The following is a 72,089-nucleotide window of genomic DNA, read 5'->3' as shown; positions in this document are numbered from 1 at the left end:
GAAGAGGAAAGCTATGAGGTTCACTGGGCTTGTAAGCCAGAACCTCACAGGAAACAACAGCTCATAGCAAGATCTTGTCTCTAAGGAATGTAATAAAAAGCAATATGATACTCAATGACTCAATGCCTAATCTGACCTAACCTGAACACAACCCAACACACACACACACACACACACACACACACACACACACACACTCTCTCTCTCTCTCTCTCTCTCTCTCTCTCTCTCTCTCTCTCTCTCTCTCTCTCTCAAAATACTCTATGAAGGGTAAACAATTCATAAAGTGGAAAAATTTATCTCTGAAGTCAAAGTAAATAGACTGGAAAATAAATGGTATAGTGGCAAAGATAGCAACTGCATGATTTATAATAAAAAAAAAATCATTCTTGTGACTGGGGAAATGGTTCATCAAGTAATGTGGTAGCTAGACAAGCATGAGGATATCACTTCAGTTTTCATCACCCATGTGAAAAAGCAGGTGTATTTGCATGCCATAAATCCCAGTGCTGAGTAGATACTCACAGGATAGTCACTAGAACCTGGAAATCATTTCTGACAGGGTTCAGACAGGATGTTAGGGCATAGTCAGCTAATAGAAGTTCCAAATTAAGTGAGAGACCCTGTTTCAAAAACAGCAAAGAAGACATGCAGAAAGACACTTGATGTTCTCTTGCCTCTACATATATACACAGATGTACATATATGAAGACACATGTACAAGCACAAAGAATAATAGCTAGGCAGTGGTGGTGCATGCCTTTATTTATTTATTTATTTATTTATATAAAAAATTTTATTAGATATTTTCTTTATTTACATTTCATGCTATTCCCTTTCCTAGTCTCCTCTCAGAAAAATCCCCTACCTCTCCCCCCTCCCCCTGCTCCCCAACACACCCACTCCTGCTTCCTGGCCCTGGCATTCCCCTATACTGGGGCATATAATCTTCACAAGACCAAGGACCTCTCCTCTCATTGATGGCTAACTAGGCCAATCTCTGCTACATATGCAGATAGAGACATGAGCTCTAGGGGTGCTGGTTAGTTCATATTGTTGTTCCTTCTATGGGGTTGCAGACCCCTTCAGCTCCTTGGGTACTTTCTCTAGCTCCTTCATAGGGGACCCTGTATTCCATCTAATAGATGACTGTGAGAATCCACTTCTGTATTTTCCAGGCACTGGCATAGCCTCACAGGAGACATCTATATCAGGCTAATTTTGGTATATACTATAGTGTCTGTGTTTGGTGGTGGTTTATGAGATGGATTCCCAGATGGGGCAGTCTCTGGATGGTCCTTCCTTCTGTCTCAGCTACAAACTTTGTCTCTGTAACTCCTTTCATGGGTATTTTGTTCCCCATTCTAAGAAGGAAGGAAATATTTACACTTTGGTTTTCCTTTTTCTTTGAGTTTCATGTGTTTTGCAAATTGTATCTTGGATACTCTAAGTTTCTGGGCTAATATCTGCTTATCAGTGAGTGCATATCATGCGTGTTATTTTGTGATTGGGTTACCTCACTCAAGATGATATCCTCTAGATCCATCCATTTCTCTAAGAATTTCATAAATTCATTGTTTTTAATTGTGGAGTAGTACTCCATTGTATAAATGTACCACATTTTCTGTATCCATTCCTCTGTTGAGGGACATCTGGGTTCTTTACAGCTTCTGGCTATTATAAATAAGGCTGCTATGACCGTAGTGGAGCATGTGACCTTATTACAAGTTGGAACATCTTCTGGGTAAATGCCCAGGAGAGGTATTGCTAGATCTTCTGAAAGTACTATTTCAAATTTTCTGAGGAACCACCAGACTGATTTCCAGAGTGGTGGTACAAGCTGGCAATCCCACTAACAATGGAGGAATGTCCCTCTTTTTCCCACATCCTTGTTAGCATCTGCTGTCACATGAATTTTTGGTCTTAGCCATTCTGACAGGTATGAGATGGAATCTCAGGGTTGTTTTGATTTGCATTTCCCTGATGATTAACAAGGTTGAACATTTTTTTTCAGGTGCTTCTCAGCCATTGGGTATTCCTCGGGTGAGAATTTCTTGTTTAGCTCTGTACCCCAGTTTTAATAGGATTATTTGATTTTCTGGAGTCCATCTTCTTGAGTTCTTTATATATATTGGATATTAGTCCCCTGTCTGATTTAGGATTGATAAAGATCATTGCCCCAATCTGTTAGTGGCCTTTTGGTCTTATTGACAGTGTCTTTTGCCTTACAGAAGCATTGCAATTTTATGAGGTCCCATTTGTCAATTCTCAATCTTATAGCACAAACCCTTGCTGTTCTGTGAAAAATATATAGTGAAATAAAATCCAACCACACATCTTCAAACAGGACAAACTTGCTCCATTGCCTTCCATCTCAATTAGCTGTGACCATTTTAAAGTTATTAAATATCTACAATTTCATAAAGTGAACTATTACAGTTTCTTTAGTATAGAACTGGTTTGAGTTCAATTTTTTAACTTACAAGATGACTGCCACACCACGAAGGCTGAGTTAGGTGATTGTACACTATTCAATCAAAGAACATCTAAGAACAGAAAAGATGATCTAGCTATGTGTGTTTTCTTGTCTTCAAATCTAGCCATTGCTACCACAATACAATATTTGTGACATATCCTTACATAAACGAATAGTGTACAAAACATACATGCACATTCATGTATTCTTACAAGGAAGGATATTACATATATGTGTGTATGCATATATTCTTCAGAACATATACACACCTTACTCAGTCTATACAATGTTATTTGCATGTATGTTCTCAAGACTGATCTTTGGTATTAGATAACCAACTCATGTCCTATTCTCTGGAGAAGACTATTTGTACCTTCTAAGTGTTCCTTAGATGAGAGCAAGGAGGATGGATGAAAAACACTTTGAGGAAAGAGGGAAATGAGCTAGAAGTTTCTGGTTGTGTCATGTGATACAGACTCCTGTGATGTTTTGCTGAGGCAGACTCATGCGATGATTTGCTGAGTCAAGAATCATGGAAGAATATGTGAGGTTTCAATAGAGTATATATGGCACAACTGACAGTGAGTGGGCACTTGCTCAGCTAGTTGTGCAACTCATCCTTGTTCTTGCATTTTCACTGATATTTGCTTTGTTGAGAGAGGTACTGCCAAGAACTCCTGCCATTCCATCTGGACCTGGTCACTTCCATTGACCCATGCCAATTTTACAGAGGCCTGGAGGTTTCTGCTGAATCATGCAGGTGATGCTAATTTGTGTTTGGTATCATTTTGAACTTGATTGAATATTGTTATTTTGTCACTACTGAACTGGATTTCTGAGGCAAGGAGATTGGAATCTCCTCAAAAGACCCACTTCTAAACAGATACATACCCTTTGATCCTATTTATCATCTTTTCTCCCCATCTTAGGATGGTGGGCTAGAAGTGAGGCTCAAAGCATTTGAGAAGCCTTACTAAAGTAGATTTTGAAAAATCTAAGCCTACAGGATGATAGAATTATATTATATCATCAAAATAAAAAGAAATCATTTAAAATAAGATAGAATGAATGCTTGTAATACTAAATATCATTTTTAAATACTTTTCTCCACTTTCTTCAAATCTTCCCTATTGCCACTATTCTAATTCTGCTTGAATAAACTGAGAGTTTTTGATTAACTTGTAAACAACTGATGGACATGCTCCTTGTATTATATTTATATTGATAAGCATATTATAAATGAAAGAATCAGAGTGATTCCAAAAAATTAAGAAACTTCCTTAAATTTTAAAATGATATTTTCTTAAAAGGTAATAGAACAAATAATACATTATTTTATTATTATACTTTTATTGTTTTGTAAATTGTCCATACTATCATGGAAATATTTTACATAAAAATCATAAATATTTTTAAAGATATTTTGTAAAAATTATAACTGAAAAAGACTCACAATCAAAAGATTTTGGTCATAATTTCAAGATGTTATAACATTTGATGTACTAAATATACATAATTGTCATCTAGATGTTCAATTAGAAACTTTAGCCTTACTGACTATCAGTCACATTTCTCAAAAATACTGCTCATCCTACTGGAGGGGAAAGAAAATCAACAGAACCCTGAAGAACATATTAATGGAGTAATGTCCCAAAAGTTATAAAAAGTAACTTATTAGTTTTGAATTTTATTTAGGGTCCACCTCACAAGATAGAACCCTTACATAACACTGTAACAGTAGCCATGAATCTGAGACTAGATAGGTCATGGGCCTAGGCAAAAACAAAAAACAAAAAGTATTATTTTGCTAAGACATAGAACGATAAAATTGCTCTTAATGACATATTTTTATTTCTATAGATCAGCATCTCACTCAACCACTATAAGAGACACATATTTATAAAAAGTTTTAGAACTAACACAGAGACAAACAACCAGATTTTATGTAGAGTGAGAGACTTTTGAGCACTCGGTCCTAAAAGGTATGTCTTGCTCAATCTCCTTTCCTCGAGGCTGAGGGAATTCTTTGAAAGAGGAGGTAGAAAGTACAGAAGAATCCTTGGTGCTGAATGACAAGGAAACTGTTATGCAGGTACAGCAGAGCTGATAAATTTTGAAGTCACAGTCTATGATATCATGCAAATGACCTGTTCAGGATCAATCCAGACTGTGTCCCAGCGCAGAATGGACGAAGTGTACATGGGGTTCCACCCCTAACCAAGAAGCTATCTGCCGTGATTTCAACTGGACAAAGTAAAATTGATTTCCAGGGGAGTGTCACTCTTTAAAATGCCTTGGAAATACCATAATTAGGAGTGTCTGAACAGCACAAAACAAACTCCATGTTTTTGCATAGGGTTGTTTGTTTAGCTTGCAATTGTTGTTCTTAGTGGTTTTATTTGGTCTGATTATTTTAATTTTTTAAAGAAAAAGAATAAAATTGAGTAGGTAGAAAGATGGGGAGTATATGAAAGGAGTCAATGTAATGAAATATATTGTGTAAAAATTTTGTAAGTAAAATGGAATTCAGTGATAAAATATACTTTGTTATTTTTTTTAGTTATCTACTGTAGAATATGATATGCCACCTTATTTAGGTGTTTGATCAGGTACAAATATGAAATTTTAGATTGTTTGATGAGATTCACTTATTTAGATGAGTCTAGCATAAATTAGGGAAGTCATTTCATTTTGTAGTTTGCAGGGAAAAGAAAAATGCATTATTTAGTCATAACAAGAGAACCAAATCAGGCAAAAATTGTTCCTCAACTCTTAGATATATGATTTTAGAATTTGCCTTTATATAATTCAGACTTTCACAATATTTTGCCAACCTTTGATGATTAAGGTACTCTTTACTGTTTCATGGTAGTTGAGTTCTGAATTAGATTGGTATATAATGTGAAATAAACTGAGCTGACATGTAGTTTGTGATGACAGATAGCAGGCCCAGATGTCTCCTTATCAAAGGTTACCTATTCGAAAATATGCAGAAATACAAATTCAATTTCCTTAATATAACAACAATGTAAAAATATAATTTTATCATGAGTTAAAAAAATTACCAGTGATTCTAGATACCAAGCACAGTGTTAGTCTCCTATGCCTCTTATTACTTTCAGAGCAGTGACCTTTTTATAACATCCAAATTGACCATAGTAAAAAAAATGTATAATGCAGTTTTATATTTTAAAATATATCAGGATGAATTATCTGTGCTTATAATGTATTTAAGTAACAGTCTAATGATTTGCAATTGCTTTATATTTTGTCTGCTTTGTAATGTATTGTATTACTTGATTTATTTCAGACACAGATACCATTAAACTTACCATTGTACCAGGCTGGAAAGAAGGCCCCACGTACATGTACGTCCTGGCATCACTGAGTGAACTAAGTGTGTTTAAACAAAAAGGGCAGCAACGTGAGAAGTCAAAGGAGCGACTCAAGGGAGGAGATGGGAATGGAATTAATCATTCACTTTTAAAAACTTAAAATTAAAAAACTACTTCACAAAAATTAAAAATATGTTTTAGAATTTGGTACAATCATTTAGTTCATGGATTTATATGTTGATTGCTTAGTGCATTTTATCCTTTAGTGAATATGGTGATCTCAGTTGCAATAAACATATGAACTAATTTTAAGCAATAGTCAACTTATAAATAATATAATTGCTTGCTAATATATGATCTATCAATTTCTTAACATTATCTTGGACATTTTAACACTTCCATATATAGACTACAAAGTAAGGAAATGTTATAAGAGTAAAATTTCAGACATAATATAAACTGAAGAATTAATAGAAAATCCATTTTCTTATGGAATACAGTATAGACAATGAATCATTTCCAAATTGAATCCATGTAAGACTAATATTTGCACGTGTATTCCAGCCAAGTTTGAGCAATTTATTTTCAAAATACCATAAAGGAATAAATAATGGTCATTGTAAGTTTATAGCATACTTTTGCTACATATACTAAAGAAACTGAAAGGATGACATAGTAATCTTGACATATAAACAAGATACCCTTAAGCTATATAATATGGAATTATGTCTCATTGATTAAGTATGTGACCTTAATAGTGAATACTATGAATCATAAAAGGTATTAAAGAAAAGGTACATAGTGTTTTGGTTTTTCTCATCTACATTCACAGAAATAGATAAAATGCTAATGATACATTAAAATTAAAATGCATAAACCTCTGATTTACTATATGACATGCAAGTCGAAATCCAAATTGAACAGAAAAAAAGATAGCCCAAAAATACAAAAATGCACTGCTTTATGAAACTAAACTATCACAAAACTCTCATTTGTGTTAAACGTTTCAGAAGAATATTATCATGACTAAATATGTATGGTTTCATGTTTGCATAGAGATGAGGAGGTGGTAGGGATTCTGAGCTGTAGAGGCAAGTGGACGGAGAGGTTCTGATGTTCATACCACAGCAGTAAGCATGTTCAAAGCAAAGACTTGTATTCATTACTTTTGATCCACTTTAACAAGCCTGAATAAATCATTGCTTCCAGGAAAGTTTTGTTGTTGTTGTTGTTGTTTTCTTTTAATATATTTTTATTAGATATTTTCTTCATTTACATTTCAAATGCTATCCAAAAAGTGCCCTATACACTCCCCCCTCCCTGCTCCCCTACCCACTCTCTCCCACTTCATCGGCCTGGCATTCCCCTGTACTGGGAGATATAAAGTTTGCTAGACCAAGGGGCCTCTCTTCCCAATGATGGCCGGATAGGACATCTTCTGATACATATGCAGCTAGAGACATGAGCTTTGGGGGTACTGATTAGTTCATATTGTTATTCCACCTATAGGGTTGCAGACCCCTTCAGCTCTTGGGTACTTTCTCTAGCTCCTATATTGGGGGCACTGTGTTCCATCCTATGGATGACTGTGAGCATCCACTTTTGTATTTGCCAGGCACTGGCAAAGCCTCACAGAAGACAGCTATATCAGTGTCACTTCAGCAAAATATTGCTGTCATATGCAATAGTGTCTGCGTTTGGTGGCTGATTATGGGATGGAACCCCGGATAGGGCAGTCTCTGGATGGTCCATCCTTTTGTCTTAGCTCTAAACTTTGTCTCTGCAACTCCTTCCATGGATATTTTATGCCGTATTCTAGGGAGGAATGAAGTATCCACATGCTGGTCTTTCTTCTTTTCTTGTGTTTTGGAAGTTGTATCTTGGGTATTCTAGGTATCTGGGCTAATATCCACTTATCAGTGAGTGCATATCAAGTGAATTCTTTTGTTATTGGGTTATCTCACTCAGGATGATATCCTACATATACCTTCATTTGCCCAAGAATTTCATAAATTCATTGTATTTAATAGTTGAGTAGTACTCCATTGTGTAAATGCACCACATTTTCCGTATCCATTTTTCTGTTGAGGGACATCTGGGTTCTTTCCAGCTTCTGGCTATTGTAAATAGGGTGCTCTGAACATAGTGGAGCATGTGTCCTTATTAGCAGTTGGAATATCTTCTGGGTATATGCCCAGGATTGGTATTGCTGCATCTAGCTGTAGTGTTATGTCTAGTTTTCTGAGGAACCACAAGACTGATTTCCAGAGTGGTTGTACTAGCTTGCAATCCCACCAGCAAGGGAGGAGTTTTCCTCTTTCTCCACATCCTAGCCAGCATCTGCTGTCACCTGAATTTTTTCTCCTAGCCATTCTAACTGGTGTGAGGTGGAATCTCAGGGTTGTTTTGATTTGCATTTCCCTGATGATTAAGGATGTTGAACATTTTTTCAAGAGCTTCTCAGCCCTTTGGTATTCCTCAGTTGAGAATTCTTTGTTTAGCTCTGTATCCGATTTTTTTATGGGTTATTTGAATTTCAGGAGTACAACTTCTTGAGCTCTTGTATATATTGTATATTAGTCCCCTATCAGATTTAGGATTGGTAAATATTCTTTCCCAATCTGTTGTTGGCCTTTTTGCCTTACTGACAGTATCTTTTGCCCTACAGAAGCTTTGCAATTTTATGAGGTCCCATTTGTCGATTCTTGATCTTACAACACAGGCCATTGCTGTTCTGTTTAGGAATTTTTCCCCTGTGCCCATATCTTTGACGGTTTTCCCCACTTTCTTCTCTATAAATTTCAGTGTCTCTGGTTTTATGTGGAGTTCTTTGATCCACTTAGACTTGAGCTTTGCACAAGGAGCTAAGAATGGATCAATTCTCATTCTTCTACATGATAACTGCCAGTTGTGCCAGCACCATTTGTTGAAAATGCTGTCTTTTTTCCACTGCATGGTTTTAGCTCCCTTGTCAAAGATCAAGTAACCACAGGTGTATGGGATCATTTCTGGGTCTTCAGTTCTATTCCATTGATCTGTCTGTTGCTGTACCAGTACCATGCAGTTTTTAATCACAATTGCTCTGTAGTACAGGTTGAGGTCAGGCATGGTGATTCCACCAGAGGTCCTTTTATTGTTGAGAATAATTTTTGCTATCCTAGTTTTTTTTTTTTTTGTTATTCCAGATGAATTTACAAATTGCCCTTACTAACTCAGTGAAGAATTGAGTTGGAATTTTGATGGGGATTGCATTGAATCTGTAGCTTGCTTTCACCAGGATAGCCATTTTGACTATATTAATCCTGCCAATCCATGAGCATGGGAGATCTTTCCATGTTCTGAGATCTTCTTCTATTTCTTTCTTCAGAGACTTGAAGTTCTTGTCATACAGAGCTTTCACTTCCTTATTTAGAGTCACACCAAGGTATTTCATGTTATTTGTGACTATTGTGAAGGGTGTTGTTTCTCTAATTTCTTTCTCATCCTGTTTATCCTTTGCATAGAGAAAGGCCACTGATTTGTTTGGATTAATTTTATATCCAGCCTCTTTGCTTAAGCTGTTTATCAGGTTTAAGAGTTCTCTGGTGGAATGTTTAGGGTCACTTATATATACTATCACTATCATATCTTCTCCAAATAGTGATATTTTGACTTCTTTTCCAATTTAGGTCCCCTTGATGTCCTTTTGTTGTCGAATTGCTCTGGCTAGGACTTCAAGTACTATATTGAATAGGTAGGGAGAATGTGGGGAGCCTTGTCTTTGCCCATGATTTTAGTAGGATTGTTTCCAGCTTCTCTTCATTTACTTTGATGTTGGCTACTGGTTTGCTGTATATTGTTTTTATTATGTTTAGTTATGGACCTTGAATTCCTGATCTTTCCATGACTTTTATCCTGAAGGGGTGTTGGATTTTGTCAAATGCTTTCATCATCTAAGGAGATGATCATGTGATTTTTGTATTTGAGTTTGTTTATATAGTGGATTGCATTGATGAATTTCCATATATTAAACCATCCCTGCATCCCTGGGATGAAGCCTACTTGGTCATGATGAATGATCATTTTGATGTGTTCTTGGATTCAATTTACAAGGATTTTATTGAGTAATTTGGCATAGATATTCATGAGGGAAATCGGTCTGAAGTTGTCTCTCATTGTTGGATCTTTGTGTGGTATAGGTATCAGGGTAATTGTGGCTTTATAGAATGAATTGGGTAGAGTACCTTCTGTTTCTATTTTGTGGAATAGTTTAAGTAGAGTTGGAATTAGGTCTTCTTTGATGGTCTGAAGAACTCTGCATCAAACCCATCTGGTCCTTGGCTTTTTTTTGGTTGGGAGACTATTAATGACTGCTTCTATTTCTTTAGGGGAGATCGGACTGTTAAAATCGTTAATCTGGCCAGACTATGGTGATACACGCCTTTAATCCCAGCACTTGGGAGGCAAAGACATGCGGATTTCTGAGCTCAAGGCCAGCCTACTCTACAAAGTGAGTTCCAGGATAGCCTGGGCTATACAGAGATACCCTGTCTCAAAAAAACAAAAACAAACAAAAAAAATCGTTAATCTGATCCTGATTTAACTTTGGTACCTGGTATCTGTCTAGCAAGTGGTCCATTTCATCCATGTTTTCCAGTTTTTTTGAGTATAGCCTTTTGTAGAAGGATCTGATGATGATGTTTTGGATTTCTCCAGGATCTGTTTTTATGTCACCCTTTTCATTACTGATTTTATTAATTACAATGCTGTCCCTGAGCCCTCTAGTTATTCTGGCTAAGGGTTTATCTATCTTGTTGATTTTCTCAAAGAATCAGCTCTTGGTTTGGTTGATTCTTTGAATAGTTCTTTTTGTCTCCACTTGGTTGATTTCTGCCCTGAGTTTGATTACTTCCTGACATCTACTCCTCTTGGGTGAATTTGCTTCTTTCTTTCCAGAGCTTCTACGTGTGCTGTCAGACTCCTAGTGTATGCTCTATTTTCTTTTTGGATGCACTCAGGGCTATGAGTTTTCCTCTTAGGACTGCTTTCATTGTTTCCCATAAGTTTGGGTATGTTGTGGCTTCATTTTCATTAAACTCTAAAAAGTCTTTAATTTCTTTCTTTATTTCTTCCTTGACCAAGGAATCATTAGGTAGAGTGTTGTTCAGTTTCCATATGAATGTAGGCTTTCTATTATTTATGTTGTTATTGAAGATTAGCCTCAGTCCGTGGTGATCTGATAGGATGCATGGAATAATTTCAATATTTTTGTATCTGTTGAGGCCTGTTTTGTGATCAATTATATGGTCAGTTTTGGAGGAGGTACCATGAGGTGCTGAAAAGAAGGTATATCCTTTTGTTTTAGGATGAAATGTTCTTTAGATATATGTTAAATCCATTTGTTTCATAACTTCTATTAGTGTCCATGTGTCTCTGTTTAGTTTCTGTTTCCACTATCTGTCCATTGGTGAGAATGGGGTGGTGAAGTCTCCCACTATTATTGTGTGAGGTGCAATGTGTGCTTTGAGCTTTACTAAAGTTTCTTTTAAAAATGTGGCTGCCCTTGCATTTGGAGCATAGATATTCAGAATTGAGAGTTCCTCTTGGAAGATTTTACCTTTGATGCATATAAAGTGCCCCTCCTTGTCTTTTTTGATGACTTTGTGTTGAAAGTCGATTTTGTTAGATATTAGAATGGCTACTCCAGCTTGTTTCTTCAGACCATTTGCTTGGAAAATTGTTTTCCAGCCTTTTACTCTGAGGTAGTGTCTGTCCCTGAAGTGGATTTCCTGTAAGCAGCAAAATGTTGGGTCCTATTTGTGTAGCTAGTTTACTAGTCTATGTCTTTTTATTGGGAAATTGAATCCATTGATGTTAAGAGAAATCAAAGAAAATTAATTGGTGTTTCCTGTCATTTTGTTGTTGTTGTTGTTAAAGTTGGGAATCTGTTCTTGTGGTTGTCTTCTTTTAGTTTTGTTAAAGAATTACTTTCTTGCATTTTCTAGGGTGTAATTTCCATCTTTGTGTTGGTATTTTCCCTTTGTTATCCTTTGAAGGGCTGGATTCATGGAAAGATATTGTGTGAATTTGGTTTTGTCATGGAATAGTTTGGTTTCTCCATATATGGTAATTGAGAGTTTTGCTGGGTATAGTAGCCTGGGCTGGCATTTTTGTTCTCTTGTTGTCCGTATAACATCTGTCCAGGATCTTTTGGCTTTCATAGTCTCTGGTGAGAAGTCTGGAGTAATTCTAAGAGACCTGCCTTTATATGTTACTTGACCTTTTTCCCTTATGGCTTTTAATAGTCTATCTTTATTTAGTGCATTTGTTGTTCTGATTATTATGTGTCAGGAGGAACTTCTTTTCTGGTCCAGTTTATTTGGAGTTCTGTAGGCTTCTTGTATGTTCATGGGCATTTCTTTCTTCAGGTATGGGAAGCTTTCTTCTATAATTTTGTTGAAGATACTTGCTGGCCCTTTAAGTTGAAAATTTTCCTTCTTATCTCCTATTATCTGTAGATTTGGTCTTCTCATTTGTGTCCTGGATTTCCTGGATGTTTTGAGTTAGGATCTTTTTGCATTTTGCATTTTCTTTGATTGTTGTGTCCATGTTTCTATGGAATCTTCTGCACCTGAGATTCTCTCTTCCATCTCTTGTATTCTGTTGCTGATGCTCACATCTATGGTTCCTGATTTCTTTCCTAGGGTTTATATCTCCAGAGTTGTCTCCCTTTGGGTTTTCTTCATTGTTTCTACTTCCATTTTTAGATCTTGGATGGTTTTGATCAATTCCTTTGCCTGTTTGATTGTGTTTTCTTGTAATTCTTTAAGGGATTTTTGTGTTTCTTCTACATGTTTTTCTTCCCCCTTTCTATGTGGGATTGAAGCATCCTCACTTGGGCCTTTGGGCTTGTTAAACTTCTTAATTTCTGTGGATTGTGTCTTAAGTATTTTGTACTTTTGGGCTAATATATACTTATTAGTGAATCCATAATATGCATGTCCTTTTGGTTCTGGGTTACTCAAGATGATATTTTCTAGTTCCATCAGTTTAACTGCAAAACTCATGATGTCCTTGTTATTTTTTTTAAATAAATTTAGTGGAGTTTAATACTTTCTTGTAGATCAAATCAGAGGGAACCAAATGTAAGGTATGCTTCCAAATAATGCAATTATAAAGGGGAGCTAATTAGAATACTAGGATGTTTTCATGCTACATACTGAAAACCAAAAGCAAATGTAGAAATGTGGATTTGTTTTGTGCTTGTACACTTTCTTCCTATATTCTACCTCCACAAGTCACTATAGTATTTGTTTACAAATCTTCAAATTCAAAAATAAACTAGTATTAGTTTACATAATCTGATTCTGAATTTTAAAAGAAGCAAATATGTCGTCCTCAGTTTAGTGGACTGTGATTATTTCATTAATTTCACTTCCTCTAACCACTCTGCTCAGCATTCATACACTAATATTTTTGTTTGCTATGTTCACCTACTTTCAGAGTTCTAAATGTGTTCCTTTGAGCACTTTTCCCATTTTTCATCCGTTCTTTGGTATTCTAGGGTAAAATAACAATTGAGTATTGTTTTATTTTTTAAAGATATGAACACAGGTTATCTAGTTATACTTTGCCTTTTTTCTTGAACTTGCCCTCTTAAATATCGTCTACCCTTTAAAATTAGTACTCACTTCATGTGCATGTATCTATGCAAAAGTAAGTTTAGAAAGTTATCATATGCTGAAAATATGTTTCTTTTGGTGCATAGTCCAATACATTTTCATTCAGAGTACATATGTGTGAGCAAACACTGACGTCCAAGATCAATTGTTCACTTATCACAAACTTTTCCACCTCCAATTCATTCATCTCATGCCATACCTTCAGTACATTTGCGTCTCCCATCACCACGACTCTGTAATTCCCAAAATCACTGATCGAGTATAAACATCTGAGATTAATAATCTTTTACTCTGAAAAATATCATTGCACCCACTTAAATTATTGTGTAAAGTATAATCCCGTGTAATGTATATGACTTCAGAGTTGATCCATTCACATGCTGAGATCCAGTCACAAAGCATTTGTGAATGGATCTTGTAAGCATTCATGTGCAGGCTTCTGTTGATCAAACTTCATCTTTCTCTAGGATACTCAAATAGAGGATTGTTGGATCATTGACATATTGAGAGAAGCCACTGTTGTACTGAATTCTGCTTTTCCAAACAGGAGTCCCAGCTCCTGAACATCCTCATTAACAGTTGAAAAGGCTCTTACTTTTTTATTTCAGTTTTTCTGGAATGAGCAAAATGGAATATTATAGAAGGTATTCTGTTCTCTTGAGCTAAATTTTTCTTGCTTTCTAAAACCATATTTAACTAACTCAGTCTTACAAAAATTTTTAAGTTGAGTGGCATCCCACCAATTTAGTTGTTTTAACAATAGTTTTCTTTTTCATAAGACAGTAATTATTCTTTGAAAATACCATACGTGTATAAAACTATATTCATTGAATCTGCCCCCATTACCCCCCCATGTCCCCTGTCCTCCATTTTCAGTAGCCTACTGTGTCCAGTTAATGTAGCTCACACATGCATTCCTTTGTTCTTCCACAAACACATTGGACTCATTTTGTTTATGTTGTCAGCATTTCTATTGAGTTTGGTGTGGATTGATATGGATTAAGTCTATAGATCAATCAAGGCAGAATTATCTCATTTCCTCATTGATTTCTTTCCAATATACATAATATATTGCAACCTTCCAAATGTTTTAATATACTTTGGTATTTTTACTAACATTTTCTAGTATTTAAAAGAGATTTTGACATAATTTATTATATTTACATGCAAATATTCCAGTTTTAATACTATCTTAGTTTTTTTTAAGATTTCAATTGCTATTACATGTGATGACTGAATTTTCATTAATATGTAAGAATTGTATTCAACTGAATTATTGGTTCCTTTTATAGTTTACCTTGATGTGTTTGCTGCTGCATGTGTGGATTTCAGATAACACTATCATTAGGGTGTTCACTCTTTTCCCTGTGTTTGTTTGTTTGTTATTGTTGTTGTTATATTGCTGCATAAAACAAATGTTCCTGACCAAAGATGGTAAGGGAAAAATATAAATATAAAATCTATACATCTATATTAATCTACCTGTTTCTTATATAAACTCATAAGAAAAAGTTGTTTGTTATGCTATTACAGTAGTGTACAAGTTTCTAAAAATTCTTTTTTGTTTTTTCATTAAATGATTCAAACTGTCAAGAAAGAAAAGATGAATTAATATTCATGCCTTTTCCCAAGTTTGGAGAACATTATTTTCTTTATTGGTGACAGTTTTAGATTATTTCTAGTATTTAGTTCATTTACAATGAAAATGTTTATTAATGATTAGTACTTCAACTTTTCATCTGAAATCAGTTTTGGGGAAATTAAACTTGTTAGAGCAAATAATAACAAACAGATTTCATGTTAGTCGATGTTAAGCATCTAGCATTAGCTACCTGAAAAAAAAAGAAAAATAAGTACCTTGTGATGGCAATTAAACTACGTTTTGCCATACAGTATGAAAAATATCAAAGGTGAAAAACAAATTGCCTAAGTCATCTTTGTGTATGGTAACAGTAGTCAAAACCATTTAGCCACATGAGAAGTCCCTAAAAGGTTACTGGCATTGTACCCATAAATGTGAGCTCTAGTATCTGTATGAAAGTCTACACAAAAGGACGTTTCTTCAAACAAACAATTAGATATGAAAATTGAAGGGGCCAGAAAGCAATGCTCTCTCTTATTTATTTATTTATTTATTTATTTATTTATTTATTTATTTGAAACAGGGTTTCTCTGTGTAGCCCTGGCTGTTCTGGATCTCACTCTGTAGACCAGGCTGGCTTTGAACTCAGAAATCTGCCTGCCTCTGCCTCCTAAGTGCTGAGATTAAAGGTATGGGCCACCACTGCCCAGCCAGCAATGCTCTCTTTTACATAGTCTTTCTATAGACTAGCCATATATCATCTATAAACATATGAAAGCAAAACAGTTTTGTTTCACAACTCACAATTCCTTGTATTGAGAAAGAAAATATAATTATAGAGAGATTTATTTTATTTTTTCCTTCGGTTGTGCCAGAATGTCCCATATATATTCATACCATCTCAAAGAAGTAAGTAGAACACTATCTCCAAAGAAGAAGGAGGAGGGAAAATATAGAGAGACGAAAAAAATGAAGAGAGAAAACACAAAATCATAAAAGCAAAATGAAATTGCCCAAATCTGTGTAATATGTAAATAATATCAACTGGCTAATGGATAAAATGAATTTAAAAATCACACATTAGTAAGAACAGGATTTCAGTAAAAAAAAATAATTGGCAATTCTTCTACGAATATTAAGAATATCTCAGCTATTTTTCTAGTTCTCTATGTTAATACATTTACTTTGTCTTATTCCTTAGACATAAGTAGAAGGTATTTAATAATTAATTTAAAATGGCTAAATTGATCAATCCATGAAACAATTAATATCCCTTTGGTGCTAATAACTGTTAAACTCAATATTATACTCAAATTGAACTAAATGTTTTAATGATATAGTTTCATTTCATGCATTATTATTGATTTGTTTATAAAGGAATCTATCATAGTAGTTTAATACCAAACTTCCATTAGCGCATCTTATATGTGTGTGGACAGACAAGAGAGAGAAAGAGAGGATAGTGAGAAAGAGGAAAAAGTTATGATTAATGTCACTATCTATTAATTATAACTAAAATGTGTTGAGTGTTTGAGCCAGGAACTCCAATATCTTGACATGGATGAAAATTTCATTTCCTCCTCACTCCAAAACTGGAATGGACTTACCATCATTAGGATTATTTCAGAAATGATGTAATTAAGATCCACACATCTCACTGTGCACAAGACTGTGAAAGCATACTCAGGTTTAAATATGGAAATCAGTGTACAGATGACTGACACCGTAGTGACAATAGTTTTATACTGCCTGGTGAAAACCATAGCATTTTCCCATTCCTCAATTATACTAATAATCTTTGAAAGCATCACAGTAAAGAAATCAAAACCCTTAGGAAGTTATTAAAATTTAGCATTCCACTCATGTGGGAGTATAGATTCCATTTGCCGAAGAGATTATTATAGATGTGCCTAAAATTAAATGCAAATATCACACTGAGTGGGCTGTATCTCTCTGTTGGATTTCCCAAAATCTTATCACCTTAAAATCTTAAATATATGAGTAGGTATGCATTCGGGCAAATACTCTACTTAAAACAACATCTGAAATTGAAATAGCAGCATTGGAAAATGAAATGATTAGCTATACATGTGAAACCAAACAGGATGTGGTGATACTTGTAAACTTATTTTAAGAGGCAAGCCCATGATGATGCTTTATTGTGTATTGGAAGCTTACTGAAAACAATGATTTTTATAAAAAAAACAACTGCATGATATGTTCTCAGCTTGATTATTTAACAACATATATGTACAGTACAATATTATTTTAAACTTGGAATATATAAGCATTCTGCAATTATACCTCTTTTCAATATAAATTATGAAAGAAAATACAGAGCCAAATAAAGAATGATGTGGCACAAAAGGAAATTAAGGATAGTAAACAGGGGAGTAGGTCTTTGTCATGTAACAAGTAAACTCAGAAAGATGAAACTGAAAAGCATAATTAGAGAAAAAATGAATAATCAAGTATTATAAGTGGAAATAATATTGATTTAAGTGTGAAAAAACATGGGTGTTGGTATGGTCTTTTATTGTAAAAAGATATTGTATTTCTAAGACTGTCTATAGGATTCCCTCATTAGTCTTTGATATTTGCATGACTAATACAAGCATATATAAATATATTTTTTATTCTTAGGAAAATGTTTGTATTTTAGAAAAATCACTATTGTCAGGATATTCAAGGTTTCTATAGGAATTGATACATTTACATATATAAAATCAATTAGAGAAGTAAGGACACAATGGCAGCATCAATTGAACCAGGGTAGCTGCAAAGTGAAACCAAGAACACTTTTATCATAGACTGCCATGGGACAAAAAACATAAAATACTGAACACTAACTATTTTATTAATCCAAGTTTGTAACTGCAGTCAGGAAAGGTGAGACTATGATTATTTACATAAATTATTTTACAGAAATTTATTTACATAAATTATTTACAGAAAATATTCAACTAGAATTGTATGTAACATGAAATCCATGTGGAACAAATCTTATACAATTGCATTGTGCTTTTTGTTTCTCTTTATCATTCTTGTTTCACAGACTGGAGCTCATTTTCATAGACTCGTCTTTAAAACAGTGTTTTAAAGATTTCCTAAATGATTAGTTCAATTATAGGACTGTCTGTATTATTTAAAATTTTAAAGGTTGCTTTTAAGTGTGTATGTATGCACAAGCACACACACACACACACATGAGCATATATGCATGTGCATATGTGTGTACACATGAATGCAGATGTTTATGGAAGTCAGAGGAGGGGTAGGTGTGTTTAATCACTGAGTCACCTCTCTAGCCCCCAAGTCACTTGGGTTTTAGGGTATTTCTTGTATAGAAAATGGATTTTTGTTTTAAGATAAAATGTCCTGTAGATATCTGCTAAATCCATTTGTTTCATAACTTCTGTTATATTTCAGAGGCCCATTTCCTGGGGCTGAGTAAAGCCTCAGGATTATCTTTAGAACCTGAGCTGTTGGTGACGTAACAGTGGCCACCTGAGTTCATGATGAAGGGTTTTAAGTGTAAAATAGACAGAAGCAATTAGAATACCATGAGTAAAGCTCTCCCCACTTAAGCTCTCAAAGCTCTGGATTTCTGAGCTTCCTGGCAGCCAAAGCAAAGAGAGAAATAATTCTAAGTGTCAACATGTCCTCATTATAGAGTCAACCAAACTGCTCGACAAAATGCACTTTTTCTTAGAACAGAAGCATTGCTGATACGTCTCAAGATGTTATGAAGAGGACACAGCTTCTGGGCATTCTTATCCCACTAAGGTCAGACCAGGCATCCCTCTTTTATACAATAGTTGGGGGCCTTGTACCAGCTCCTGTATACTTCCTGGTTAGTGACTTAGTGTCCGGAAGCTCCCAGGGATCTGGGTTAGTTGAGACTGCTGGTCTTTCTAGGGGTCACCCTCTTGTTCAGCATCCTCTTCCCATCCCCTAATTCAACTATAAGGATACCTCACTTCAGTCCACTGGTTAGGTTTACTAACTTCTTCTGTCTCAGTTGGCTGCTTGTTGGGCCTCTTGGAGGAGAGCCATGTAAGGCTCTTGTCTGGAAGCACATCACTAATAGTGTCAGCCCTTAGAGCCTCCCCTTAAGATGGATTCCAAGTTGGGCCTGTCACTACACCTTTCCCTCAGTTTTTTCTCCATTTTTCTTCCTGCAGTTCTTTTAGACAGGAATTTGAGGCCTATCTATCTCCTGGAGGTGGACTCTTCAAGTCCTCTCTACCCACGGTTGGGCATTTCATCTAAGGTCACTCCCATCGAGCCCCGAGAGTCTCTCACTTTCCAAATCTCTGGTGCATTCTAGAGAGTACACCCACCTCCCACCACCCATGACGGCATAATCCTATTCATTGTGTTGGAACTCTGTGATTTTATCCTGCCCCCCATATGTAATTCTGTCCTTTTCCTCTTCCCCCATCCCTCTGCTACCCAAGTCCCTCCCTTCCTCTGTCTCTAGTGATTATTTTCTTCCCACTTCTATGTGTGCTTGAAGCATCCTCACTTGGGCATTTCTGTTTGTTGTACTTCTGAAGTTCTGTGGGTTGTATCCAAGGTATTCTGTACTTTTTGGCTACCATCCATTTTAGTAAGGACATACCTTGCATGTATTTTTGGGTATAAGTTACCTCTCTCAGTGTGATATATTCTAGTTCCATCCATTTGCATGCAAAACATTCATATGCCTTCATTCTTAATAGCTGAATAGTGCTCTATTGAGTGAGTGAACCACATTTTTTGTATTCATTTTTCATTTGAGGGACATCTAGGTTGTTTCCAGCTTCTGACTATTATTGGTAAGGATGATATGAGAATGGTGGAACATGTATCCCCGTGGTATGGTGGGATGTTTTTTGGATTGCCCAAGAGTGATATAGAAGGGTCTTTAGGAAGTTCTATTTCCAATTTTCTAAGGAACTGCCATATTAATTTCCAAAGTGGTTGTATCAGTTTACAATTCAGCCAGTGTTCCTCTTTCTCCACATTCTTGCCAACAATTACTGTCACCTGATCTTTTTATCTTAGCCATTCTGGTTGGTGTAAGGTAAAAATCTCAGGGTTGTTTGCATTTCCCTGATGACTAAGGACACTGAACATTTCTTTAAGTGCTTCTGGGACATTCATGATTCCTCGGTTGAGAATTCTTTATTTAACTCTATACACTACTTTTTCATTAAGTTATTTGGTTTTATGGAGGTTAATTTCTTGAGTTCTTTATATATTTTGGGTATGAGCCCACTATCAGATATGGGGTTAATGATTTTTTTCCTAGTCTATAGGATGCTGATTTGCCCCACTGACTGTGTCTTTTGCCTTACATACGCTTTTCAATTTCTTGGGGTCTCCTTTATCAATTGATTTTAGTGCCTGAGCTATTGGAGATGTCTTAGGAAATTTACCCTGTGCCAATAAGTTTGAGGCTCTTTTCTACTTTCTCTTCTATACGATTCAGAGTATCTGGTTTTATTTTGAAGTCCCTTATCTATTGGACTTGAGCTTTGTATAAGGTGGTAAATATAGATCTATTTTTATTCTCCTAGATACAGACTTCCAGTTAGACCAGCACCATTTCTTGAAGATGCTTTCTTTTTTCTATTGTATATTTTTGGCTTATTTGTCAAAGGTCAAGTCTCCATAAGTTTGTGGTTTTATTTCTGGGTCTTCCATTGATTGATCTGTCTTTCTCTGTCCAAATAGCATGTGGTTTTTATCACTATTGCTTTGTAATACAGTTTGAGGTTAGGAGTGATGATTTCCTCCAGTAGTTCTTTTATTGTAATGAATTGTTTTCACTATCCTCAATTTTTGGTATTTCAGATGAAGTTGGGAATTGTTCTTTCAATATTTGTGAAGAACTGTGTTGGAATCTTGATAGTCAATTTTTCTCAAAGAACCAGCTTTTGATTTTGTTGATTCTTTGTATCACTTTCCTTGTTTCCTGCTGTCTAATCCTCTTGGGTTTGTTTTCTTCTCTTTTATCTAGGGTCTCTAGATATACTAGTGTAAGATATCTCACATTTCCTTGGGAGAACATTTAGTGCTATAAATTTTCCCTTTAGCAGTGCTTTCATTGTGTTATTTGGGTATACTGTGTCATCATTTTCACTGAATCCTAGAAAACCTTTCCTTTCTTTCTTTCTTTCTTTCTTTCTTTCTTCCTTCCTTCCTTCCTTCCTTCCTTCCTTCCTTCCTTCCTTTCTTTCTTTCTTTCTTTCTTTCTTTCTTTCTTTCTTTCTTTCTTTCTTTCTTTCTTTCTTTCTTTCTTTCTTTCCCTTTCTTCCCTGTCCAAGTTATTATTGAGTAGAGAACTGTTCAGTTTCCATGGGTATATGGGATTTCTGTTTTTATTGTTATTGAAGTCTAGCCTTAGTTCTCAGTGATTTGATAGGATACATGGAAATATTTCAATCTTATCTGTTGAGGTTTGCTTTGTGGAGATACCTTGGTTAATTTTGCAGAAGCTATTGTCAGGTGCTGAGAAGAAGATATATTCTTTTGTTTTAGGGTGAAATGTCCTGTTTATATCTGTTAAATCCATTGGCTTCTATTAGTTGCACCCTGTCTCTCTTTAGTTTCTGTTTCAATGACCAGTCCATTGGTGTGAGTGAGGTGTTGAAGCTTCTCACTATTATTGTGTGGGGTTAGTGTTTGTTTAGACCTTTAGTATAGTTTCTTTTATGAATATGGGTGTCCTTGCATTTGGGGCAGAGATGTTCAGAACTGAGATTTCATCTTGGTGGATGTTTCCTTTGAATAAATATGAAGTGTCCTTCCCCATTTCATTTGATAACGTTTGGTTGAAAGTTTATTTGTTATTAGAATGACAACCCCTGCTTGTTTCTTAGGACCATTTGCTTGGAAACTTTTTCTGAGGTCGTGTTTGTCTTTCTCATTAAGATGTATTTCTTATCTTTTCTCTTTTTTTTTTTAGAAATTATACCTATTTTATTATATAAGTATTTTAATCTTTTTAAAATATTTTTATTACATATTTTCCTCAATTACATTTCCAATGCTCTCCCAAAAATCCTCCATACCCTCCCCCCCACTTCCCTACCCACCCATTCCCATTTTTTGGCCTTGGCGTTCCCCTGTACTGGGGCATATAAAGTTTGTGTGTCCAATGGGCCTCTCTTTCCAGTGATGGCCGACTAGGCCATCTTTTGATACATATTCTTGCATGCAGCAAAATGCTGAATTTGGCTTGCATATCCAGACTGTTAACTTATGTCTTTGGGTGGGGGGGGGGGCAGAATTGAGTCTTTTGACGTTGAAAGATACCACAGACAGATAGTTGTTAGTTCCTGTTATGTTTGTTGGTGGTGGTGGTATTATGTCTATGATTAGAGCTCTCCTTTTGGGTTTGCTGTGAGATGACTAATTTCTTTTCTTTTTTCCCCTTTGGTGTAAATATTCTCCATGTATTGGAGATTCTTCTGTTGGACTGGGTATATATATTATGGTTTATCCATCTATGATGATTGAGTGTTTTTTTGAGTGTTTTGCTGGATATAGTAGTCTGGGCAGTCATTTGTGTTCTCTTAGGGTCTTCATGACATATATCCAGATCTTCTGGCATTTAGACTTTCTATTAAGAAGTCTGGTGTGTGCTGGAGAGATGGCTCAGCAGTTAAGAGCACTGACTGCTCTTCTGGAGGTCCTGAGTTCAAATTCCAACAACCACATGGTGGCTCACAACCATCTGTAAGGGGATTGGATGCCCTCTTCTGTTGTGTTTGAAGACATCTAGAGTGTACTTAGATATAATAAATCTTAGAAGGAGAAGAAGAAAAAGAAAGAAGAAAGAAGAAGAAGAAGAAAAAGAAGAAGAAGAGGAGGAGGAGGAGGAGGAGGAAAAGAAGAAGAAGAAGAAGAAGAAGAAGAAGAAGAAGAAGAAGAAGAACAACAACAACAACAACAACAACAACAACAATAACTAGTAGTAGTAGTAGTAGTAGTAGTAGTAGTAGTAGTAGTAGTAATCTGGTGTGATTCTGATAGGTCTGCCTTTATATGCTACTTGGCCTTTCCGCTTACAGCTTTCAATATATATATATATATATATATATATATATATATATATATATATTAATTATTATGTGTGCAGAGGATTTTCTTTTCTGGTTCAATCTACTTGGTTTTCTGTAGTTTTCTAGTACATCTATAGTTATCTCCTTCTTTACGTTGAAAAATTTTCTTCTATGATTTTGTTAAAGATGTTTTCTGTTTCTATGACCTGGGAATCTTCACTCTTCTCTGTTCCTATTATTCTTAGGTTTAGTCTTTTCATTGTGTCCTGGACTTCTGGATGTTTTGGGTTAGGGAACGTTTTAATTTGTATTTTCTTTGACAGTCGTGTCAATCTCTTTTGTAGTATCTTCTATTTCTGAGATTCTCTCTTCTATCTCTTGTATTATGTTGATGATACTTACGTCTGTAGGTCCTGACCTCTTTCCTAGGTTTTCCATTTCCAGGAACTCCTCTATTTGTGATTTTTTTTTTATTGTTTCCATTTCCATTTTTAGGTCTCGGACTACTTTGTTCTATTTCCTCACCTGTTTGAGTGTGTTTTCCTGTACTTTCTTGAGGGATTTATTCATTTCCTTTTTAATGACTTCTTCCTGTTTACCTGTGTTTTCCGATATTTCTTTCAAGTAGTTATTTACATCCTCCTTATAGGGCTGTGTTATATTCATGAAATATAATTTTAGGTCAAGATTATGCTTTTCACATATGCTGGGGTACCCAGGTCTTAATGAGGTGGGAGTACTGGGTTCTGAAGTTACAAAAGTATATTGCCTTATATTTCCTAAGTTCTTGGTCTTGCCTCTTGCCATCTGCTTTTATCTGGGGTTAACTGGCGTGGGTGTCTCTGTCCATGTCCTTTGTTGCAGCAGGTCTCTTGGGAGATCTGTAGACCTGGCTGCAGCAGATCTCCTGAGAGGGCTGTAGACTATTAGGTGCTATGAGGGGGAGACAATCTGATCTGCCCCAGTGGAAGGGCAGACTTGAAGCTGTACCCTATTTTTAATTGGAATATTTGGTTTATTGATGTCTAGTTTCTTGGGTTCTTCATATACTTTGTAAATTATCACTATGTCAGATTTAAAGTTGGTGAAAATCTTAGCCTATTCTGTATGTTGCCTTTATACCTATTGATGGTATCTTTTGCTGTGCAGAAGCTTTTCGTTTTTTTTTTCTTTTTTAATGTTATGATTATGATTTTATTTTTATTGGATATTTTATGTATTTACATTTCAAATGTTATCTCCTTTACTGATTTCCCCTCCATATTGCTCCTTTCCCATTCCCACTTCCCCTGCTTCTATGAAGATGCTCCCCCTCCCACCCACCCACTCCCAATTCACCACACTGGCATTCCCCCACACTGGGGCATCCAGCCTTCACGGGACCAAGGGCTTTTCTTCTTATTGATGTCAGAAAATGCCATATTCTGCTACATATGAGGCTGGAGCCATAGGTCCCCCCACGTATACTCTTTGGTTGGTGGTTTAGTCCCTGGGAACTCTGGGGTGTCTGGTTGGTTGATATTTTTGTTCTTTCTTGGAGATGCAAACTCCTTCAGCTCCTTCAGTCCTTTCTCTAACTCTTCCATTGGGGACCCTGTGATGAGTCCAATATTTGGTTGCAAGCATCCACCTCTGTATTTGTCAAGTACTAGCAGAGCCTCTCAGGAGACAGCTATAACATGCTCCACTCAGCAAGCACTTCTTGGTATCCATAATACTGTCTGGATTTGGTGACTGTATATGTGATGGATCCCAGGGTGGAGCAGTTTCTGGATGGCCTTTCTTTCAGTCTCTGCTCCACACATTGTCCCGACATTTCCTTCAACAGGAGACCTTCTGGGTTAAGAATTTTGAGATGACTGGGAGGCCTCATCCCTCAGCTAGGGGTCTTGCCTAACCTCTGGATATGATCTTGACAGGTTCTTCCCTCCCCTTTGTTGGGCATCTCAGCTAATCTCATCCCTGTTGGGTTCTGTGAGACTCTTACTTTTCTGGCATTGTGACTTGGTGGCTACCCCCAGTTCCCCACCCCCCCTCCCATTGCTACACACTTCTGTTCAGAGTCCTGACCCTCTGTATATCATCCCCATCTCTTTGCATACCTAATCCTGCCCGCCATTCTTTAAGATGTCTCATTATTAATTTCTGATCTTAGGGCCTACACTATCAGTGCTCTGTTCAAGAAGTTGTTTTCTGTGACAGTGCATTCAATGGGAATTCTCAGTAGTCTTTTAAGGTGACTGTAGCTAAAACTCCAATAATGGGGGTATATAGAGTCTAAACTAACCATCTCCTATAACCAATCAAGACTTCCAATGGAGGAATTGGGACATCAACCAGGCTTTGAAGTTTGGACATACAATCTGCCCTGACAGCAATAAGTACTGAGCTTGAGGTATCACAGAAATTGTGGGAGTGTATAACAAATGACTGGCACAGCATCAGACCAATGGTAGGAGAGGGATTTCTCCTCTGAAGGTGACTTGAGGACCAGAACCAGAGGCTACGTGGCCCACACTTACGATAGAGACAAACACAACTGGGAAAAATGCTAATACAATGATGAATAATGTTATTCTACTATACTCATAGATTGGTGCCTAACCCAGTTGTCACCACTGAGGCTGTATACATTAAATGATGAAAACAGAATAAGAGACACACACACAGTCAAATGGCATTTTATCAGCTAAATGATTGAGAGATGTTTAATATCAATATTCCAAAAATAAATTTATCATTCATTATATTATATACATCTTTATAGCCACTGATACATAAAATATTTTTTTACAAATGCACACACACGCATACACACACACACACACATACACACACACACACACACACACACACACACACACACACACACACACATATCATATCATATAATGGCAGACCTATCAGAATTGTACCAGATTTCTAAACAGAGTCTCTAAAAGCCAGAAGATCCTGGACAGATGTTATACAGACCCTAAGAGAACACAAATGCCAGACCAGGCTATTACACCCAGCAAAACTCACAATTACCATAGACGGAGAAACCAAGGTATTCCAAGACAAAATCAAATTTAAACAATATCTTTCCATGAATCCAGCCCTACAGAGGATAAGAGAAGGAAAAGTCCAACAAAAGGACGGAAACTACCACCCCCCAAAAAGCAAATAATTTATCTTTTCACAAAAGAAGAGAAACACACAAATTTATTCTCACCTCTAACAACAAAAATAACAGTAACCAACAATCATTGATCCCTAATATCTCTGAACATCAATAGACTCAATTCCCTAATAAAAAGACATAGGCTAACAGACTGAATACATAAACAGGATCCAACATTTTGCTGCATACAGAAAACACATCTCAGTGACAAAGACAGATATTACCTCAAAATAAAAGGATGAGGAAAAACTTCCAAGCAAATTGTCACAAGAAAAACACTGGAGTAGCCATTCTAATATACATCAAGATAGATTTTCAACCAAATTAATTTAAAAAGATGGGGAAGGACACTACATACTCATCAAGATAAACTCTCAATTTTGAACATCTATGGCCCAAATTCATGGACACCCACATTTGTAAAAGAAATGTTACTGAAATTCAAAGCACATGTTGAACCTGACATAATAATAGTAGGAGATTTCAACACCCTACCCTCACCAATGAAATCAGAAACTAAACAGAGACACAGTGAAACAATTCTCAGCACCTCATGGTAAGTTCTAAAAAAAACATCCATATACTCTGACACAAAACAAACCTCAACACATACAAGAATATTGAATTAATTCCATGTATTATATCAGACCACCATGGACTAAGGCTGATGTGTAATAGCAACAATAACAACAGAAAGCCCACATACATGTGGAAGCTGAACAATTATCTACTAAATGATAACTTGGTCAGGGAAGAAATGAAGAAATAAATTAAAAACTCTTTATAATTCAATGAAAATGAAGGCACAACATATTCAAAATTAGGGAACACAATGAAAGCAGAACTGCAAGGAAAAGTCATAGCTCTGAGTGCCTCCAAAAAGAAACTGGTGAGATCATACACTAGCAGCTTAACAGCACACATGAAAGCCCTAGAACAAAAAGAGTCAAATACACCGAAGAGTATTAGATGATAGGAAATAAAGTGCTGAAATCAACCAAGTAGAAAGAAAGAGAACTATACAAAGAATCAATAAAACTAGGAGCTGGTTCTTTGAGAAAATAAAAAAATGATAGATAAACCCTTAGCCAGACTAAACAGAGGACACAGAGACAGAATCCAAATTAACAAAATCAGGAATGAAAAGGGAGATAAAACAACAGAAATTAAGGAAATTTCAAAAATAATCAGATTATACTACAAAAGTCTATACTCAACAAAACTGGAAAGCCTAGATGAAATGGGTGGTTTTCTAGAGAGATACCAGGCACCAAAGTTAAATCAGGATCAGATAAACCATCTAAAAAGTCTCATAACCCACAAGAAATAGAAGCAGTCATTGGAAGTCTCCCAACCAAATAAAACCCAAGGCCAGATAGTTTTGGTGCAGAATTCTATAAGACATTCAAATATATAATACCAACACTTTACAAACTATTCAATAAAATAGGAACATACAAAACATTACCCAATTCTTTCTATGAAGCCACAGAAACACTGATACCTAAACCAGAGAAGACACGACAAAGAAAGATAACTACAGACCAATTTCCCTTATGAAGTTCAAAGCAAAAATACTCAACAAAATTCTCACAAACAGAATCCAAGGATACATCAAAATGATCATCCATCATGTTCAAGTTGGCTTCATCCCAGGAACTCAGGGATGGTTCAATATGTGGAAATCTATCAATGTAATCTACAATTTAAACAAACTTTAAAAATGAATAAACAAAACAAAAACAAACAAAAAAGAAAACCAACCAACCAAACAAACAAAAAACCTCACATTAGAATCTGAAAAAGTCGTTGTCAAAATACAACACCCATTCACGTTGAAAGTATTGAAAAATTCAGGAATTCAAGGTGCATAACTGTATATTGAAAACAATAAACAACAAACAACATCAAAATAAATGGAAAGAAATTCAAAGCAATCTCATTAAAATCAGGGACAAGACAAGGCTGCCCATTCTCTCCCTACCTATATAGTACTTGAAGTTCTGGGTAGAGCAATTAGACAACAAAAAGAGATCATAGGGATACAAATTGGGAGGGAGGAAGCCAAGATATCACTATTTGCAGATAATATGACCTTATAAATAAGTCACCCAAAAATTCTATGAGAAAGCTCCTACAGCTGATAAACAACTTCAGCAAAGTGGCTGGATATAAAATTAACTCTTAAAAAATCTTTAGCCTTCTTCTACTCAAAGGATAAAAGCTCTGAGAATAAATTAGGGAAACAACACCCTTCACAATAGTCATAATATAAAATACCTTGGTTTGACTCTAAACAAGCAAGTGAAACACTTCTATGACAAGAAATTCAAATCCCTGAAGAAAGAAATCAAAGAAGTCCTCAGAAGATGGAAAGGTCTTCTATGTTCACAGACTGGCAGTAATAATATAGTAAAAATGGCCATCTGACCAAAAACAATCTACAGATTCAATGCAGTCCACATCAAAATTCCAACTCAATTGTTCTTAGTTAGAAAGAGCAATTTTTTAATTCATTTGGAATAACAAAAGACCTAAGATGGAGAAAACTATTCTCAACAATAAAAGAACTTCTGGGAGAATGTGGGAAGCCGCCCTCACATTTGCCATTATAAGATGGCGCTGACAGCTGTGTTCTAAGTGGTAAACATAATCTGCACACGTGCAGGGGCAGTTTTCCCGCCATGTGTTCTGCCTTTCTCGTGATGACAACTGGGCCGATGGGCTGCAGCCAATCAGGGAGTAATACGTCCTAGGCGGAGGATAATTCTCCTTAAAAGGGACAGGGTTTTGCCATTCTTTTTCTTTCTCTTGCTTTCTTGTTCTTGTTCTTTTTCTCTCTCTTGCTTTCTTGTTCTTTTTCTTTCTCTCTCTTGCTCTCTTGCTCTCTGGCTCCTGAAGATGTAAGCAATAAAGCTTTTGCCGCAGAAGATTCTGGTTTGTTGCGTTCTTCCTGGCCGGTCGCGAGAACGTGTGTAAGAGTTGGTGCTGAGACCCGGGACGGGACGAGAAGACCTGGGACGAGAAATCCCGGGACGAGAAAACCTGGGACGGAAACTACCATCACCGGCGCAAGGAAGATCCCTCATTCCTGAACCAGAACTGCGGGTCACGGTCATAAAGGTTCCCGTAAAACAGACTGTTGAGAAGGATTCAACTGCGTGAATTCAGAACTCTTCAGCTGGGGAACGGTGGTAATAAAGTGTTCCTGCATCACAGACTGTTGAGAAGGATTCAACTGCGTGAATTCAGAACTCTTCAGCTGGGGAACAGGGTACCCGTAAGTATAGCTTTACAAGGTAAGTCTGGCCTTGAACTTTCTAACGAAATTCCAAGACAGTCTATCAGAAGTAAAGTGGGAAATAGCTTTACAAGGTATGTTTGGCCTTGAACTTTCTCTAGTGTTAGGAGCCTTTTTGTTCCTTTTCACATGTTATCAAGTGGTTAAGGCAGGGCTGAAAATTCTGGATGAAATTCAGGGCAATCTATCAGAAGTAAAGCGGGGAGAGAGAGTAGGAGCAAAGAGGAAATATGGTACACAAAATAAGTATACAGGCCTTTCCACGGGTCTTGAACCCGAGGAAAAGTTTAGGTCAGGTAAGAATACCTGGGGAGAGATTAGAAGGAAGGAAAAGAAAAAAGATCAATCAGCGGAGGTCTCTAGGAGAAGGAGCCTATACTCATCACTAGGTGAGCTCAAGGAGCCAGTTCTTAATAGTTCTGAATCAGATGAAAAGGCTATTAGGGCCTGGAAGGCGCTCTCCCGAGCAGGTGAAGCCACTGGACAACTAACAAAGATCGTCCAGGGACCTCAGGAGTCATTCTCAGATTTTGTGGCCAGAATGACAGAGGCAGCAGAGCGTATTTTTGGAGATTCAGAGCAAGCCGCACCTCTGGTAGAATAGCTCATTTATGAGCAAGCAACACAGGAGTGCCGAGCGGCCATAGTCCCAAGAAAGAACAAAGGTTTACAAGACTGGCTCAGGGTTTGTCGGGAGCTTGGGGGACCTCTCATTATGCGTCACTTCCATTCAGTATGAGAAATTTACTAGGGCAGCTAATTTGTCAAAAAGTCTTTCTCAGTATATGTTACAGAATTGGACGGCTGAATTTGAAAAGACCCTTCGGGAATTGAGACTTGCCATCATTCAGGTCAACTCCACGCGCTTGGACCTGTCCCTGATCAAAGGATTACCCAATTGGATCTCCTCAGCATTTTCCTTCTTTAAAGAATGGGTATGGGTGGGATTATTTGGAGATACACTTTGCTGTGGATTAGTGTTGCTTCTTTGGTTGGTCTGTAAGCTTAAGGCCCAAACTAGGAGAGACAAGGTGGTTATTGCCCAGGCACTTGCAGCTCTAGAACATGGTGCTTCCCCTGATATATGGTTATCTATGCTTAAGCAATAGGTCGCTGGCCATTCAGCTCTTGCACCCCACGAGGCTAGTCTCATTGCACGGGATAGAGTGAGTGTGCTTCAGCAGCCCGAGAGAGTTGCACGGCTAAGCACTGCAGTAGAAGGGCTCTGCGGCACATATGAGCCTATTCTAGGGAGACATGTCATCTTTCAAGAAGGTTGAGTGTCCAAGTGTCCTTCTCCCCAGGAAAAACGACACGGGAGCAGGTCAGGGTTGCTCTGGGTAAAAGCCTGTGAGCCTAAGAGCTAATCCTGTACATGGCTCCTTTACCTGCACACTGGGGATTTGACCTCTATCTCCACTCTCATTAATATGGGTGGCCTATTGCTCTTATTAAAAGAAAAGGGGGATCTGTGGGAAGCCGCCCTCACATTTGCCATTATAAGATGGCGCTGACAGCTGTGTTCTAAGTGGTAAACATAATCTGCACACGTGCAGGGGCAGTTTTCCCGCCCATGTGTTCTGCCTTTCTCGTGATGACAACTGGGCCGATGGGCTGCAGCCAATCAGGGAGTAATACGTCCTAGGCGGAGGATAATTCTCCTTAAAAGGGACAGGGTTTTGCCATTCTTTTTCTTTCTCTTGCTTTCTTGTTCTTGTTCTTTTTCTCTCTCTTGCTTTCTTGTTCTTTTTCTTTCTCTCTCTTGCTCTCTTGCTCTCTGGCTCCTGAAGATGTAAGCAATAAAGCTTTTGCTGCAGAAGATTCCGGTTTGTTGCGTTCTTCCTGGCCAGTCGCGAGAACGCGTGTAAGAGGAGAATCTGTATCCCTGCCCTCAAGCTATAATATAGAGCAACAGTGATAAAAACTTTCATGATATTGCTACAGAGTCAGGCAAGTAGATCAATGAATTGAAGACTCAGAAATGAAACCACCCACATATGGTCACTTGGCCTTTGACAAAGAAGCTAAAATCATCCAGAGGATAACAGACAGCAATTTTCAATGAGTGGTGCTGGTTCAGCTGGCAATTAGCATGCAGAAGAATGCTAATTGATTTATTCTTATATCCTGGTACAAAGCTCAACTCCAAGTGGATCAATGACCTCCACATAAAGCCAGATACAAAGGAGGAGTGGTATTCTTTCTCCACATCCTTGCCAGCACCTGCTGTCATTTGAGGTTTTGATCATAGCCATTCTGACTGGTGTGAGGTGGAATCTCAGGGATAGTTTGATTTGCATTTCCCTGATGACTAAGTATGTTGAACATTTCTTTAGGTGCTTCTTGGCCATTTAATATTCCTCAGTTGAGAATTTTTTGTTTAGCTCTGTACCCCATTTTAATAGGGTTATTTGACTCTCTGGAGTCTAACTTTTTGAGTTCTTTGTATATATTGACTATTAGTCCCCTCTATCAGATGTAGGATTGGTAAAGATCTTTTCCCAATCTGTTGGTTGCCATTTTGTCCTATTAAAAGTGTGCTTTGTCTTACAGAAGCTATGCATTTTTTTTGGGATCTCATTTGTCTATTCTTGTTCTTAAAGCATAAGCCATTGGTGTTTGCAAGCTCATATACCCACTCTGGAAATCAGTCTGGCAGTTCCTCAGAAAATTCAACCTGAGGACCCAGCTATAAGACTCCTGGGCAAATACATAAAAAGATGCTCCTACATATAATAAGGACACATGCTCCACTATGTTCATAGCATCCTATTTATAATAGCCAGAATCTGGAAAGAACCCAGATGTCCTTCAACAGAGAAATAGATACAGAAAATGTGGTACATTTAAACAATGGAACACTACTCTGCTATTAAAAACAATGAATTCACAAAATTTGCAGGCAAATGGATGGAACTAGAAAATTCCATCCTGAGTGAGTCAACCCAATCACAAAAGAGCAAACATTATATGCATTCACTGATGAGTGGATATTAGTCCAAGCTCAGAATACCCAAGATACAGTTCACAGACCACATGAAGCTCCAGAAGGTGGAAGACTAATAATGTGTGTGTGCCTCGGACCTTATGAGAAAAGAGAACCAAATTCTCATGGGAGCAAACACAGAAACAACATGTGGAGCAGAGACTGAAGGAGAGGCCATCCAGAGACTGCCCTACCTGGGGATACATCCCATATACAGTCACCAAATGCAGAAACTATTGCTGATGCCAAGAAGGACATGCTAACAGGAGCCTGATATAGATGTCTCCTGAGAGGCTCCACCAAAGCCTGACAAATACAGAGGGAGATACTGGCAGCCAACCATTGGAATGAGCATGGGGTGCCCAATGGAGGAGTTGTAGAAAGGACTGAAGTAGCTGAAAGGGTTTCAAACCCCATCGGAACAATATAAACCAACCAGACACCCCAGAGCTCCTAGGGACTGAGCCATCAACCAAGGAGTACACATGGAGGGACCCATCGCTCTAGTCACATATGTAGCAGAGGATTGCCTTGTTGGGAATCAATGGGAGAAGAGGCCCTTGGTCTTGTGAAAGTTTGATGAACCATTGAAGTGGAATTCAGGGGCAGAGAGGCCAGAGTGTGTGGGTATTGAGGCAGGGGGAAGGGGGAGAAAATATGGGGTTTCTGGAAGAATGGAAAATGGGAAAGGGGATAATATTTGAAATGTAGATAAAGAAAATATCCGGTAATAATAAAAAAAAAAAAACAGATACACTGAATCTTATAGAAGAGAAAGTGGAGAAAAGCCTCTAATACATGGGCACAGAAGAAAACTTCCTGAACAGAACAGCAGTGGCTTATGCTTTAATATCAACAATCAATAAAAATGGGACCCCTTAAAATGGAAAAGCTTCAGTAAATAAAAGGACACTGTCAATAGGACAAAACGGCAACCCACGAATAGGGAAAAGATATTTACCAACTCTACAGCCAATAGAGGGCAATTTTGAAAATATACAAAGAAAGGAAGAAGGTAGACTCCAGAAAACCAAATAATTCTATTAAAAAGTGGTGTATAGAGTTAAATAAATAATTCTCAACTGAGGAATCATGAACGGCCCAGAAGCACTTAAAGAAATGTTCAACATCCTTAGTCATCAGGGAAATGCAAATCAAAACAACCCTGAGATTCCTCCTCACACCAGTCAGAATGGTTAAGATCAAAATTCAGGTGACAGCAGATGTTGGCAAGAATGTGGAGAAAGATGAACACTATTCCATTGCTAGTGGGACTGCAAGCTGGTAAAGCCACTTTGGAAATCAGTCTGGGGGTTCCTGAGAAAACTGGAAATAGTTCTACCTGAGGACCCACCTATATCTCTCCTGGGCATATACCCAAAAGATGCTCCAACATATAACAAGGACACATGTTCTATTATGTTCATAGCAGTCTTATTTATAATAGCCAGAAGTTGAAAATAGTCCAGATGTCCCTCAACAGAAGAATGGATACAGAAAATGTGGTACAAATACACAATAAAGTATTACACAGCCATTGAAAACAATGACTTTGGTTTCTACTAATTTTTTTTTCATTTCTCCGTGTAGCCCTGGCTGTCCTGGAAATCACTCTGTAGACCAGACTGACCTTGAACTCAGAGTTTTGCCTGCCTCTGCCTCCCAAGTGCTGGGATTAAAGGTGTGCGCCACCACTGCCCACAGTGGATGCTCACAGTCAGCTATTGGATGGATCACAGGGCTCCCAATGGAGGAGCTAAAGAAAGTACCCAAGGAGCTAAATGGATCTGTAATCCTATAGGTGGAACAACAATATGAACTAACCAGTACCCCCCTGGAGCTTGTGTCTCTAGCTGCATATGAATCAGAAGATGGCCTAGTTGGCCATCAGTGGAAAGAGAGGCCCATTGGTCGTGCAAACTTTATATACCCCAGTAGAGGGAAACACCAGGGCCAAGAAGTGGGAATGGGTGGGTAGAGGAGTGGGTGGGGGAGTGTGTGGGAGACTTTTGGGATAGCATTGGAAATGTAAATGAAATAAATACCCAATAAAAATATGAAAAAAAACCCAATGACTTCATGAAATTCGCAGGCAAATAGATGGAACTAGAAAATCTCATCCTGAATGAGGTAATCCAGACACATAATATGCACTCACTGATAAGTAGATATTAGCAATACCATATACCATTACCAAACCTGGACGTTATTGTGGATGCTGGGGAGTGCTTGCTGAAGGGAACCTGGTATGGCTGTCTCCTGAGAGGCTCTGGCAGAGCCTGACAAATACAGAGGAGAATGCTGGCAGCCAATCATTGGACTGATCTTGGAGTCCTTGATAGAGAAGTTGGAGAACGGACTAAAAGAGCTGAGAGGGTTTGCAATCCCATGGAGGGAGCAACAGTGTCAACTGGCCAGACTCCCTGCAGCTCCTGGGGACTAGACCACCAACCAAAGAGTGCATGTGGAGGCACCCATGGCTCTGGCCACATATGTAGCAGAGTATGGCCATCTTGCTATCAGTGGGATGAGAGGCCCTTGGGCCTGAGGGTGTTTGATGCCCCAGGGGATTGCAAGTGTGGGGAGACTGGAGTGGGTAAGTGTGTGGGGGAGCACCCTCAAAGAGGCAGGGGGAGAGGAGGTGGGATAGGGGTTTCTGAAGGGGAGACCTGGAAAGGGGAAACCATTTGAAATGTAAATAAAGAAAATACCAAATAAAAATATTAAAAAATAACAATACCATCAACAGAAAAAATATTTGACTACAGATTGATTCTTTTAAAGAAACAAAAAATAATAATACTTATTAAAATATACTTGTTACTTATTTTAATTGTTGTATGTCAAGCTGTGTACAATTATTTCTGAATTGTTATATTTGGACACTTTCAAATTTACTATTCAGTGTTTTGTTTTGTTTTTTAATTGACAAGAATGCGACAGAAAAATAGTGAAAAAGAATCCATCTATTTATACTTGTCTCAATGGGTAGGTTCGTATTGTTCTTATTTATTTAAACGTTACTGAATATTCTCAGTAACTCTGAAAAAATCCTGAGCATATGCATATCAAAGATATAATACAGTATAAATGACTTATTTTCAAACAATTTATCATCACCCGTATTCACAGATAAATACATTTCTAAATGCCTACAATACAGAAAGAAAATTAATGTAAGTATTCATCAGGTTATAGTAATAGTATTTAAAAGATCACACAGAAGTTCTTAAGAACAACTTGCTGATCATATGATGTTCTAGCTACTTGTCTTAGCAGGTAAGCATATTTAAATTTTTTTCACAAATGAAATCAGGCATATATTAAAATGCCTAAAAAATGTTAGTGACAGTATTTATTGATATATTTTCTAAAATTTTAAATGGTTATATAATAATATAGAATGAAGAATAAAGTAGCAAATCAACTATAACAAAATCTAAAAACTTTTAAGCTCACTTTATACATTTATATTGTGTATGAGTATGTGCATACCTATGCAAAATGCATTCATTACATAATAGTTTCTGAATGTTGATATACACAAATCTTTTAAAATGGCAGAAAATAATCTTTATAAAGATAACAAACATCTGGTAATCCTTATGTAAAACAGTATTCCTTTTCTTTAGCCCTAGCCTGTTTAAACACATAATTATGGATTAAGAATTTCTTTGATTTTTTTTTATTTGCCTCGTTGGAAAACTTCTGTGGTTAGCAAAGGTATGTTCATGTTCTGACTTTATGAAATTGCACCTGCTGATTCACGAACATTCATAATATACGTGGCAGAGCTTAAGAGTTAAATTTGGTCATTATCCCATAAGAGAGGACATCAGTGACAAAGGACAAGCTTCTTTTAGGAGAAGCTAGAATCACAAATGCTAAAAATACACTGGTGCCCAGACAAACCCTTGCTCATATAGAAAAGTGATTCACGGACAAAGCAGCCATTTCCCCAGTCTCAAAAATGCTCTTCAAACTCTTTACATCAAAATTTTAAATTCTATCTAGTTTTTGGCTTTATTAATTTAAAATATCTTGATTTGTAGGGTGTTTAGGATAATACTTATAAATGTGCTATTAGAGAAAATTATTGTATCAATTACTTCATAAGTAATATAGTTTTAGTAAAAGATATAGTAAAAGTTAGTTTGCTTTGGAAAAAAGACCAGAACAACCAACGTTATGTTTTAATAGTACAAAATTTTGACTGTTTCCCACTTGGATGTATTAATTTCATCCTGGACACCAGAGGAAACTAACTCTACTTTAAAAGATTTATATACAAGGCTCAAGAACATATTTATATTAAATACAAGGTTAAACATTTATGTAAAGATACATAAGTTTTCACACATAAATATACAAACTTAAGTAACATGACTATATATAAACTTTAATTTAAAATAGTTTTCCTTTGATAGGGAAGGTGATAACAAGATGTAGAACACATAGAGGCTGTTGGCCTTAGTTATTCCTTAGGAGTCAGGTATTTGCTAATATATTGAACAGCAAGTCTTAGAGTGTTTTCGATGGCATCTTTTTAGACCTATTCAGTTAGAACTGTAGTGCCCTTAGGAACAAGATAGTTGAATAACCAATAAAATCTGTTACTCTCAATGATCCAACAAACTTAGGGACACACAGTAAAAAATAAAGTAGAATGACAATGCAAGCATGACCCTTGCCTGGTTTTTGAGCTATAAGACTATAAGACTTAACCTACAGAAGAGGTGGTCCTTATAGCATCTAACAAGTGGTGGTAGTAGCTCTCCATTTCTTCCTTTCCTGCAAGACCTTATCGGATAGTGAAGGAAATCATTTTTTTTTCCAAAAGAACCTATGAAGATTTGTTTAAATAGGCATAGAGTAAAAACAAACACCTATATTTTGACTGAATGAACCATGCCTTGATTGAAAACCAAACAAAACAAACACACACTGTCCAGAAAAGTCATCCAATTCCTATGTCTCCAGAAGGGTTATGGATGGAAGACTAACCTGATTTGCCAAGACCTTCACAGTGTCTTTCAGTTTTTCCCAAAGGTGCCTACAAGTTCATTTCTTACATACAAATCCAATATTCATACTGTTGCCTGAAGAAAGCAAGTTAATTCAAATGTACATCTTTGTTGTTTTCTAAATATTTTCTCATATAAAACAGGTATCATAGCAAGAAACTAAATAACTAACAAAATTTTGTACAACTAAGGATATAAAGGCAAAGTAATTCATATACTGCTGAAAGATTTTAAACTGATAGGAAATGTTGATAGAGCAATTGATACACTTTTTTTTTTCTTATAGGGAGATACACGAACCATGTACCAGTGAATACAAGTTCCATTACTCATGGTAATAATAGACTAGAGAACTGTATGAAAAGATTTCCTAAAATGATGATACCTTGTAGCAACTATTTCACACCTGGGCATATGTATTTAGTGCTTTTCTAAATTGGATGATGCCTTGATTGCCTGTACATTTTTGGATATATTAGGAAGCCAAGTGAGACAGAAAAATATTATGCTTATTCTATAGTTTGATTTTAGAACAGAATTGTCCCATTTATTTTTATTTATTTTGATGTATTGCATTTGTGTGTTTTCCTGAACATGCCTAAGTACATACTACTTATATGCAGTGTCCACTGATGTCATAAGCGGATATCAGCATCCCTAGAAGTCTATTTACAGCTGATTGTGAGATACCACATTGTGCTGGGAAGAAAACATTTTTCCCCTGGAAAATCAGCCATATTCCTTAACCACTGAGCTAAATCTTCAGACCCAGGTTTTCACACCATATAGCTTTACTGATTTTTTTCATCATGAAATTATTGAAAAGTCATAGCTTACATAATCTTTAACAATTTAAATAATCTCAGTCACTACTATATGACATAATACACTCATCCACTTGAATCATATAAGAGAACTACTGAATGTAAATCTGTTATCTTGTTAAAAAATATCATTTCTAGTCTATAGTCATCTGCATTTCATTATACAAAGAGGATTTTTTTTGTTTTCACATAATCCCCATTTCAATTTTTTTCTAAATTTCAAAGTTTCAATTCATTTGTCTTTTTGCCTCTCATTATGTTATTGAAGCTTATTTCTCTGAGAAAATTTACATAGAATGATGACTGACATAAAGTTGCAACAAATGTCATTTATGTGGATTATCAGCAATCACCAGTGTTGTTTAACATGGAAAGGAGAGAAACCTTGTAGGGGTGTTTTATCTGTAATATTTCCATGCCCTGTCCAATAACTCCCTCTGAAATGGAAGTGCAATCCCAGGCCTGGTATTCTCAGAATAATGATCTCTTAAATCTTCCTGGCACTAACAGCATAAGTACTTACTATAAAAGTCCCAGTCACTGCCCACAGCAGTCCAGCAAGAAAATTGCTTATTACATACATCCTTTGTGTATCTTGCTTACAATGATAGACAGGGACAGGAAGAAAAGGGAGTTTCAAGTCCATCACATTATGGCAGATATTGATAGAGTGGAATACACACGCATAGTTGAGGTGATGAAGGAAAAAAACGCTTCAGTAGATTTAGAGGAAAATCTTCTCCCAGTGAAGCCAGCAATGAGAAAACAGAGCTCCCCCAGAGCTAAAGGGACTCAAGAGATGGATAGCCCGAAGAGAAAAATACAATGACATAAGAAATCAAAGAATATTTTACCCACAGAAAGAAAAATCAATGAAAATGATGAAGTGTTGTTTGAAGGAAATAAACTGGTTATTCTGGTTTCACCACAGAAGAGGTGGGGGATTGCTGCAAATAACCCATGTGGGTGAGACCCTACTCAAAGAAGAGGCTGTGAAAAAGCTCAGATCTGATCATCTTACTCTAATAATGTTCCTAGTTCAGAACTATAAAATATCATCTACATGTTATGCAAAATAATCTATTTTAGTGAGTAATCTTAGAAAACACTTAGTTTCAACTTCTTTTCTAGGTTCCTATTTTGTACTTCAAAATAAGATGTTACCCATTTACAAAAGACAGTATATAATATAAAGAATTTTAGTAACAAGAACGATAGTAACAACAACATTAGAGCAGAATAATGTTGCATTTGCCAAATTCTTAGGCCTCTTCTGAGTTCTCCTTTCCGAATTCACTGACAATTTATCTCATAGGGTGAAAGTAACCACTTGCAGAGTTCCAGCTTAATCTTAACATTGTTTCATTTTTAAAACTGCTAACATTTATAGACATATTATAGACAGATAGATAGATAGATAGATAGATAGATAGATAGATAGATAGATAGATAGATAGATAGATAGATGTATCTAAACAGATTGATAGATGGTAGATATTGGTAGATATTTTATCTAACATGATAGTCAGTATTTCCCCCTTTTGTCCTTAATGTTTTCACAAATTTTTCAAACAGTATGAAATTTGAAAGTGAGGTTTTCTAACAGTTCCATGATATTGAGTCTTAAGCATGTTTATTTTTTGGCTAATGTATGCTACTCATATTTTACCTACTTAGTAGTTGAAAAGGGTGAGATTTAATATTTCTTTTTATTTATTTCTTTTTATTTTTTTTAATTGGGTAATTTCCTCATTTACATTTCCAATGCTATCCAAAATGTCTCCCATACCCTCCCCCACCCCACTCCCCTACCCACCCACTCCTACTTCCTGGTCCTGGCATTCCCCTGTACTGAGGCATATAAAGTTTGCACGACCAATGGGCCTCTCTTTCCACTGATGGCCAGATAGGCCATCTTCTGATATATATGCAGCTAGAGACATGAGCTCCAGGGGGTAATGGTTAGTTCATATTGTGCTTCCACCTATAGGGTTGCAGATCCCTTTAGCTCCTTGGATACTTTCTCTAGCTCCTCCATTGGGGGCCCTGTGATTGAGATTTAATATTTCTACTTACCAACAAAACTATTTTAATGCAAATAATAGGCCCTACGACAATATTGCTTTAAGGCAATACATGAAAAAATGGGAAAAGTGTATTTCAATTTCTGAACCCAAAGAACTGTTAGAATTTCCATTAATCTCAGCCTTGGATAGAATTTGACTCGGCTATATTCTATAATTTTAATTATGTTTTCTATTGTCTTCATTATACTTCAATCAAGAACATTTCACATCACCAAATATTTATGATTTTTCATTTGCTTATGTCTTGTTCATAACTTCTGCTACTATTTCGGGGTGTTACCATTTTAGCATTTATAGTTTGGATACTATTTAACTTCAGCACCTACTAATGGACGGACTTTTTCAAGTTGGAGCTTATCCTTGTACCCTGCTTATAGTTTATATGTAAATGACTAATTCTGATTTTAATGTCATTGTATCTATCCTTTTTCCTTAAATTATTATGTATTTTTGAGATCATATGATACAGATTTTAAAGAAAATTACATAATACCATAAAGTAATTTGCTGCATTATCTAATATGACTATTTAAAATTAATTTTTATATAAAAGTTTCAAGAGACTTAGGGCTCAACTTATTGTAATTTGTTTTCAGAATCTAGAGCAACCAGAATCTCTAGATGCACCACTGTTCATTTCAATAGAACATTCTCTAAGAGTGAGAGTATAATTTCACCTGAAATATACATACACACAGGTATAAAAATTATAACAGAAGCTACCAGATAAAGGTAGATATGTTAAAAACTCATTTTATTTTTTAAAATTTTATTAGATATTTTCTTCATTTACATTTCAAATGCTATCCCCAAAGCCCCTGTATACCCTCCCCCCACCCTGCTCCCCAACCCACCCACTCCTGCTTCCTGGCCCTGGCAATCCCCTGTACTGGGGCACATGATCTTCGCAAGACCAGGGCCTCTCCTCCAAATGATGACCAAATAGGCCATCTTCTGCTACATATGTAGCTAGAGACTCAAGCTATGGGGGTACTGGTTAGTTAATATTACTGTTCCTCCTATACGGTTACAGACCCCTTCAGCTCCTTGGGTACTATCTCTATCTGCTTCATTAGGGGCCCTGTGTTCCATCCAATAGATGACTGTGACCATCCACTTCTGTATTTGCCAGGCACTGGCATAGCCTCATTTTCTAGCAAGTAAAATCCTGGAAATCAGTTGCTTGTTTTTGAGTTGTTGGTTAATGGGATAATATATACCATCTACCCAACACCATATATTACAGGTTATTGCCAAATGCTTTTGGTTATTCTTTGGACTTTGATGACAAGACTCAATATTTGAAAAGATGACATGCTTGAATCATAGAACTTGGACAGATTAAGCTCATACAACCTCGGCTTAATCTCTTCTGGCTACTTTTCATAGTGCTTGCTTACTTTGCTCCCAACCTTGTAAGCAAGAGTAAGAGCTGGCCTGACAAGCTATGCCTACATGTTACAATAGTGGTATGAGTATTATATGGTTAAGCAACAACTCCCTAATTGTTTTAAAGGCCTACTCTATACTCTAGTTCCCATATCTGGTACTACTAACAAGGCCAAGAACTGGTAGCCAGATATGTCATATGAGAGACTGTACTACTATTATTTTGATAAATGTAAATGGTAATAAAATGACTCCTAATGACTTATAGTTATGCCAATAGATTAGTATATATCTTAATTTTCATATGAGGAGACTGTTCTTGAAACTTATGGCAGTTATCACAGAGACTCAAATGTACAGGTCACACATACACACACACACACACATGCACGCACACACACACACACACACATGCACGCGCACACACACATCTTCAAGGCTCAGAAGTCTTTGCATTACAAGAGACAGAACGACTTCATGACCTATACCTTGTGGGTGACATCACAGAAACAGCATTTCAAGGTTAAGACAGCCCCTGTATGTATTAACTCATAAGATTCAGAATGTGAGCATAAAGTCTTACCACTAGCTGAAGATTTTTACCACTAGATAGATTCTGGAAGAAATTAGACTAAGTTTGATTTAATGGGGTGAATCCTGGTAGGTTGACCACACTGTATGGCATGCCCCACACCCACAAATATTTGGGTTAACATGATGGATACAGAGGAGTGATATTAGTTCTTGGAAGAATTAGGGAAATGGGGTAAATAGGACCAAAGTATATTGCATATTTCCAAACACTGAAAATATATTAGGACTAGAACTTGTACCATTTCAATTTAGATAAACACCAGTAGTGAATTTGCCTCTCAGACCTCTTAATTTACAATCGTAGTTTTTTGACAGGTTTTAAGAGCCACGGACAAATTCTTCTTAAGAACTGCCCTCAAATTCAATTCATGAGAAACTCATTAATCCCATAATAGTTGAACTAATATTGCACCAATGGGTATATCTTTCTTATCAGGTTGATGCTGTATTTTATAAGGCTCCAAGATGGGTAAAAGTATTGACACATTCACAGTAATCTGTTTCTGTAGGTATGAAGGCTAGCCAACAAGAAGGAAGCCTCTAGGTTAGTCTCAGCTAATTTTCTCTGTTTTTGCAACCAATTGTATAGCATCTTCAGAAATAGAATCATGTAATATTCTGGTGTGCAAAGGAGGAATGGATCAAGCCCATATTATTCTGGGGTCCTCTGAGGCCTCCATGGCCAACAATTCAGAAAGTGTATCCTGCACACGGCACTGAGACTGTTATTTAATAAACAATGGACTCTGAGAGCACAATTATTCATCCATGTGGGGTATGACATTGCAACTATATTAAACTGTATTTTTTCAATTCACTTCCTGATTTGTAGGGTTTTCATAGCAATAAATTTTCACATTTTAAAAAATGTTTTTGATTTTTTTGTTGTTAACCATACATACCTAAAGTCTTCATTTATCTGACCCTGATCCTTAGACCTGTCAAATACCATTGACGTAAGAGTGGAAAAAATATGCAAAAGCCAGGAGAATAATGGATGTAAAATGGAGTCTTCAAATAATGGCATAGCATTTCAAATGTAATCCAGACTCTATGGTTCCCAGTCATGACCCTGTACAACAGCTAACAACAGATTCTAAGAGGAACCCAAGGGGTTATAAACTTTCATGCTGAACTCTTGGTTACTGATGTATTCTCGAAGAATAGCTATTGATATGAACTCACTTAGTGAGTTCACTGGGATTCAGTGGACATTTCCTAGTCCTTGGTCACACCCGATGGCTTTGGTTAACTTCAAGAGGGCAGAAAATGAAACAAACAAAAAAAATGAATGTTAGAGAGTGGCTTACGGGGAGCAAGAGGGTTATGTTGGAATGCCAGGAAAAAAGGAAATTGCAGGGATGGAATTAAAATAATTCATTATAAAAGTGCTATGATCATAGGTAAGTGTCCTCATGGTATAGTAGGACATCTTTTTGGGTATATGCCCAGGAGTGGTATAGTTGGGTCTTGAGATAGACCTATTCTCAATTTTCTGAGGAATCACAAAATTGATTTCCAAAGTAGTTCTACTAGTTTGCACTCCCACCAGCAGTGAAGGAATTTTTCTCTTGTGCCACATCCTTTCCAGCATGTGCTGTCACTTCAGGTTTTGATCTTAGCCATTCTGAAGGGCATAAGAGGGAATCTTGGAATCATTTTTATTTGTGTTTCCCTGATGACTAAGGATGCTAAACACTTCTTTAGGTGTTCCTCTACCACTAAATATTGCTCTGTTGTGAATTCTATGTTTAACAACTTACACCATTTTTTAAATTGGCTTCTTTGGTTTGTTAGTTTCTAATTTCTTGGGTTCAGGAGAGTTTCTTGAGTTCAGGAGAGGGTATGCTAAGGTAGACTGAGAGTGAGGATGGAAACTGGTAAGAGGCATCTCTAGAACTATCTGGAAACCAGGAATAAGGAAGGCTCCAGACAGTCTATGGAGGTGACACTAGCTGAGATTCCTACCAGAAGGGGACTGAAGTGGCCATCTCCTATATCCAGGCAGGACTTCCAGTGGAGGGAAGGAAACGTCAACTCATTCCCAAAAAAATCAGTCCAAAATTTGTCCTGTCTAAAAGATAAAGACAGAGCAGAGACTAAAGGAATGGCCACCAATGACTGCCCCAACTTGAGACACATCCCATAGGAGAAAGCCAGCCCCTGAAAGTATTAATGTTACTCTGCTATGCTTGTAGACAGTATCATAGCATAATTGTCTCCTGAGAGACTTCATTTAGCAAGAGATGAAAACAGAAGCAGAGACATTAGTTAAGCTCAAGGAGTCTTGTGGAAGAGTCGGGAATAGAAATGAGTGAATCAGAGGTACCAAAACGACCATAAGAAGACCTACAGAGTTAATCAATCAACTAACTTGGGCCACTCAGGACTCACAGAGACTGAAATACCAACCAAAGAACATGTAAGGGCTGGATCTAGGCACCCTACACATTTGTAGCAGATGTCTAGTTTAGTTTTCATGTGGGTCCCCTAATAAATAGAGTTGAGACTGTCTCTGACTCTGTTGCCTGCCACTGGATTCCCTACTCCAACTTGAATTGCCTGGCTAAGCCTAAGTTGGAGAGGTTCTGTTTAATCCTGCTAGGCCTACATGTTTCAGGGTAGGGTGTTACTGAAGGGGCCTTCCCCCTCTCTGAGGAAAAGTGGAGGGAAATGACTGGAGGTTTTTGTAAGGATGAGACTGGAAGGAAAGGAAAGGGGCTATGTTCAGGATGCAAAGTGAGTAAATAAATAAATAGATAAATAAATAAAAAATGCATTACATACAAATATGGAATTGTATAACAAAAGTTTAACAAGTAGCAAATAAGTAATATTTTCGCAATATTATAACTGTAATTAATATCTTGCATTATAGATTTTAAGGAATACATTTTCTTTAATATATTTTGCATGATGGCTAATAATATAAAAAATACAAATCCTCATGAAAATGTAGAATTCATTATTCTTGCAAAAGCCTAATTCAAGCATTTCAAGCAAATAATAACACTAATATTAAATTTGAAAATAATTTCAATTTTAACTGGCTCTCTAGCTTTGAAAGTGATTTTAGTGAACATCACTGATCTGAAAACTATCATGAGGTAAATAAAGATTTGAACTAATGAAAGCTGTTCTGCTCAAAATTTTATATACCCAGGTCAGATTGAGGAATATATTTTAAATTCAGATTATTTTATAGGCAACATTGCTGTAAGTTTAGATTGCATTTCTATCCTATGAGTCTTTTTTATGATAGCCCAAACCCTCTGTTCATTTTTTTTTAGAAAGTACTACTTTATAAATGTATCATCTAGTATGGAAGACATACAATGGCTTTCCTTTTTGAAATATGTTTTATTTTATACTCACAAGAGGAATTTTGTAGATGAGAAACCAAAGGCCCAAGGGTGAGGTAACATATTCTGTATCAATTGGTCTGTCTGTAATAGAAGAGAAACTTGACCTGAAGCCCATCTTATTTCAAAGCCTATTCCCTTTCCATTTCCCACGCTAATGTCTCACAAAGACCTGTTAAGAGTGATTGGCATTTTCTGAGTGTGCCAGACACCTCACTTTTCTTACTGAATGCTTAAAACACTCTACTGGGAAGCTAGGATTAGTGGAGTGAGAAAACTAAAATTCTGTAAGGTAATTGTCCAAGTTAATATCAGAGCCAGGATTTTAATCACTATTTGGCCCTATGTACTATGCATGCATTCCCTGTAATATTATACAGCAATACTGTAAGATACACATTAAGATTTTTTTCTTGCTTCCTGCTTAGGTCTTTGCCATATCAAAAAGTCCCTACCTTCAATCAAATATATTTTTCATATGCTATATTTTTTAATAAATAACAAGACCTTAGACAAGCTGCACCTTCTGTGACTGTGAACTTTTTAAAAGGATAAATCCTCAGTTCTACACCAGAAAAATTGAATCAGATAACCCAGTTGTAGAGTCTAGCAATCCAGGTCCTATCAGGTTCTCAGAAGAGATTGTTAAGTACAAATAGCAAAGCGTGGGATCCGGGCAAGGTTCAGAGTGTGCTACTCAAAAAAACCAAAAAACAAAACAAAACAAAACACCCAAAACCAAAACAAAATAAAACAAAACAAAAAAAGTGTAAAAGTGTAGACAGATTGCCTTCTTAACATTTAGGATCCTGAATCCTAGGCTGTTATAAAACAGTATTTTGAACAATAAAGTATACATAAAGATGGGGGTGGAGAAATCCTCATTTGATAAGGACATGGTAGCCTGGGTGGGGACCTGAGTTTAATCCCTGAATCTACATTGTTATATGAGCAAATTACTGTGGCAAAATAATTTGTTTCAATGTATACATGTCTGAGATTACAGCTGTGGCTATGACTGCCTTTATGAGAATTGAATTGTCTTAGGGACTGATGTCTGCCTATGGGATAGATCCCAAGTTGGGCGTGTCTATGGTCAGCCATTCCTTCGGTTTCTGCTCCATATTTGTTAAAGCATTTCTTTCAGAGAGGAGCAATTTGGGGTTGAAAGTATTGTAGGTGGTTTGATGTTCCTATCCCTCCACAAGGGGTCCTGTCTGACTACTGGAGGTGGTCTCTTCATCTTCCATATCCCCACTGTTGTGCACTTCAGGTAAGATGGTTAAATATGTTCTGGAAAACAAATGTAAAAATGCTTGGGTTTAAGACTGTAAAATTGTCATTTAAAAATAACCATCTTCCATGATTATTAGTCAATTATTAACTTATTTCAACAGTTTAAATAAAAATTAAATTGAGTATTTCTCTTTCTCTCTCTCTCTCTCTCTCTCTCTCTCTGTGTGTGTGTGTGTGTGTGTGTGTGTGTGTGTGTGTGTGTGTGTTAAGCAATTTTAATGCAGAGCACAGGATCAGGGATGATATGCACTTTGGCGGACAGGATTTTTCAGGAATGACATGAGAACATTGAGAAATTCACTGTATTCAAGCTGACATTCAATGAATTATTGCTTACAGGTTCAAAATGAAAAGTCAACAATGCAAATATGATAAATAATTCCCATCTTTGATTAGCTTACCATATAAAATAATATGAAATATCATCAAATTATTCATTTAGTGAATTATTGTCATGTGGAAGAAGTATAATCTATTATACTAGAATGTGTTAAAAATTGAACTTTACCATCAATAAATCCTGTATGTGACACAACAAATTAGAGAATGTCTTCTAATTTCACAGAGTTAAATTTGATATTTTTAAAAATAAAATTAACAAAGAAGTTTACAGAGTGGGGGGCTGGCGAGATGGCTCAGTGGTTAAGAGTACCAACTGCTCTTCCTAGGGTCCTGAGTTCAAATCCCAGCAACTACATGGTGGCTCACAGCCATCCTAACGAAATCTAACGCCCTCTTCTGCAGTGTCTGAAGACAGCTACAGTGTACTTACATATAATAAATAAATAAATCTTTAAAAAAGAAAATGTTTACAGGGGCATAAATTATTATGTAGTAGATATACTATAACTGAGTAGTAGATAGGAGGGTACTTCAGGTTTTTTGTTTGGTTGGTTGGTTGTTTTGTATTATGGTCTTTAATTTATTTATTTTTCACAGTCTAGTCCTCATCCCCCTCCTGGTCCCCTTCCCACAGTTTCACTTCCCATTCTTCCTCCCCTCTGTCTCCAAGAGGAAGTCTCCACCCCCTTCACTCCACCCCCAAAGCGCCAGGTGTCCCTACAACCTGGGGTCTCAAGTCTATCAAGTGTTAGGTGCACCTTCTCTCACTGAGGCCAGATAGGCAGCCCTCGGCTGTATATGTGTCAGTGGCTTGTACCAGCTAATGTATGCTGCCTGGTTGGTGGCTCAGTGTCTGAGAGATATCAGGGGATCCAGGTTAATTGAGACTGGTGGTCATCATATGGTGTAGCCATCCCCCTCAGCTCTATCAATGCTTCCCCTAACTCTTCTATACAGGTCTCCAACTTCAGAACATTAGTTGGGTGTAAGTTTTGCTTCTGTCTCTGTCAGCGCCTTGTTGAGCCTCTCAGAGGATAGCCATGCTAGGCTCATATCTGTAACCACACCATAGTACATGAGTAAGAGTGTCAGGCCTTGCAGCCTACCATTGAGATAGATCCTAATTTTGGTCTGTCACTGGACCTCCTTTCCTTCAGGCTCTTCTCCATTTTTGTCCCTGCAATTCTTTTAAGACAGAAACAGTTCTGAGTCAGAGTTTTTGACTGTGGGATGACAACCCCATCCATCCACTTGAAGCCCTGCTTTTCTACTCGAAGTGGACTCTACAAGTTCCCTCTCCCCACCGTTGGGTATTTTACCTAAGATCCCTCCCTCCTTCCCTTTGAATCCTGAGCATCTCTCATCTCCCAAGTCTCCCCAGTTTTTAAAGTGCATACTATGCAGTCAGGAGGATCTGAGTTCAAACCCCATCAACTCATGTAAAAGCCAGCCACAGTTGTGCATGTCTACAACCAAGGGGTAGGGAGACAGAGAAAGTAGTGTTATAATTGGTATGCAAACATCGTTTACAGATACTCATGCTCTTTTCTCACAGTGGAGTGCTTTACACAATTTCAGTCAATGCAATTTTATGACACAGAAAAGGCTTATGTTGAGTAGGTTGAAAAGAAAATGGGTATCACCTCCTTGAACATTCAATGAACTTCACATAGCATTAATGACATGCATACAAATTATAAATCTCTCAAGTTAAGATCTATCACGAGCAGTTATCTATAAGTACTTCCTCTATTCTTCAGTTTATTTATGTTATCCTGTGACTCTTAATAAGAATTTGCCCACACCAAAGAGTAGGAGATACACCATACAGAGGCAATCCTTCATTTTAGTTTTGACAATAACATGGACAAGAAATTTCAAACAAAAATGAGTCTTCTTAGAGAAGACTGATTTCACATCAGTATAAATACATAAGGCATTGTCACTGAGAGCAAACACGACTGTGATAGTAATTGTGGTGGAGTATCTAGAAATACAAATGTTATGTATAAAGTATATTTACATATTACATAAGGAACATTTTATGCATGATAATTATATAATATATATGGCAATATATGCAATTATATATCTTTCTGTCCATATTAATACCAAATTATCATCTAGGGGAGACATAGATATAATCTTTCAGAATGAAGGATTATAAAGATGATATTGAAGACAACAGAAAGGCAACTTTAAGTTGAAGTAAAATTATTTTGAAATACATGTCTTTTTGATGCTTCAGATTGGTGCTACAAGTTAGCTATACAAAAGACGAAGTGGAGAGCAAACTACTAATGGTACATAGATTTCTAAAACAGTGATTTCTACTACCTGTGCCTGAAGGAATGCAGGTTGAGCGCTAAAACACTGGAGTTGCCATAGTCACAGAGTCACTCTCTGCTAATGATGCTTACAGATTGCTTCATATCTTAAGACAGATTCGAGAAAAATCAATTTTTAAAAATGTAAACAATCCCTTTTGGAGGTGGCCTCACAGTCAGCAAGCCAAGAGTTGTTCTCAGTCATGATATTTGGGTGAGGAAGAAAAAACAGATCAACCTCAAGGAGAAAAGCTCTTGAAATCTAAAATTAGGCAGTTCTCAAGAATGACCTCGACACTTCTGTACCCTAAATATTGTAGCATTTTAGTGAAAACAATACAGTATATAACTATGAGGAATGGTGTAGATCATGAAATGGGTGACTCTCCACATCAGTTTACCTGTAATTAATATTGAAAATACATTTTATACATATATAAATATATATAAATATATATATATATTTTATATATATATTAGAATTGCATATACTGTTATTGATTCACTTGTATAATTGCAGAATAAAATTGAAGCAAATATGACAGTAGTTATAATTTAAAAAATTTATATCTACTAAAGCTTTTATTTTTTTTATTGGATATTTTATTTACATTACAAATCCACTTTCCTGATTTTTCCCCCACCTAGAAACTCACTATCCAATCCTCCATCCTCCTGCTTCTATGAGGGTGTTCCCTGACCAACCTACCCATTCCCCGCCCTTGCATTCCCTTACACTGACTGGGGCATTGAACTTTCACTGGACCTCTTCTCCCACTGATGTCCGACAAGTAAAAAGAAGTTTTAAGATAACAGTAAATATAAATTCATAAAGTTCTCTGAAATTTAATCCTATGATTTGAAATGTTTTCTACACAATGACCAATTGTATTTAGGGATAGTTAGTGGTGGTGGAGTTGTCAGAAAATGAAGGTAAAATTTTAATATGTATAAATGGCTTGAGTATAATATATTTATTTAAGGTTCTCATAGGAATATCACACATTAAGAAAGAGAAGAGACTGTGCTGCCGGATACTTTAGAAAGTATATGTTTAAGGAGGCAAATGTCCTTTGGTACAAAGAGTATAGTAAGTGTAGGAGATACAGGACCACCACAATCTATGTTTCTAGGCTCAGGATTGTCCCTCAAAATATTATTATAAAGGACCAGGGATATAGGTGCCAGGTATTGTGTTTGTCTAAAATATCCCTAGTTTGATTCTAGTACAAAAAGTAAAATCAGAAAGAAGGGAAATAAGGGGAAAAAGGAAGGAAGGGGGTGAATAATAGAGGGATAGGAAGAGAGGGAGGGAAGAGAATGGGGAGAATGAATTACAGATATGAATAGGTAAAATAGTAGTCAGAATTGATCTGCAAAAGGGGCCTTATTTTCAAACTCCCTGAGTTCTCCATCCTTCCCTCCTCTGATTGGTTGGTATTTCCTACTCTTGCTGAATTAGAGGCCAGTGGGACATGTTGCAGTGATCCTTAGATCTCTACCTTTTGGGCTCAGAGCAGAATGAGGAAAGGAATATCAGAATGTTAAGAGACAAACAGAAAGTGAGCACTTTAGATTTCTACAGTGGTCTTAGCCCAACATTTTACTGAAATTATTTGGTTCAAAGGGCTTCAGAGTTAAAAATTAAGTTCAAGGCTGAGTTTTACAACAAATCCCAATTCATATATAAAAAAGCAAGTCAGCATTCTTCCAATTCTACATTTTTAGACCATTTGTAGGGCTGAGCTTCCAAGGAAAAAAATCGTTGTATAAGTTAAAGACCTGCTTCTGAAAGGTTTCCGTCTTCCATGCTGGGTACTAAAATATAAATAACAACATGGAATAGGTTTCCAGTAAGCTTTACTAGCTATACACCCATTTGTTCAGGGCTTTTCATAAATGCACAAGTAGGATCCTCTGTCAGTCTTTTCAGGCATCTTCCAGTGAAGTGCATATGAGAAGAAATAGTAAAATCCAAGTAAGGAATCTAATCCTGTGTCCCATGCAAGGTCACTGCACTGCACTGCAGTAGTAAGGCACATGTCCTTCCGAGTTAGTGAAAATTAATTGAAAAGAAATATTGATCTCAACATCAGAAAACCTCTTTTTGTGGACAATAAAAATAGCAGCTCACCAAAGACACAACAATATGTTCCTTTCCAAGGAAAGGACAGGAAAGGACATCTCTTTTCTTCAAATGCTATCAAATAAGGGAGGCAAGTTTATCTGCATCAATTTGAATCAAAATATTAGATACTGGTAAATAATTAAACTGTTTTATATATGGCTTAGGCTAGCATTTGGAGAAAGAAATGGTAATCCCAGGATATAACACATAAAACAAAACTAGACCCCAATAAAGGTTCTGACTTATTTCAATAAAGCCTGTTGTATAGTGTATAATGTTGTGAGTTGTGCATTTGAAGCCAAAGTGAAGGGAATTTGGGACACATTGCCAAAGTTAGAGACTTTGAGTGATAATACAAGGCTACTTCATAAATTATAGGATACAAGAATTACCCCACAAGCACCCCCGTTTATCCTGGAGCTGAATCCTAACAGTAAATCTCTTGAGGGACAGTTCAGCAAGCATTTTGCAACCTCAGAAACACTAAACAGCACACACATTGCATCCGCCTAGGGGGAGATGGCTATTTTGTAACTGCATGCTGCTAAGGTACTGGATCATCCCTATGATTTGTAATAAATCTTTGTTTTTTCCTCACAATAATTTATCTGAAATAGAAGCCAACACCTTCCAGGTTACTGAGCCTAGCTACTGAATTAATTCATGAGTTGCACTGGAAAAGTGGGCCATTCTTCACCACCAGGATCATGAATATTTTAATGTCTGAATAAAGATAAGAATAAAGTTGAAGCCACTCCACTTTGTAGAGATGCCACCAGGAGAAGAGGAGAGCGAGATGTTACAGTTTAATTCATTTTATATTAGCATAATTGAGATGACTAAAAAAGTATTTATTGTTAAGGGTAAAGTAAATCATAATACAAACATCATCATGGTTACTTCATGGAAAATTGAATTATTAGCATCCCCTTATGATATAGGTCATCCTACAGAGAAGTTAATTTCTTTTGTTTCTATGCAAAAACTCACACCACCTCATTATGTGTTGAGAAGTGATCTGATAATCCCAGTGTCCTCCCAATTAAATAACAAGAAGAGTGCTTAGAACTGTTTCCCAGGAAAGATGTAGACTTTCCTAAGGAACAGGACCAAACTGCATAGGAGAAGGCATAAGCACACAACTTCCAGACCCAGCAGGGCCTTTTGTAACTTTGGAGATGTTGCCAACCACGGTAACCTGACAACCCAAAGAGAAAAATGAAGAGTAATAGACAGATTTTAAAATTTGATATCCAACAACTTTGTCGGTTTGTTGTTCTCCAAAATCAGAAAAGGAATGTCCATTGGAAATTAATGGACAAGATACACACAGTTGTACATGATATTTCCCACCAAACATCAAGACATTGAGTCATCCGGTCTCTATAACTTAAGGGGAATACTGAGCATGTGCCCAGCTTTCCAGAGAAGAGTATATCAAACACTTTTGAATCTGTACTAAATAATGTGTCCTTTGAGACTGAGTTATTTCCACCTGTTTCCTCTCTTTGTCCCTTCACCTTTAATTGTAATAATTTTATGTTGCTTTAAAACTTGATATATTTTAATTGTTATATATACAAGTATTAATTATAATAAAAATTAGCTATTGATTTAAATAGCATTACATAGTATCTTCTGTGTAATGGGAAATGAAGATCAAACAGATACAAACATTATTCCTTATCCTTACATGTGCAATCTAATTGGAACCTCAAGGAAAATGTTGTAAATATTATAATACAGTGGCCATTCATTTGAAGAATGTCTGCTATAGCGATTCAGTAAGAGATTAATAACAAAATTAGCAATGATTTCATGGTTTAGCTACAACTGAAGATTTAAGCAGAAGGTGGAATTTTCATGCCTAAATAACAGAGGATGTATTCTAATAAAAGTACACGTGCATAAATATCACTAAGAAGTAGTATCACACCAAAGAAGAAGAGGATTTCCAGAAGGACAAGAGTAAAGCAGCGCAATGTAAAGAGAATTGAGGACAAAGAGAGAGGGAGGGAGAGAGAAAGAGAGAGAGAGAACACAGGACAAAAGAAGATATCTCAGTATTACAGTCCTTCCATCATGAACAAATAATTTGGAAATAATTTATATGCACAAAGTTTAATTTAAAACATGAATGTAATTACATATCATACTTTATACACACTTTTTATTCTTTAAAATTCAATTTGTGCTTATTATACACTGTTTATATATGTATGTATATATGTATATATATGTGTGTGTACATATATATATATATATTAGTTTAAGTCTAGGAGGGAGGTAAATGCCTATGGAAATAAATTATTATGCGATTGTAAATGACGGGCAGCAAGAGGACATTAAAGTGAGAAAGACTGCTTCAAGGGTTAACTAAAGTGTCTTTGTTTAAAACAAGAAAATGCACCTCACAAACAGTGCTGAAATAAAAGTTATGGTTGATCATATCGCTGAAAAATAAACTTCCTGAGTATTTACTACCACTATCAACATCAATCAAATTTCTAAAGTATGAAAACAAATACTGGCATAATGTCCAGTTATACATCCACTCACCTTTCAGTTCAAAATAATTCTTTAGAGAAAAAGAAAACCAATTTTATCTAGTAAACACTTATTTGAAGGGAAATTACATTAGGTGATATTCTAGAACGGAAGTGATATGACCTAGCCGTGCCCAAAAGATATGGATAAAAAGGTTTCATGTGCCCTCTGAGACGACTTTTGTTACCATCCTGAAATAGAAAATATTATAATTGGGTTAGTATGGTCATCAGCAGGAGACAGGATAGAACATTGATGCTTGAGCAGGCATCCGTTATGAAGCCTGATGAAAGATCCTGTCGGCTGTTTTCTTTCTTTCTTTCTTTCTTTCTTTCTTTCTTTCTTTCTTTCTTTCTTTCTTTCTTTCTTTCTTTCTTTCTTTCTTTCTTTCTTTCTTTCTTTTTCTTTCTTTCTCTCTCTCTCTCTCTCTCTCTCTCTCTCTCTCTCTCTCTTTCTTTCTTTCTTTCTCTTACTGAAAAAGGAGCAATAATTCCTTATTTGAACACAAGATACAGGTCAAACACTCCCATCTCCTATCTTGTCACTAGGTCCTCATCATCATATAAAGTACAGTGTACATTACTGATCTTGGTATTTGGCATGAAATCAAAACCAGCTATAATCTTTTTAAATTTTATTTTTAAATTTTTTATTATTACTATTATTATTATTACTACTATTATTATTATTTTATGTATTTAATTTATTCCTCTCAATGGCCCCCTTATGCCACAATTCTTCCATGCTTCCCTTCTCCTCCAAGCAGGTGAGGTCACCCCGAAAAACCCCCAACCCTAGAACCCTAAGTCTGTGAGGTTAGGCACATCCTCTCAAACAAGGCAGCCCAGCTAGAAGAACATATCCCACAGACAGGCAAAAGCTTTTTGGGATAGCTCCGTAACAGTTGTCCCAGACCCACATGGAGACCAAGCTGCACATCTGCTATATATGTGTGGGGAGGCCTAGGTCCAGCCCATGTATGGTCTTTGGTTGGTTTTTCGGTCTCTGAGAGCATCAAGCCCTGGTTAGTTGACTTTGTTGGTCTTTCTGTGGTGTTCCTATCCTCCTAGGGACCGAGATGACTCCTCCTTTTCTCCCAAAAGAGTCCTCAAGCTCTCAAGACCCTTCAGGATATTAGGTAAAATACCCAACAAAGGTGGGGGAGGGAACCTGTAAAGATCATATCCAGATGTTAGGCAAGGCCCCAGTTGAGGGATGAAGCCATCCATTCACCTCCAAAATGTTAACCCAGAATTGCTCCTATCTAAAGGAAATACAGGGGAAAAGAGTGGAGCAGAGACTGAAGGAAAGGCCATCCAGAAACTGTTCCACCTGGGGATCCATCTCATGTGCAGACACCAAACCCAGACATTATTGCTGATGCCAGAGATGCTTGCTGACAGGAGCCTAATATAGCTGTTTCCTGAGAGGCTCTTTCATATCCTGAACAATACAGATGGGGATACTTGCAGCCAACCATTGGACTGAGTACAGGACCCCAATGGAGGAGTTAGAGAAAGGACTGAAGGAGCTGAAGGAGTTTGCAACTCCGTAGGAAGAAAAATATCAACCAACCAGACACCCTAGAGCTCCCAAGGACTAAACCACCAACCAAAGACCCAAGGCTCCAGCTGAATGTGTAGTAGAGGATTGCCTTATCTGGCATCAATGGGAGGGGAGGCCCTTGGTCCTTTGAAGGCTTGATAACCCAGTATAGGGGAATGCTAGCGCTGTGATGTGGGAGTGTTGAATGCATGGTGGAGCACCCTCATAGAAGCAGGGGGTGGGGATGGGATAGGGGGTTTGCAGAGGGAAAACTGGGAAAAGAGTTGAAATGCAAATAAATAATATATCCAATTAAAAAAAAAAAAAGAATCCTCCAGCTCCACCCACGATTTCGCTGTGGGTGTCTACCTCTTTCTAAGTCAGCTGCTGGGTGGAGACTCTAAAGGACATCCATTCTAGACTCCTCTCTGCAGGCATAACAAAGTATAATTCATAGTGTCAGACATAGGTTCTTGCCCATGGGATGGGTCTCAAGTTGGTCTAGCTATTGGTTGGCCATAACTTCAGTCTCTGCTCCATTCCCTGTCCTGGAATTTTTTTACGTATAATATATACAGGTTAAATTTTGATGTCTCTATAGTTCCATTTGGATTCCTGTCTGGCTGCAGGAGGTGACCTCTTCAGGTTCTGTATCCCCAGTGATGTGAGTCACAGCTAAGGATACACTCATAGGTCTCTGTCTCTTCCTGGAGATGTCCATTACCTCCCGACTCCCACCAGTTGTAGATTTCCATTCATTCTCATGTCTATCTGGCCATCCTTACTGTCCCTCCCCATACCTGATCTGGAAAACAATTTTCCTCTCCCCATCTCTTCTCTCACCCAGTTCCCTCCCTTCATCTGCCTCTTATGACTATTTCATTTCCCCTTCAATGGAAATTCAAGCATCCTCGATCACGCCTTCCTTCTTGTTTAGCCTCTTTGTGTCTGTAGATTATAACATGGGTATCCTGTATTTTATGTATAATATCCACTTGTAAGTGAGTATATACCCTGCATGTCCTTATGGGCCTGGGGTTTCTCACTCAGGATAATATTCTCAAGGCTGTCTACTGTATTTAATTATTGATATTGGAGGGTGTTTCAGTCTGTTAAACAAAGAATATTTTGTTTTTTCAGGTAAGCTAAACTGACCTAAGACAATTGCAAATCTCACAAAAAAAACCACTTAGTACTATATCAAGTATTATTTAAGGATGAATGAGGAATTCAATACTTTTAATATGATTAATGAAAGACAAGAACTTAGCAATGCAAAGTACTCTTGTTCTGAGAAGCAGAGATTTATATTTTGGTTAAAGGATTTCCAGTTGGTTTCAGATAACAGGAGGAAGAAAGTAAAATATATTATGGGCACAGACTGTTTTTATGATTGAGGTCCTGATAAGGGATGTTCTGGGGGAGGTTTACTACTTTAAATATGTGTAGAACTGTCAGGAAGGAAGGTGAAATGGGGATCATATAGCGTGTCTCATTGGCATTCATCCCAGGAGAATAACTAGAATATACAAAAGTGTCTGCGGCAGTCACTAGAACTTCAGCTTGTAAACGGAATACATGAAATGACATAGGGGAAAGTTTTGTGTTTTGATTTCTGAATGTCACTGTATTAGTCAAGGTTCTCTAAAATAGTAGCTTATAGAATATGTGTCTGTCTGCATGTGCACACGCCCGTGCATGCTTGCAAGCATGCATGTGCATGTATGTATATGAAAAGGATGTATTTGAATAATTTACAGACTGTCGTCTAGCTAATGCAACAATGACTGGCTATGAATGGAAGTCTAAGAATCCAGCAGTTGCTCAGTTGGCTGACTTGATATATCAACTGGTCTTCAGTACATGCTAGAATCCCAAAGATGCAAGTTCTGGTTGCCAGAGAAGTGAAGTTGCTAGCAAGTTGAGAACAATGAGACCAAGTGCAAAAGCTTCCTTTTCCCATGTTTTCGTTTAGGCATCCTGCAGAACATGTGGAACAGATTGTATCTGGATTAAAGATGTGCCTTCCTAAAAAAGATACTCCCACTTCAAATTAAGCAGAAATCTCACAGGAGTGCCCACTCTTTGGCAGTTTTAATTAATTCCAAGTGTAGTCACTGCACAGATACCAAGAGTTTGAAGTTTGTTCTGTACTATCAGAATGGATACTGGCTCTTTACAGTTCTTCTAACTCTGATATTTTCTCTTATGGAATAGAATCCTTCAGCTCTGTGTTTAAGATGTAAGTTTGTACACTGGCTCAGCATGTCTTCCAATGTCATAAGCAATCTGGTGATTTGCTTGTTCCTCTGGGGTAACAGCCTTAGAAATGTTGGAGAAGTGCATAGACATGCTCTGCACCGACGTATCTCCCTGCAGCTTCCTAATATGTGTTCAGAAGATCATTGCTCTCATTTCTCTCTATCTCTCTTGGCAAGCCACAGCTAACACGTGATACATAGACTGTTCAGGACATTTAGCCTTAAATCATAAACCTGGGTGTTTGCTTTCGTTTGGAGTTGAATTTTACTAAGTTAAATAAAAGCCGTATATGCCACACATGTTAAATATTGTAAAAAACATTACAGTGTTGAATATTGTAAGTAAACCATACATATTGCACAGCACTTTGAATTTTAGCTATGTACTCTAGACAAAAAAAAAAGTGCATGACTATTCTAACATATACAGAAAAGTTTTTAGCAGCTTTACACATTATAACTAAAATTGGATGTACTATTCCCATTATTACTTATTGAAAAAAGTACCTATCTATAGAATGAAATATCAACCAACAATAAAGAGGAATATAGATATGATATGTAGTGTAACATGGCTGAGTATTATATAATGTTGATCATAATTTCTCCATAGCAGTTTTTAATGAATCTGAGTTTAGCATTTTTAATTATTACATTACATTTTACTCTCTGATTTGAAATATCTTTCTTGGTCAGCCTAATTTAAACTTATCAATTATGTTTATGTTTAATCTCTATATATGTACACTTATTTTTCAAAAAGAAAATAGAAAACTTTGATGGGAGAAATAGAAAATGATATAAAACAGTGGTCCTCAATTTTCATAATGCTGCATTTCTCTAATAAAAGTTACTTATGTTGTAGAGACAATAATAAAATTATTTTGTTATTACTTCATAACTTTAATTTTGCTACTGTTTATGAATAATAATGTAAATAACTGATATGTGACCCCTGTGAAAGGGTTGTTGGACCTCACCAAAAAGAAGTCATGACTCATAGTTTGCTATCCACTGACATTGAAGGTGGCAAGTGTTTGGGAGTTAGAAAAATTATTATTGTTAAAATCTGCATACTATCCAAAACAATCTATTGCATCAGTGTAATCACTATGAAAATAAAATTGACATTACAAAAAGAAATGGAATACAAAGACTTAAGCTGATGAGGAAAATACAAAAGACCTTGTATAACCAAATTGATGGTAGCAAAGGACCAAAGCTGGAGGGAAGACACTAGCTGTTTTACTGAGTACTATGAAAATAAAGTAATGAAGTAGATTGGCATGGATATGAAAATAGAAATCCAGACCAGAGACAGAACAGAGAACCAGAAAATAGTGAGTGTGGTCATCCTTTATCACTCGCACTTTTATCACTGAGATATTGCATAGGACAAAATGAGATTGGGGAAGTTTGCTTCATTTTGTGGTTTAAGAGAATCCATCTGTGGTTCACATGCTTTCTTTCTTTGTACACAAAGCAAAGAAGAACCTCATGGTGGCATGAGCTTGAGCTACTCACTTCATGGCATCTGGGCTGTATCTCTGGTCCATCTCCTTCAGTGAGGTTCTGCCAAGTTTTCTACCATACCTCAATAATACCATCAGATTATAAATTCCATCAAGTTGCTAATCCATTATGTGATATAGAGACTTTAGAAACCAGTGAGTTCTCAGTGACTTCATCTGCCATATTGTGACTAAATCTTTGACAAAGCATTTTGTGGCTGCTCCATATCCATACCACAGTATCTGTTAGCATTCTGTCTAAGCTCTGCCCCAAAGTCGTGGCAACAGTCAGCTATGCTCTGCCCCACAGTGTCCTGGCAATAGCCAGCTAGGCCTGACCCACTCTAAAAATGGCTGCTTGCCCCCTCCTTACTCTCTTTCTCTTGCTCCTCTCTTGCTCTCTTCTTTCTCTTCCCCCTCTCTCCCCATTCCCTTCCCCCTCTCACTTCACCTGCTTATAGCCAGCCTCTCCTCCTCCTCCTCCTCCTCCTCCTCCTCCTCCTCCTCCTCCTCCTCCTCCTCCTCCTTTCTCTCTCTCTCTCTCTCTCTCTCTCTCTCTCTCTCTCTCTCTCTCCCTCTCTCTCTCTCTTTCTCTCTCTCTGCCTTTTTCTGACTCTACTACCCTCTTAACCTCCCTCCCATGCTCTTAATAAACTCTATTCTATACTATACCATAATGTGGCTGATCTCTCAGGGGGAAGGGATGCCTCAGCATGGGCCCAGCAAGGCACCCCCTTCCCTCATTCCTCACCACACCTCGATAGAACATGTCTACCTCTCTTTATCTTTTTATAAACACATCAGTAACAGTCAGATGGATATTATCAAAGTTGCCTAAAACCAACAGAGTAAAAGAACATACCATTTTTTTCCTTCCTGTTTTTCTTTCTTCCTTATTTTTTTTTACATTATATTTCTCCATTCCCTTTCCTCTTTCCAACCTTTCCATATACGCCTCTATAATCACTTTTAAATTCACAGCCTCTTTCCCCACTAATTGTTACTGCATTTTTGTGTACAGATACTCCAAAACTATGACCGTTTCAGTCTCTAACATTTGTACATGTTTTCAAGGATGACATTTTGGCACTAGCAAACCAATTGGTGTGTTCTTCCTTGACCATCTCTCCCAACTCTGAGATTTCCACCATTGCCTTCTTGTGCAAAGCTTGAGGCTTTATTAGCTTCTCTCCAATCACCTTTGCAATATCCATTAGTGTCATTTTTGTTTAACTCATGTGTATGCAAATAAATATAGACTTTATCTCTCATCCTCTCACCGAGGAAACTTTTCTTTGCAATCAAGAGAGACCACTACAGACAACAATCAAAATGCAAATTTTTGGAGTCCATTCCTAATAATAAATTTATTAAAAACAAGAGCCACAATCAAAACCTTGAGAATCAATTGAGGAACAGGATGCAGAAAGGTTATTAAGAGTTAGAGGATTAAGGAGTTTGTGGTGGGATTGTGTCTCCTCTAACGTCAGAAACTACACCTCTGACCAACATGAGACACATTTTTAATGGATAGTGCTAGAACAGCTGGATACTCACATATCAAGAAGCAAAACTGTACTCCTATAATTTGTCATGTATAAAAAAAAATCAACAAAACAAATCTCAAAAGAAAATGAACAGGAAGATGGAGTAACGTTTTGAAACCACCCACCTGGAATGGTACTTAATATCCACAGTATACAAATGCACTGGTCCCTTGGCATGATACTGACACAAATACCTGAAAGAAAACCTAAGGGGAGAGATAGTTTAAGGTTCCAGTCCATGACTTAGCCCCATGTTCTGTCATAATGCCACAGTGGTAGCACAGTAACATGGCATACGATAGAGTTTGCACTTGACTTCCCATTCAGTGCAGAAGTGGGGCAAGAAGAAGGAAAGACGAATATAGTCCCTATGTCTGATCTCCACGCATCTATTACCAGGAGCTAGATCCCAGCTCCTACCCTTCATCACATCACAAACTCATTAAAGGAATCACTCATTCACTATTTCAGAGATCTCAAAATCTATTTGTCCCCAGAGACACCATCACTGACACTATCAGAAGTGTGCTTCTCTGATTTCTTAGGTGGTTCCACTCAACTATAAATAGTAATGATCACAACAAATAAGTCAAACAAATAAAAGCATATAATCAGATTCTCTATTTAAAATTGAGCAAATAAAGGACTGACCCTCAGACCCTGCACTGTGTATTTTCCTGTAAGTTCAGATGCTGAGCTCCAAGAATTCAAGACCCCATCCTCTTAGACCAGTAAACTCTACTCTTACATGTTGAAGTCCTATTGAGTCTACTATTTCATTTAGTCCTGCTACTTGTTTTGTACAACACATATGCATATATTAGGCAACTGCTCAATGAACTTGCTTTAGAGCCTAGAGTAGCCTTTAAACTTCGTTTCATCCTCCTCCCAATTACTGTGTAAAAGCAGTTCTTCTGCCTAGAGGTCCCCAAGGAGACACTTATGTCTTTCATGTCAGGACCACTACGTTTGTCCCACAGTAGATCCCTAAGCAATCCAAAGGCACAGCTTCAGTACCTCTCAACTATACTTCTTGGCATGTGCAGTGTACCAGAAATCAGACATAGAAATAATTGTGGCCCTGGTGGCATGCTTTCAGGCCTCGTGTTCATCAGTGCACCCTAAAGTAGCCCGGCCAGTTTTAGTTTCTTATTTCTTGTGGTTAGGTAGCCACTTCTTCTTACTTGTGACCTCACTGGACATGCAGGTGGAGCTCTGAGGAATCAGAAGGAAGCTGAATAATTCCATTAATTTGAACATGTCTACCACATACAAAAGTGACTGTATATCCTGAGGTGCATTTATGTCCCAATGCCAGGCAGGAGGAGAAGGGGTCTAATCTTCCTTGGCATCTAATCTTCCTGACAACTGCCCAGCTAAGAGTAAATTCAGCAGGATCTTCTGCCCACTATATCTTTCTCTACTGTTCCTGCAGTTCTCTCCATGCTTATGAGACCCAAATAGAATTTCTCTACTGAGAACAAAAAACAGTATGTAATGACTTGAGAAGATATTCCTTCCTACAAAAGTATACATACCATGAGTGCAAGGCTATATGAACAGCCTCTCATCAGGCAGATATGTCACTGTCCAAAAGAAACTCACAAGGCTACAGAAATATACACATTGCATAATGAATAATTGAAATTAACACAGCAAAGTCCAAAGAGTTATAAGTGAACATAGAAAACTAAATGACTCTATCTACAAAATATTTGAAATCTAGGTTCCATAGAGTTGCAAATGAACATAGAAAACTCAATTGATATATCTACAAAACATTTGAGACCTAGGGCTCAGGGATTACTGAAGCAGAAGTAGGGTTGAAGAGATTGTAAGAACCAGAGCATCACAGAGTTTTCTCTGAGTCAGTCTCCTGACAATATCAGAACCTTTCCCTATATGGCTCACCAACATGCAGGCCCAAATGGGAGCTGAACAGGATCACACAAAACTTGACGAAGGAAAGCTCAGGAGGCCTCAAGGCTACATAGCAAGTCATACTGAGAATGATTTCAGTGAAATTATAAATGTCAAAACTTAATTTTTTGAAAGAAAATGGACTTCAGATTCATGTACTCTTTAGATCCCAAGATAAAATAATCTAAAGGTTAATTTCAACACATGATACAATACAGCTCTCAAACAAAGCTATTCACCAAGAAGAAGTTCTCCAAAGCTTGGTCAGTGGCAATTGCCGCAGAAATCATGCAGAAAAGGAAAAAGTATATTCATTACAAGTTCTGGAGTTGGGGTTGGGGTTGGGGAAGGACTTACAAACCAAGCATATGATCAGTGTTGATGCTGTCCTTTGCAAATGAGGGCTAGACAATGGCATATCAGTTAGAGCCTACATTTTAATTACCATTAGACCTGTCTACAGATTGCTAACCAAAGTTATCCTGAAATGATTCTAAACATCAACATGAAAACATGGAAGTGCAAAACTGTTATAGAAGCAAATGTGTAGTCCAAACAGAGAGTCCTAATGTTGTAGTGGTAGTGGCTAAAGCATTCTTCCTTGTAGATGGAATGCTACAGATTTCAGTAGGAAAATCAAAGGCAGCTATTTTAATTTTGTTGAATATTCTTTAATAAATAATTACCCATGGTGACGTATGTTAAGTATAGCCTAGCACAGGAAAGCAGATTTCATTCCTATAGTCACACAATTGTCAGAGACTTAAAGCAAGAGGATTTGTTTGAGCCCAAGAGTTTAAGATATTTCCAGGCTAATGAGAAGACATTTTAGAAAAGAAAAAAAAAATATGACTGTGTGGCCAGTATCATACAAGATGAATTGATAGAAGGGATCTTCAGTGCTCTGAATACACACACAATACATTCGGAGATACATGTATACACATTTGTGTTTAAATAAATGCATTCATGCACAAATATATATTATTTCCATACATGTGCACATATAGTCATGGCCAAGTACACACACACACACACACACACACACACAGAGAGAGAGAGAGAGAGAGAGACAGAGACAGAGACAGAGACAGAGACAGAGACAGAGACAGAGACAGAGAGGCATACATATATATAGGCAAAACAAAATTATACACAATGAGAGAAAAGTCATAAGTTCCCCAGCAAAATTGACTATACTAATCATTTCACAAAGCATGTATGTTAAAGAATTGTCATAACATTTTCTTTCTATATATGCATCCATGTATACATATGTGTATGTGTACTATACTTATATATTATATCTAAATGAATCCTTGTTTTTTGTGAAAAGAAATTTTGTGGGAAAGTTCAGAAAGCTTGGTTGTTGAAGAAATATAAGTCCTCTTAAATTCTGAGGTCCACACTTACTGAAGATAAACCCAATTCTGAACTAAATGCCCATCCCATGTGACTAGGTACTTGACGCTGGATACCTTGGTAACACACTGTCATTCTGTTATCTTTAATATAACACTGCTTGATATTGAATAGTATGGTCTTTAAGACTAAAATTTTATTAATACTACAGAACTGATTAACACCTCAGTAAAATTAGAGTTCTACAAACACAAGTGCAGAGTGAAGTTGCTTTAAAAAAAATCAACTTAGGAGGGTATTTTCTTTTCCTTTGTTTTCAGTCTGTTTACAAACAAAACTCAAGTAGCAGACTACACAGTCCAACCTCCTTCCAGCTCACACTGAAGAGCTGCAGGCAAGCAGCAGCTACTGACAGGATAGCAATTAAAGCCCACACAATTCATTACCCCTTTTAACAGAGTTCTTTTGTTTTGTAGCACAAAGGGGAAAGAAACCATGAATTGACACCCAGTCCCATACTGCAAACACTATAAATTCCATAGAGTTATATAGCACTCTAGCATACAGAGTCCCAGCTGAGCTCTGGGTTTATTTGTTTTCTGCTCTGTTTTGACTCAGGCAATGAGAAGTCCGCTGGAGAATCAGCTTGCCTATTTTCTCCAAACACTGGCATTATTTTTGACTCCATCGACTCACTTTGTTTGGTCATGTTTTAAAAACAATGTCAATTCTGACTTCAAGTTTGGACCTGAACGTGCATTTTCAGCCCTTGCTTTCTCTCTATTTCAATAAAATAAAATGCTTCCTGGATAGGACAAACACTATTATAAGACGCTTGCCCAATATCTAATTTTAAAATATTTAAATAAATCAATACCATATGGATTTTCTTTCCCTTACAATATATATATTTTAAGAATTAGGTAAAATAAAATGTCTTACATTTTTTTACCTAAAACAAAATCAATCAAGATCTGTTCTCAGCTGCTCAATACACTGCATTCACTCTCCTCTTCGGGTGTCCCACAGCTGCTGGGTCCTCTTATAAATCACCTGTTAAGGATACCTACTAGACTAGACTAGAATGGGGATCACAGTTATGAGAAGGAGCCTATAAATAATGATTATTTTGTCTGAATAAAGCTTATGAACTACCAGTGGTTCCAAAATACCATAATGTTCCAAAGAATGAAAAGCATTTTCATACAGCATAGTTTCTTTAGATGTTCTTAATAATTGAAACATGAAGCCCAACCCCCAGATATTGTTATGATCAAGTCTCTAAGCAATGTTTCTTGAAGAAACAGCAATAAAGAATCTTGACAATCTATATTCTGATTACAGGCTACAAGAGGAGTTGATTACAATCTCATCTCTCCTAGTTGTGAGATGGAAAGAATTCCTATCATATAATTTACCTTCAAAAACCTCAAACTGTTTTTGTAGATAAACTGTACATATATGCCTCCCTTACTTGCACCCTGTTTGTTGAAATCTTCTGTTAATCTAAAGATAAGTAAAAGAATATCTCTGAGAGGAAAATTTCATTATGTTTATGCTTAGAGGGAGAAGTAATAAAAGTTTTAAAGAGGGGATACAGAGATAGCTCATCACTTGCTTTTGAGAAGGACTCCAGTTTGATTCCCTACAGCAAGGTGGCAGACCCTAACTAGTTTTAATTCTATCCCAAGGGATCCAATACCCTCTTCTGACTTTTTTGGGTCCCAGCCAGGGGAGTGGGGGTGGGGGGATTTCAGTTATCATACAGAAATGCAAACTAATATATAATTTAAAAAAAATCAAAGAGTTAGTAGGTCAGAATTCTAATTCTGATAACCCCAGCTAGGATCTACCTTGTCATTCTATGCCTTTTTTTTTTTTTTGAGGTGGGGGACAAAAGTAAACCTTAGTCACATTTGTGATTTAAAATAATATAAATAAATTCTTTAACACAATGCATCATCCCCACACACACAAAAACAATCATCATTAAATACTAGTTATTTGCTATCATATTGGCCACTATTTGTATTATTGCCTTTATAAACTAGTTGAGTTGAAATAAATAAGAAATAGCTATTATTGCACCACATTTATTATCTTCAGTGATGGTGAAAGAACCTAGTGGAGAAACCCCCACTCAACTCCCGATTTGGCCTGCACCAAAGAATCATGAACAAACAGACTGTCTTGATGTAAAAACACGAGGTAGTTTAATGGCGGAGCTCCAGGTCGAAATGTATCTCACGCAGAAGACAGTGGATTCGACCACAGGCTTGGAAGCTAGGGGTTTTTATAGAAAAGAGGCTGGGGCTGGGGGAGGAATTGGAGCGGTTTCACATGATTGGTCCATTTAAACATCAGCAGACTGTACATGCAGATAGCATTTAACTTAGGTCAGAAGGGCGATAGATATGGGTCCTCTTATAAATCTAATATAATTCTGTTATTTTATAGGTAAGACAATTGACAACTTGAGAGATAGATGTGTTCGCGGGTGCTTCTCACATGTAGTATAAAGAAGACATTCAGAATGGAAGTTTAGCATGCATACATACATGCGTTTCTCATTTGCTTTACTGCATGAGGTGAAGAGAATGTCAAAAGTGAAATGTTTGCTGGGTCTCTGCTTGCCAAGGACCAGCCTTGGCATGGAGAAGGTTCTGAAAGAAGGAGTAAGGGATGATTGGGAGCATCATAAAAGAACAACTCAAAGTCAAGTCATGGATGCAAACTAAAGATGTGTTATCTGCTTGATACAGCTTTTCCAGACTGCTGCTTTCTCTCTGTAGATTTTTTGTCTTTATTCTGCTTGTTTGCTATTTTAAGAGATCTCTCTATGTCATGCTTTGTGTGTGTGTGTGTGTGTGTGTGTGTGTGTGTGTGTGTGTGTGTGTATGCTCCAAGCAGTTCTCTTTTTTATTCTAAAAAATTCTCTGGATAGCTCATCTCCTGCAGAACACAGTCCAGTCATTTACATACCAACCAGTCATTTAATCTAGGTTTCCTTTAGATTATTTTATGAATCAATGTCCAGTGACCCCAGCCCTTTGATTCTTAAGAGAGTATGCATACATTTTTTTCTTAACATTGCAAAAGAATTCAGACATCCACCTACTTTTGTTAAGCACAAATGATAAACTAGTTGGGTGGGACCCTGCCCTGAAATTACCATTTCTACCACACCTTAGGCCTAAACTTGCTCTGTTTTAGGCTGACCTTGAACTCAGGAATCTGCCTGACTTTGTATCTTTCAGACAAGCTGGCTCATAGTATAGCTGCTTTTGTTTCTTTGAATTCATGAAGCCCATCACAATTGCATCCATATATTTTTGCATAGTTGAGAAATTATGTATTTTTGAAGTCACGTATTTAAAGCTCTTTTCCATAACCTTAAAGGCTGTCATGAAGTCCCAGTGTTTACAATTTTGCTGAGACATTAGCCACACTTTTTGCTCCTGGTCTCCTTGTTGTCTGAGTATCATGGAGTCATTAATGTTAACAGGGAGGACATTCTTGGAGGACTGTGAAAATATGTACTTTATTACCCAAAAAAAGCCTTATGCCCACAGTAGCTATTAAGACTTATGGAGGTGCACAATGGGGCCCTGTCTCAGGGGTGGAAACCACATCACTCTGTCCCCACCAGGGCCAAGATGGGCAACACATTCAGACCTCTTGGTTTTTATATCATTATAGTCCCAGAAACTGTAGATACAATTAATTCTAGATCTATGTATAAACATGCTAGCTCAATCAAAAAGAGATGATAGCATACTTCCATTTTTAAAATTAATTTACTTTACATCCTAATAGCATCTACCCTCCCTCCTCTCCCAGTCCTTTGGTCTCCCCTTCCCTATGCCCATTCCTCTTACTCCTATACTTGTGGACAGGAGTCTAGTATAACTCCTCTGAGAGGCTTCACCCAGCATCTGATGGAAGCTAAGATCCACAGTCAAATATCAGATGGAGCTCAGGGAATCTTGTGGAAGAATGGGAGGGGAGATTAAAGGAGCCAGAGCAGTCATGGACACCACATGAAAACCTACAGAATCAACTAACCTGGGCCTATGGGAACTCAGAGAGATTGAACGGTACTTACCTATTGATTCTGAATTCTCCAAGGTTGCTTCTCCAATGCTGAAGTCCTTTTCTATTGCCTGCAAATCTCCTAGAGGTAGCACACAGGACAGCAAAATAATCACTGAAACACGCCACAAGAATCCTGGAAACTTTGGGATTTCTTTCCTTATTATACTGTAAGCTATGTAGTATATGTCACAACAGCCAGAACCAAAATATAACATGAAAATAAGACTTGTGGATGGGTTGGTGAGCAGGGGAAGAGGGAGAAGATAGGGGGTTTTCAGAGGGGAAACCAGAGAAGGGGATAACATTTGAAATGCAAATAAAGAAAATATCTAATAAAAAATAAAAACAAAACAAAACCCTCAAGAGGCCCTTACTTAAGGAGGCAGAGTCCTTTGTGACACAGCTGATTAGGTCAGCGACAGAAGATTGCCAATATCTGACCATTCGTGGCTAATTATATAAGCTTTAACCTAATATTTTATGAAAATTCACAATGGTCCCCGAAAGTGGCCATCAAGCTTGGGTTAAATGTGAGATGAGAATCACCAATCCATTCAATGCATAGGAACAGCTATATCAGGGCACTTCTTTGTTCCATATGTGACTGCCATCATCAAATCACCTCAGAGATATTACAATAGGAACACAGTCATACTTTAGAAATGAGATTTGGTCCTTGTTTCACATTATGCCCATCGGTCTACCATAATGTGTTAATGTAAGCAGTGACAGTTTCAGAGAACTTGATACCAAAAGTTTGGAAATTAGCCATATAAAATACCTAGTCAATACTGCCACTAAGGAAGTCATCTGTATGAATATCCAATTAAACAGGACTCCGATGTTTAAAGCTGAACTTCATATAGTCATTATTTCAACTCTCTATTGTTCAAGTCCTCTATGTGCTCTGTATACTTTCCTTCTGCTCCCTGCTGGCAATGGCACCTCCCAACTTAGGAAAGCCATGAATACCATTAATGTGCTTTTCACTCTTCCTTCCAGATCATTAACACAGTCATTACATAAAGGCAGTCCTAACACCCAGTCCTGCACGTTCCCACTGGCTCCTTTCTCCCAACTGTACATACTGCTCTACACCATCACCATTAATTTAAGATTCTTCGGCTAAAAACCACCACAGCTGGAACCATTTGTAGGGTATATTTTAAGCAGTCTGTAATGCATTAGTAAGTTTTCATAATTTTAGTTTATCTCACAAGCAAGAGTAAGAAAATGGAGTAGAATCTATTTTACAGATAAAGCCTATTTAGCATTATACTTTAAATCTTTAATAAAAACCTAAAATAATTGCCATGGAGAGACAGATTGTTTTCAGTTGTTTCTGTCCTTTCCCATTATAATACTGAACTCCAAATGATGGTTTGTCCGTCTCCATAACAAACTAGTAATTCCATGTCTTCATGTTTTACAGAAAACTCAGAAAAAGCTTTTTAAAATGTATTAAGTTTTCATGCAGCAAATACTCAATGTCATCTAGATGCCTGGGACTGCTCTAGGCATTGGACAAAATAGAATGAACCAGAAAGTAAAAATACTTACTTCAAAAGAAATTATGATGCAGAAATTACGAATAAGCAAGTGAATTGATCAGCATATCTGATGGTGGTGGGAGACAGCTAGAAAGTTAAAATGCCATCATAATATAATAATAATAATAATAATAATAATAATATAATAATAATATAATAATAATAGTAATAAAATATCAAGTAGTGATTGGAGAGAGGACATTTTAACAGGTGTTATTGAACAATGTCTTTGGTGACAGGTTGGTCAAAAGAAGCAAGGCACAAAGAGTTAAAGTTGCAAGACTGAAGAACCACATTGGCTCCTTGAAGAACACATAGCCAACCTCACAAGAAAAGAGAGGGACAAGGTATTTTGCACGTGTGGAGACACAGATTTGGCAAATATGGGTTAAAAACAAAGACAGCAAGGGAGATTATTTAAACTTCGAGAAGGATGGAAGATTTGTAAAGAGACCGAGAAAGAAAGCTGATTGGATAAAGGAGCACCACAGTCTGATTCATTAACTGTCTTCATCCGAGGTTTTAAGACATTCATGTGTACAAGAACAACCTTGAAGTATAAACAATGTGAAGATAGTTTGGTGGGTCTGAAGTAGAGACTACACCTGCATTTTTGAGTAGCCCACCTCCCTGCAGCAGGAGCTGCATCCTGTAATGCTTTCTTTGAGTGGACAAATTCAGAATGATGACTTTTATGGCATCCTAGTCACAACAGACTCCTCCTTAACTTCTCCATCAAAGCTGTCATCCCATATATACCCAACACATTATATCCATCTCCATCTGCAGGCACTGTGGCTACTTTGAGAACCATTATAAAGACATTTGAAATGCTACAAGACAACATTATAATGAAAGCTCTTGATACTCTGTATTTCAGTCCAAAGAATATATTTTTATATGAGTTATTTTTGATTCAATAAAATAACTCATATTTGAGAAAAATGCTTTGAAGAAATAAAGCATTCTCACACAAATTGTCTCAGTTTAACATCCAACATCTTTGTGATACAGGTTAGGCAGGTAACATCAGCACTACTTTATAGCTGAGAAAACTTAAGTTTTGAGGTCAGACAGGTAGTTAATGAAAAAAACCTCAGGCTCTAGAACAAAACACTCCCTACTAAACTCTACATTTTCAGTTGTACTCCACAGCAAATAGGAAAATGCAGGCCAGAGTGTGCAGGGTAGTCTCTTAAAGGACAAATAATTATGAATCTATATCTTGCTCATTATATGAAAGTATTTATTTCTGAAAAAATAGGACAAAACCTGTTACTATTTGAAGCCATAAACAAATTTAGGAAGTAATATATTATTTCTCTCTCTCTCTCTCTCTCTCTCTTTCCCTTTCCCTCCCTCCCCCCTCTCTCTATCATCTATATGTGTGTGTATGTGTGTGTGTAAGTATATGTATAATCTCATAATTATGTCACTATGGAGGAACATTTCTAACCTATCTGCCACATCACAGAGGTGTTGTAAAGATTAATTAAACATAATTAAGTGAATTTTTGAGGGCATAGCATTTCCCTCGCAGACAAGTTTTAATTTTAAAGAAGCAATCATTAGAAGATAATACATTCCTCAAAATTATTCAAAATACACACACATCTAATTTCCCCAAGAAAATAATAAACAAGGCCATGTTACTTATGATCAATAGTACAAATAAACATAAATGTTTTAATATCAAAAATGTTAAAAAAGAGAGTTTGCTTGAAGTGCATGTGTTCCTTCTCATGAACTACTCTCAGCATCTTCCAACATACTAGTGTTTGCTTCCTCTTTCTGTTCTATATTTATACTATATACTATAT

The 72,089-nt window shown here is 37.0% G+C and overlaps 1 long non-coding RNA gene across 1 annotated transcript; it reads right to left on the bottom strand.

The window, feature by feature from the left end:
• Positions 1-45,866: 45,866 nt before the first annotated feature.
• Positions 45,867-70,343, bottom strand: Gm40204. The gene is made up of 3 exons (XR_867906.1): positions 70,280-70,343; positions 68,730-68,798; positions 45,867-45,922 (listed from the first exon to the last, which is right to left on the bottom strand). It is a non-coding gene; the product is annotated as a predicted gene, 40204 (long non-coding RNA).
• Positions 70,344-72,089: the final 1,746 nt, after the last annotated feature.

Source organism: Mus musculus, chromosome 4, assembly GCF_000001635.26.
Source record: "Mus musculus strain C57BL/6J chromosome 4, GRCm38.p6 C57BL/6J".
NCBI lineage: Eukaryota > Metazoa > Chordata > Mammalia > Rodentia > Muridae > Mus > Mus musculus.
Note: the sequence above shows the minus strand (reverse complement) of the source record. Positions and strands in the feature narration are given on the sequence as shown.